At 45.3% G+C, this 60,948-nt stretch overlaps 1 protein-coding gene across 1 annotated transcript; it reads right to left on the bottom strand.

Moving 5' to 3' along the window:
- Positions 1-3,152: 3,152 nt before the first annotated feature.
- SKOR2 (SKI family transcriptional corepressor 2) lies at positions 3,153-29,335 on the bottom strand. The gene is made up of 7 exons (XM_068423749.1): positions 27,131-29,335; positions 26,352-26,412; positions 25,952-26,026; positions 18,548-18,613; positions 18,058-18,156; positions 12,511-12,578; positions 3,153-3,215 (listed from the first exon to the last, which is right to left on the bottom strand). Exons 1-7 carry the CDS (start codon positions 29,333-29,335, stop codon positions 3,153-3,155), a joined length of 2,637 nt encoding a protein of 878 aa, XP_068279850.1.
- Between the last annotated feature and the right edge of the window lie 31,613 nt (positions 29,336-60,948).

The following is a 60,948-nucleotide window of genomic DNA, read 5'->3' as shown; positions in this document are numbered from 1 at the left end:
TGGTGTGGACGATCTTCTACACAGCCATATGCTCAGGGATGACACCGTGCTTGGGACCGAGACCGTCTGCACGAAGATGAATTCCACTCAGGAAAGCGATGGCAATCAAGGTGTTGCACATCATCAAGAAAAGAGCTAGGAGACTACAGCTGTGGTCTTCAAGAGTCGACTGGCTTTGGCCTAAGTCTCCTTTTATTTCTGTGGAAGCAGAGTTAAATCAAAGCCACAAGACACTTCCTGAAATTCCACCCAATCTACTTCCAAACATTTTCTAAATAACCAGAGGCAGAGAATTTCTGCCACGAAATATTTTAATGCATTATTTATGAATTAAAATAATTCTAAAAAGACCTTCTTTGGAATAAATTTTCTGTTTTTTTCTGTAGCAGAGTAAGCATAGCATTAAATTACAGGGAAGCTCAACTATTATCTTGTATTAGTTTTCTTTTTTTTATTATAGACTTTTTATCCACATGAATGATAAAGAAACTACAACAGAGTTAAATACCTTTTTTGATAACAGTGATTATATTCTTAATTACACTCAATATTAAATTGTAAAATATTTCCAGAGGAGTACAATCTTAATTCATACAGCAGGCAAAATACCAGAGGAGAAAGGGACCGAGGGAGAGGGGTGTGAGAATTTCCAGTCTGCTTTTAAAAAGCACTGTGTATGGCTAACGCTGCTCTATCCATCCATCCATCCAAACGTGGTTCTGGCCCATCCAGTAAGACGTGTATTTCTTTCCAGAAAACAATCACTATTCAAAAGCAAAAGATGAACTGGCAGAGGTCGTCAGTGTTTGTGGCGTTGAAAGGCTCGGCAGTTCTTTTCACAGCTTATCTGTACGATTCATCAAAAGCATTTTCTCTATCAAGTTCAGTAGTCCTTCTAAAAACACAAAGACTTAAACTTTGGTACCACCAAAAAAAGATCCAGGACAGGCATTTTTTGATTTTTTTTGTTGTTGTTTTGTTTTTACTAATAAATGGCTGCTACATTCTATTTTACATGGTTGTCCATGATGCTTTGAGGTCACTTGTCCTTAGGTTCAGAGGAACCTGATTTGTTTGTTCATTAAATCCCCAAGCCCTTCCATTTTCTCAGTCTTTATACAAGTCAGGTTTCTGAGTGGAGGGGTTATAACTTACAAGATAACAGCTGCAAAAGATCCTGTGCTTCTAGGAATAAAAAAAAAAAAAAGAGAGAGAAAATTTTACCAACACTAAGCCCAAGTTTAAGATTTCTTTACTCACAGAATTACAACATTTATTTACAATCCTTGAAAAAAGGGATACATGTAATTCACCTGCTCCAGAAGCATCCTCTGAGACTTTGCTAGTTAGTATCTGTAGAGTCACGTGGAAATACTCACATTAAAGACGAAGTGTAAATTGTAACTGCCTGAAGTATGATTAAACAAAACAAGACCTGCTCTGGAAAGGAAGACAAAGCCCAACAAAGGTAGCAGAGAAACACAGGGTATTAATTGAGTGGTTGTTCTGCAGAGCACAGGGTCTTCACCCCCTTGGTGTATTGCGTGGGTATGTATGTGCGTACACGTCTCTTCTGGAGGCAACTCTTTTCTGCTTGGCACATTGAGGATCCGAAATTGCTTCTGAACAATATAGTTGTGATTCTCTGCTTGACTGATTTAGCTTAGCAGTTAAGTAACAACTAATCTTTCAAAAGCACTAGGGCCTACTTAGAGAAATCCCTGTTGTCTGCAGGGATGGTGTGCCACTGGAAACAAAAACAGCATGAGAAAAGCATCCATCCTCCACAATCTCAGCAAATACTAGTAGGAAATGCTCATAGCCATGAAGCCAGCACCTTCCTTGCAGGGCTCGTCAGCTGATGAAAACCTGAGGCTAGGAACAAAAGGGTGCTGTTCATCTGCTGCTGCCATCCTCAGGCAGACTTTTATTGCCTATCAGTGCTTTGGACAAGGCACTCAGGGCAGGACCTGCTGCTTCTCATCTGGGGAGGCGTGCTGTTTTATTCAGGATATTAATATCACTGAATTTATTTTAAATCAGTGCTCAGATTAATGTAGACACAACTGGAAAATGCTGGCAGTCAGTAAGAAAGTACGCACAAGAGGGCAAAACAGACCAACTTGATGCTTAGATGAATCTCCTTATCTCAGTACGCACAGCTCAAGGCCATCGATACTCGTTATCTAGTTACTCTATACTTACTCCCCATGTTTTCATTTTTAAGTATCGGCTTCTTCCATAGCTCAGGCAAACCTCCATCATCTATACTATCAAACACTTCTCAGATGCCCCAGACTTTCTCTTGAGTACCTCTACTTTGTGCATTGCTGAGGTCTCTACGTATGAATAGCTGTTTTTTCCTAATCCGCCTACGCCACCTCAGGGCTTTTTTCAGTGAATCCACAAGCCAGATTTTGTGGCATAACACAGTAGCAGGGCTACCAGCTTTTTGCTTCTCTGTCTCCAAGCCCTAATCTTCTTGTTTTAGCTGAGAAAAAGAGAATGTCGTTTAAATGTTAAGGCTTTAGCACCCAAAACTGGAATATCCCAGGCCACTGATGATGGAGACGGTGTTTATTCTAACTGAACGCTTCTAAAAACCACTCCTGAAAAATGCAGTGTTGGGTTTAGGAAGATCCTACACGTGGGCAACAGGGTAATCGGCGTCTGCAGGAGACTGAACTACAGAAGACAGTATCGGTGTAGTTCTGTAAAACTCCGAAAATGCTCTTTCCTGGAGCTGAAGAAGCTCCATTATGGGTAGAAAACTCCATCCCTGCCTACCTGCGTGTGAACTTTTTTCACATAGTGAATGCAAAGGTATTTCCCTCCTTCTGCTGAAGTTACACGACCTTGATGCCACTTTGCATTGCCAGAGAGCAGAAGCACCTGCTCAGGCGCGTAGGCCTGGATTCACCCAATGGTCAGCACTCAACAGCACGTCCTACCCCAGTGAAGCCTCGTAATTCGTGTGACGTGTCAATTATCAGCTTTAGACCATAGCATGACACCTCCATAGACAGAGCTTTTAGACCAGAATCAGTAACATCATTCAACAGAATGATTCTCTTAATTCCTGCAATGCCTGCACAGAAAAACATGATGGCCAGGCCAGGCAGGATAAGATCTCTTCTTTCAGAAGCTCACCTTTAGCTTTTGCTGAGGTGCGCACCGAGCTTTTCTTTCCTGATCAAGCTTGCTGCATAGGGAATCTGCAATGACACAGAAACAAAGCCACTGCTTTAAGCCAAGGTTTGGCTAATGAAACATCCAAGCTGGAATCCCTGCAAATGAAAGGTTTTGTTTGCCGCCCTAGATCATTTTAGGAAACGGTGCCTTAAATTAAAGGATTGAACTCTTTGCAAAACTGCAAGAATGTTGAAGCAGAAATAAAATAAAAATGGACCAAATTAAAACGACAGATATGTCTTAAAATTCAATGCAAAGGATATCTTATGACGTTTTGTTTGCATCAGTTGCTGGCAAAAATAAAGCCACCACCCATGCTGCTACCTGCGAGAGGACAAAAATCAGCTGTCTGTAACAGAGCAGTCAACACTCACTCATCACTGCCAGCCAAAATACAGCAGTTTGGGAGTACGAGACTTCTTGTATTTATATCACCTTAATTAGGAAGTTCATAATAGTTATCTCTGACTTGCACCAATCTGAGGGAAGCCACTGAAGTGGAACAAATAATTAAAGAAAAACAGAACAGGCATATTAGGGAACATAGTTATATTTAGAAACAAAGTGGGATGATGTGCTCACTGGCAACTGGGAATACAGCAGAGGGCTGCTCTTTTTCAGTGCTTGGCCTTTAGAATGCAACAAAACTAAATTGCTCTGAGATTTCTCCATAGCTGGAAATCCAAGTGACTACAAATTCACTATTCTTCGATGCTGCCTTTTGGAAGGACCATTGCAAGGAATTCAGGTTGGGATCAGAAAAATCTATGTCCCTACACGCCTAGGTGCTGCTGCACACTGAGGTGACCTGCTTCTGCTGTCAGGCACTCCAGAATATATTCACAAATAATGTCAAATAGGTTACTGCAAGCTGACAAATAGGCTGGGCTGAAGTCAGGAGCGAGGCCTTAAGCTGCACGAACAGCAAATGCACAGAGTTTGAGTGATCCGGCGCACACACACGATAACATACTACAAGCATGTGAATTTACATCCATACCCACTGACTATATACCTAGCACACATTCTTGTGCATCATCCCTGGTTTGGTTTTAATTACATTATGCCTCACAGTATGTCAGGATGTTTGTGTGAGTTGTGCTCAGCGTGTCTCTGGTGTAAAGTGCAGTGTCATCTCCCTCCATCCCTGCCTTCCTCAATAAGGAAAAGAACAGCGAAGGCTCTGGATGAGAGGAAAGAAGGGGGCATGTGCAGCTCAGGAGCTAACCCTTTCATCTCGTAGGAAAGGAGGTCAATGTGATTGAAAGGAGCAGCACCAGGAAGCAGCAGTGTCTGCAAAGATGAGCCGTCTGGCTGAATGAAAGAAGCCTTTCACAGGGGCATGCTGCTTCCCCCACTACACAGCCCTGGGAAACGGGAAATAGGTGTGCACAAACTGAGAGGATCAAACCACTGAGGACCTGAAAGACTCAGGATACAGGTGTTTTGTCTGACTACTCTTATAATCCGTACCCTTCATGGAAGCTGAAAGCCATCAGGAAGCTTGCTGCCAGATCCCCCCCAAAAAACAGAGCTCTCCCCTCAACCGAGTCCTCAGAGCTGCCTTCCAGGACACGGTGTTTGCAAAGGGCTGGAAAACTCCTCTACGAACTCCAGCAGAGAGGAGTATGCAAAGAAACTGTTTACCTGATCGCCCATTTGCATGGTTTAGATTCGAAAGGGAGCCACAAACAAAGTGCCTGAATAAGCAGATTTCAGTTGAGACCCGTGTGATGCTCCACCAACTGCTTTCTTCCTCTCTCCCACTCACAACGGCCAACAGGCAACATCAGTTTGCAGGGCCGCCAATTATATAGGACATCTCCCAAGCCGTACCGACCTAGATAATACAATGGGGTACATTCTGTCAGAAATTAACTGTTCTTAATCCATTTCTCTGCTATATTTGGCACATCAGCGTCTTTTCAATGTATGTTGGTTTATCCATCCTCCTGGTTATAAATGAAACTGGGAGAGGTGGGTGTCCAATAGGGAAATGTCTACTTTCTTCACAAGTTAAATCACCTACAATGTCATCTTCTAGTTTTGTCATTGGAAGAGTATTTGGTAACTCCGGTGCCACGGTGGAATAGTATTTAGGGCTCTTCATGACAATACAGTCCCCTTTTGCACTTCTGCGGTGACTGTTGCAATGCAGGATAGGATCAGCACTCAAATGGGCATGAAGATGCAATGCGTGACCCTTATCAAAGTTCTGCCAGCAATAACAGAAGTGCAGATAGTTTGTTTTTAAGCAAGCGATCTGATTCTTATGATTAAGCCCCCATTAATAGGAAATATATCACAATGGGAGCAGATCTGTAGGGTGCAGGAGAAAGACCCAGTGTCCATACTGCGTTTCTCTTGGTTTTTTTTCTTCAGGCTAGCTCTAGTCTGGTCCTGGGTAATGATCACCCTTTAAGAGCTAGAGCACACTCCTACGTGTATTTATGGACCACATCCTGGTTTGCTTCATCCGGAAGGAATCCAGTTTGCAAGCTCTGAGTCTGCTCCACGACATGAAGCAAAGTGCAGATAAGCGGACAGGATTGGAGATTCATTTCTAAAGCGCATGTCTGATCCCTGATGCACTTGGACATCCAAGAAGCTTCTGTACACCATCCTCTTTTGGAGACTTCACCTTTGCATCCCATCTCTAGCTGGGGCACACAATGATCCATCACCCTAACTTCTGTTTCTTGAAGAGGGAATCTTCAGTACCCCAAAGCACTATTACCTGATGTCTATGTACAGGTATTTAGTTAAACAATTCTCATTTCATAGAATCATAGAATTGTTTTTGTTGGAAAGGACCTTTAAGATCATCAAGTCCAACTGTTAACCCAGCACTGCCAAGCCTACCACTAACCCATGTCCCTCAGCACCACATCTACATGGCTTTTAAATCCCTCCAGGGATGGGGACTCCACCACTGCCCTGGGCAGCCTGTTCCAATGCTTGACAACCCTTTCGGTGAAGAAATTGTTCCTGATCTCCAATCTAAACCTCCCCTGGCAGAACTTGAGGCCATATCCTCTCGTCTCATCACTTGTTACCTGGGAGAAGAGACCGACCCCCACCTCACTACACCCTCCTTTCAGGCAGTTGCAGACAGCGAGAAGGTCTCCCCTCAGCCTCCTTTTCTCCACACTAAACACCCCCAGGTCCCTCAGACGTTCCTCATCACACTTGTGCTCCAGACCCTTCACCAGCTTCGTTGCCCTTCTCTGGACTCGCTCCAGCACCTCAAGGTCTTTCTTGCAGTGAGGGGCCCAAAACTGAACACAAGATTCGAGGTGCGGCCTCACCAGTGCCGAGTACAGGGGGACGATCCCTGTGCTAGTCCTGCTGGCCACACTAGTGCTGATCCAAGCCAGGATGCTGGTGGCCTTCTTGGCCACCTGGGCACACTGCTGGCTCATATTCAGCCGGCCATAGATCAACAACCCCAGGTCCTTTTCCACTGGGCAGCTTTCCAGCCACTCTTCCCCAAGCGAGTGCACTTGAGACCTCAGTCAGAACACTGTCTAGCCAAGACAGCCCTTCCAAAAGCAAAGCATATTTATTCAGGACAGGAAATAGATCTGCAGCTGAACTGCCACTGGAAAACTACAATCTCTGCACACACGGTGCTTCTGGATAAACGATTAACCAGAAGAAAAAGCATGCACTGATCCTTTGACAGCTGGAGGAGGAATGGAAGTGCCAACGGCATGCCTTAGAGTGTGAGTCTCTGCTATTGTCCTGTGAAAGTATTTATAGCTGTGGGCCGAGTTCAGAGACTCCTTCCTTCCTGGTGAGTAGTGCCATGTGCTCAGGGCAGCGCACGGGTCTGCACAGGACGCAAGGCAATAGAGAGTCACGGCTGGAGGATGCAGTCTCTCCCTTATGTATTTTTAAGTACTGGAGCACACTAATACCATAGAAAAAGGATTTTGCGCACAGGCAATAGCAGAGGCTGGCTTGTGGCTCTCTGGTACGTATGCATCCATTTTTGAACAGAATTTCTACCCACTGTAAAGGAAAGGAAGCTTTTACTTCCTTTTTTAACAACCATTAATTCTACCAGGCATTCCTTTTCTTTAACATTTGAATTTAGTGGTGAAAGAGGCACAGGTCCATCCTATTAACTCAAGGCATACCCAGATGCATTGTCAAGATACAGTTTTGCTCACATGTCTTAAAAAAGCAGACAGTGGCAAACAAAATTCTGCAGTACTTCTCAGCTCACTTTTCTGCACGCTGTCAGGGATGTGTATGCTACCTTTGGCATCAAAAGGACATATTCCCAATTTGTACCACTAAATCTGGCGAGGAACTCCACCACAAATCCAATGAATATAACAGAACATACGGAAACAGACCTGCAGTATCATCCCAACTGCTAAAGCACAGAAGAAACAATTAATGAAAAAAAATATAAACATCTCTTTGGGGTTTTTTGGGGGGGGGCAAGGTAGTGAAATCTGCCTTGGAGTATGCAAGACACAGCAAACACAGAGTTCCAGAAATGCTCTTTTACCTGTTATTATCTGGGTGTCAGTGGACAGGTACTTCAGCACAAGATGCAGCTCAAGAAATCCAAGAGCCATTCTGCTGAACCAATGTTTGCCTCTAACATTCTTGGCAAATGAATGTTTGGACCACTTCAAGCAGAGGACCAAAACACAAATCTCCATAAAGCACTGCTATTTCCTATTTCTACTTTTCGAATACAGAGTGACAGACACACGGTGACCAAGGTCTTCACACACAAAAATGTGGATATTCCTTGTTTGAATAATGAATACATTAGTTGTACAAAGCACCTACTTTCCATATACAACCGAAAATAGGAATTAAACCTACTGGTGCTTTTCTTAATTACAGTAGGACCCAGAGGAACATGATCTTATACCTCTGAAGATCTATCAACATTATCACATGGTAGATTTTTTCTTCTTTTAAACACTCCTTGTGAATCTTTAAAGAATAGGATGAAAGACAATGCAGAGATAGAAAGCAATTTTGCAGGTAGATGGTTCCCGATTTATTTTATTGTCTGCCTCTGAAGAACAGAGTGGATTCAAAGCAGCACTGAGAGCAGAAAGCCATCAAACATCAGAGGAGTTCCAGCTGGATCCACTTCTGAGCTCTGAACATTATTATCAGCCCAAAGTTAGGCTAGTGATGAGGAATTCAGTTCGTGGGAGTATAAATAATTAAACAAACAAACAAACAAAACCAAACCAACACTTTCCACTTGAGCTGGAAAGACAAGGGACTGCCTGAGTAATTCACATTTCTAACATGTCTCCAAGACCTCCTGCCTTTTACCCTTACGTAAAATTAGTGGGATTGATCACTACCTCATCTTAGTTACCTAAACCACAATGGCAGGGTGACGACCACCACCTTAGCTTTTCCTGATGGATAGGTTACAACTGTGGTCAGCGCTTCCTGGGAACCTACAAACTACTTGTAAGGTACCCCTGAAAAGAAGTTAAAAAACCCTAGCCTGTTTGCAGGAGCTTGAATTTGCTGCTTGGTGTTCTATTTCTCTGTAGAGGGGTTCACAAAAACATAAAAGGATAAAAATCATCATGCTGGGAACGCTGCTTCTGATCTTTTTCTGCCACCAGGCAGCTAGAAAGAAAGTTCATGCTTTTTAAATTTGATCCACCAACACAGCTGCTCAGAAAACACTATCAGACAGATACAGAGCCTCAAGCAGGAGCTGACTCGGTACTTTGTTAGGCTGTCTGGGCAGAAACCAAGATGATCCATATGAATCCATACGTAAAATCCATATTTTATATATGACCTCCAAGTACACGCACTGTACTTAGCCAATCTGGGAAACAGCACTTTGAAGGAAGAAGAAAAAATGCATTCAGTGATTTAAGATCCATTTTCTTGTTAAATATGACAATCATTTGCTTCTTGGCACGTGGCCTAGAGCTTGGCACAAACAGGTTGCAATACCTCCTGGTAGCTGCTCTGAACACTCTGACCAACTCCCTTCTCAACAGAAATTGCTGATGGCCACACAACGTCCCACTGCTTCAGCTACCTACCAAGCCAGGTTGTGTCCAAAGAAGTCAACACCCATCACAGAGGATGTAACAGAACAGGACCCACCTCCCATTTTCCCAATGATCTGAGCCCTGCTCCTGACTTTCAGGAAACCATAAAATATCTTTTTTAAAAACTCAGGAGCGGACAGAGCATTAAAATAAAACCCCATTGATTAAACACTGCTTTAACTGAGGCTTTTAATGAAGAATATTAAACCCACGTCACTGCCAGGCGCTGCGGGTGCAGTGAGGGCCGGGGAGCAGCAGATGGCACCTGGAGCCCATGCCAGCGTCCCCCGGAGCTGCCACCCCACTCAGCGCGGCTGCTCCCCACGCGTGAAGATTTAGCATCGCCTTCTGCACCGCAGTTTCACAGTGTCACCCAAGAACTGTGAGAAAAAAGGGTTACGTGGGGTGTTCAGTACTGGCTGGGCATGAAGCACTACCTTCGAGCGGTCCTTTCCGTGTAACAGTCAGGTTACCGTGGGTGTTGACACTAAAAGTTTTCAAATACAATTATATTTGGTTAATTATTTCACGCTTAGCTTCAGCTTGTTATATTCCAGACATATCTGACACATCAAACACTCCAAGGTAGTTTATTTTAAAGTCTGACTACCCAGTTACACAGCTTGAAGCATTCCAGTTCGGGGTGAGTGAGACCATCGTTAGGGCAAAACCTGCCTCTGGTACTCACTGTTATAGGAGATGCCTTCATGATCATGCACAAGTCTTCAGGAAGGACTAATTTAAGTTGTATAATCCTTCAGCGGTGAGAAAACCCACAAGAAACTGACTCTGTGCATTTATATTGTTTGTAAAATAAAAAAAAAAAAAGCAATTAAGCCAAGTTATGTGGCTATTATACCAGCAAATTTTGAGTTTAATACTATAAAGGTATATACCTATGAAGCTGTAAGTAAAATTAAGATGTGAGTATGCATTAAACGCTTCTGCTTTTCTCTTTGCACTTCCATGTTAACAAGAAAATTAGGTGTGGGCAGCTCTGTTAAAGCAATAGTATAGTGTCCCAGGAATATACAAAACAAAACAACCTGCCACTGTTAAAAACAAAACAACGACAAAAAAAACAAACAAAAAAATCAAACATAACCATGCTTTTTGAGTGTTCTGCACCAAAAACTTTAATTCATCTGTGCCATAACGCAAGAAGGAGTAAGGAGTTCTATCATTAGCACATTCAGCTCATTAATCTTAATTCTAGATACAACCATACAAAAATATATTCACATGAATGAATTAAAGTAACTGCAGGGATTATCACATCAAAAGTGCTGACTCCATATCAGTTATCAACCAAAACATCACTGAAGATTTCTGCACCCAGCTTAAACAAACACACTGGTTATTTGCAGCAGTCTCTCAGTTCTTCATATGCAAACATGCTTTTATCGGTCTCATTGATACCCAACCTGCCTTGATGATACAAGGAGGGACACCCAAATCTGAGCATAAAAACTTACTGATGATTAGACAACATTTCTATTAATGATAATTAAACTCAGGCAGCCACAGTGAGTGAAGAGGTCCTAAACTGTTGGTGCAAGACATTAAACGTTGAAACTATTCTCTGTAAGTACATTCAGGCAGCTCTGTTTAATGATTAAATGACTATTAGTCTCTCTGTAGCACGCATCAGTAAGTGAAGAGGGTGTGAATTACACGATCATATTTCTTTTCCTGCCCAAGAAAAAAGCACTACACTGAACCTTATGATTTCTCCACTTCTTCTAAATCAGAAAAACCACCACAGCTGATTCACTGGAGGTCTGGCATATCTAGTTTCAGAAACAACTTCACAACTGGGCCACAAACTGAATGGCAGAGATGATCCATCGTCTCCCTGGGAGGAAGAGTAAGTTAGCCCCAAGTTCAGCTGACACAGGAGATAAAGGCTGAAGTGGGCCCCAAACTTTGTGCTTAAATGTGCTTCACAGCAGGAATCAGACAGGTCACCTGTCTCAAGTCCAAAGCAGCAAGGGAAGTGCTTTTCAGGATGGCATCCTAATTACCAACTTCTGTGACAATGCAATTCACAGATCAAGCCAAACTCCTTGCCTGGCATTGGGAGACAAAGGGGAACGCAGTAACAACTGGAGGTATTAAAGGAAAAGAGTGGAGACCAGCAGCAAAAAAAATCTCCAAAGATGTTCTGGTCTTGAATTTCCTCCATAAACAACCTCCTTCAAGCACCCTCCATCTCTCATTGAAAACTCTGAAGTCAGCAGGAACAGGAATGTTCGGCAGCTCTAAAAATAAGGCCACTCTTAAATGTCTCTAAACATAGGTGCACAAGTTTGACAATCCTGGCCTTCAGCTTTATTTTTATGTCCTAACCCATCAATTAGAAAATGACAGTACCAGAAGGCTGGACAACGCCTTCTTCACACCAGAGTCTGCGACAAGCACAAGGAAAATTTAGATGCTCAAGCACAGGGTTGATTCAGGTAAGTGGGGGTATTTGGCAAGCCTGCCTCAAAAAAACCCTGTTGAACAACGTCAGACTGATCACAGAAAAAGCACTAGCAAATAAAGCATTAGCTGACAGCCTCACATTCATCACAATGCCCAGCTCTTAAAACCACGCTAAGCAATATCTGAGTAAGAAACACCTTCACATACTCCACACCCCTTGCTTGTACTGGATTAAGTATGTTATGTTTTCAAAACAACACAGTTGTACGCAATGATCTAGAGTTGCACCAACACACACACAAAATCCCTCTTGATTTTAAAATAACAAGACACCAAACAGCAATGTGTGCCCTCACTAAACTGTGTTTTGGCAACTTGATCCTTTACTGCTGAGTTAAGCACTTCTTCTAGTGGCTGAAATTTGAAAAAGACACAGCCTAAGGTTTATTTGCCAGTGAGAAGCTGGCCTCACAACGATTCCCTACTGAGGGCTGAAATGCACCCTTTGGCAACTCAAAGTTAGAAACATTTAACTGCTTAAGGTTTACTGATTCAGTCCTCACGTTTCTCTCTCAAGAAGCACCTCTCAGTGTCAACACATTTCGTTCAGTTGAATGACCCATCTGGTTACTGTATGAAAGTAAATCTCCAGGTAATTAGACTCTAAACCAGCTGAGAACTGCATGCTTACGTCTTGCTAAGTATAAGGTAATATGAGCTCAGTAATAGGACATCTGCAGGGCTCACGAAGGAAAAGTTTGAGGAGTGCATTTAAAAAACATAAAGTGACAGTTCGTAACACTTTTAGCAGAGAAGGCAAACTTACAATTTGTAGCTGCTGTACCATTTCTTCTCTGTATGCCAGTTCCCGCTTCATCTGATCTTGAAAATTATCTATGAGGGGGGGGAAAAAAAGAACAGGCGCAGTAATTAAAACAGAGCCCCCACAGCAGAATTCATATATATCAAATGAAATCAAACCCAATCACTACTGAGGAATTGTGAAGCACTACAAAGCTCTTCACCCAATTAAAACTCATGCCTAACAAAAACTTCTTCTGGAGGAGGAGACACTATAGACAACAGAAAAACTGTGGAAAAATCAGATTCAGCTACTTGCCCAATTACCAAATGTAGGCTGTGAAATTTCTGTCGCTATCATTCATTCTCACAGGGATTTTCTCAATGGGCCAGACTCTGCAGTCATTAGTCAAACTTCTACCAACACTGAAGAGCAAAACCTGCTCTTCTTTGCTTTGGCATAAATCTGTTGACATCAATAGGGATTGTCCAATATGTGAGAAGAGAAAACATTCAAGGATACAGGGTTTGATTTGTAGTTTGTAAAACAGTGCTGACGGATCTGAACAAAACTCAGACTAAAGCTCCATAAAGAGTGACGTGAAAGTCAGAAGGGAAAAAAAGTCTTTGAAAGGGAGATCCTGGACAGCTGGGTTACAGCACAGGCCAGCCTTCCTTCTCCAGCAGCTCCTCCTCCCCTTATTTTCCTCCTCAGCAACCATTTCAGACAAAACTTCATTTGGTAGAAGATTAACTGCTCATCTGCATTCCATAACATTGCTCTTGGAGGTTGGGAAAAAAAGACAGAAAAATATAAACAAAACTATTGACAAGAGGCAAATAACTTGGAGGGTTTCATGATGGAGACCTGGGTGCACTGATGGGATATTAAATGGAAGAGGAAGGAAAACCCACTGCAACCAACATAATTTTGATCTGGGAGACTGAAGCCTGTCCTGGCCCATGGGAGCAGCAAGATGAATGCCAACAGAAATTAGCATGGAGCACCTCAACACCCAGAGCCTGGAGAAGGGCACTAAAGGCCAAGGCAGCTAAAATGGTTTATTTACAACCAACCAATTAAAGGAGTTAAATAGTCATGCTGGATGCTGGGACACTAGCCCAGGACTCAGGAAGCCTGGGTTCAATACCTGTTCTATGGACTCTGTGTGTGTGTCTCTTCATGCCTCCTTTCATCACCACTAAAGCAGGAATAACAGCACTGCTTCATCTGCCAGGTGCATTGGGAGAATTAATGGATTAAGTGACTGGGGGATAATTCAATAGCACAGTACTGGGAGTCACAGAAACACCTACATTGCAATGGAAAGATTTGAGCCCAGGTGAGAATGAGCAGCTCCTATTAATGCTCTGTGTGTTGCCGCAGTGCTGGGAGCTCACCCACTCCCAAACCAGCCGCACAGCCTCACCACGACTTCTCAACCCCAAAAGCAGGAGTAGGAAGGCAGTGAGAAGCCGTGGCACGACACAGTGGAGAGGAAGGACATATCTCACCTGCAGGGAAAGGGGACATGTCCCCACCAAGTATGGGTGTAGGAAGGAGCTAGAAAAAAGTACAAGGGGGCAGAGCTCTGTCCTCCTCTTTCACACAAGAATTTTGCCCTCTCTGAATGATGAGCAAGATCTCATTTAAAAGGCAAGAAGGCACTTTAGTACAACAAGAAAATAGCAAGGAAACAAAGAAAGAGTCAGAAAATTTGTCAGGCTGAAACCATCAGGATCCAGCACAACCACACAGAAAATGACACGACAACATTATCTTAATAAATTTCTTCAGATTTCAACTAAATGCCAACAGAATTTTTTAGCCTATTCCCCCTACTCCAACAAGACCAGAAAAAGAAACCAACAGAAATAAAGCAGGTTTGCAGCTCCTCTCTTCCTAGCCCCAAAAAAGCCGTGCAGTATAAAAAGGTGACCACCTCCTGTCCTGGTCACTAAAGGCTGACAGATCTGTGCTAGCTACTACTGAGATCCTCCAGTTTCACTCTGGATAGGCTACATGGAGAAATTTTCCTTCTTTCCTCAATACTTTCCTCTCCACTGCCTCTTCACAGGCTCATCACCTCTCAGAACAAATAGCTCAGAAATCTTGCTCAGTCCTGCACTCCAAATGTCCAAGCTCACAGTGGAAATGGAGTGTTAATGGTAAGGATAATGTTTTTTTCCAGCAGTATTTATCTGAGTCTGAATGCTTACAGACAAAGCCATGAGCAATGCCCAAAAGATATGAATATTTAAATAGTTTTCTTAACACAAAATTAAATACTTTAACTATCCAGACAAATTCTCTGCCATTTTATTACCACGTTGTTAAATGCAGTCGGACAAAATGCATGCCAGCCGACACCAAAGGTACAAACCAGTGGAGGGTTCTGTGAGAACATGCCATCAACTGTGCACAGGTGCTCATATTTCTATCAGGACAGTAAATTCTTTGATTTTCTTCAAGTGATCTGATCTTTTTTTAGTTTCTTCAAGTGATCTCTGCGTTGAGAGATCTTACAGGCAAAGGAAAACCTCATCTGCAGCTTTCAAGTACAATACAATATAAAAAACAAGGGTGCAAACAGCAGAAGACAAGGTCTGCTGTTTTATAAATTATGACAGACCACATTTCAAGCAGGTACAAGATGCCACAGAGAAGTGTGCAGCATTGTACTGCTAAATGAGCTTGCAAATCAGATCAGTTCTCATTTAACAGTGGTTTCCAGGAGGAGAACATAGAAACCAAACACCATTTACACACAACACTGCATAGCACTGCTGTGAGAGGTGATTTGATGCTATTAATGTGTAATGCCCCAAACGTGCTTAGTTCTAAATGCAAGGCCCAAAAAAAGGTGACTTTCAAGTTAACTCCAGGTAACCTGACAGGAGCATTTTCTAGAGACACAGCACTACCTTCCACATCTCACACATTGGCTCCCTGCTGAAACAGGGATGAATTTTCTCCTATTTAAAAAAGGCTGAGAAGACTTAAAAGCCAAAGGCTCCTCACTTACCCACGGGCAGTGCAAAGCACAGGGAGAATCACCCTCACCCGTGGGAGTGAGAATTACCCCAGCAATGTGTTCCTGTCCTCAGCAGCTTCAAGGATGGGGACAGAGATTCAGTCCCCATGGCCACTCAGCCCAATGCTACAGTGAGCCAGACTGGGATATAGAGACTGTTACCTGCCTGCTCTTCTCTCCCTTGTACAGCCTCAGATGTCTCCAAGCCATGATAAATCCATCAATACAATTTTAATTTTACCTCCACTTTCCTTCAGTTTGATCTCTCCCTAGCTCCTCCCTATCCAACACACCACAGGCAGTTATGAATTTGGGAAATCTGGCAAAACAAATCATTTCTAATACCTGACCTAAAGCAGCAACCCTGGCCAGCAGCGAGAGTCTGGACCAGACCCCACCTGTTTTGCTGGAACACATACTGCTCTAGAGGACAAACCACACTTATCTTGGATTTTACACTTACTTGCTTTACAAAGACCCTTCTTGTTTTATTATATGTGGAGGAGGGGTGTTTTTTTGGTAAATCTAAATCTGTAAATAGGTTTTACGGTCACTTGTATATATTGTTTATAGCCACACTATCTGTTTTCTATTTTAATCCTGAAGAAAATTGACCACTACTTTGCGGTACATTGAAACCACATATTTTTCAAGCCGGCATACAGTCACCACTTCCTTGGTCGGCCGTACATGTTCTTTTCTTTTATTTGAATTGTATTTCATGTGGTTTAATTGCAGCGTTTATTTACACGGCAATGACAGAGCATTAATTTTATTGTAGAAGAACAAAAGGATAAATGAGTGACCTGAATGGCAGAACTCCAAGATGTCATTTTGCCAATACCACATATCAGTGTTTTGATCTACACAAATTATTTCAAAATTACCTCACTCCCAAACCCTAGTAATGACTAAATTTATACTGAAGGATGAGGTTATCCTCCTTTCGTTAATATCTGCACCACCTCAGGCGGCTCTTGTCCTTTATTTATGAAGTTAAAGTCTACATCTTTCAATATTTGGACTAAAGATGGAGTCATTCCCAGAGTCCTCACTCTTCCTTTCTTCCCCGAACTTAGCCTATCTGATGCTACAGAAAGGAGTAAAAACATATTTTCTTTAATAATAGGAAAATGTCATCTGTGTTCCCATATTTTCCTGCAATCCATGGAGGTGCAACATTCCTCAGCTTGCAGCAGTGGGTTTGGGTTGACTGACTTACCTCAGGGGTACTGGCAATACTGGTTTTTGTCCCTGGAGTTTTTATGAAGGAACTCGGAGGACTAACAAAAAAAGAGTTTCTGAACTCTTCAAGAAATTATGATAAACCAGCACGAAGGCATTTTGCACCGAGTGCTGGTCAAACATTTCAGTCATGCAGGATTTAAGAGAAGTTAGGAAATGGCAGAAGAGCCTGACAGTTAGTCTGGGAAGGTTTTAATGTACCTGTCTTGGCTTACTGTGGGTCAAGTAACTCCACGGTGCTCCATCCACAAAACAAGGACAAAAATGGAGAGTGCTAAAAAGCAGAGTTTGAAAAACCTCACATCATCAACATTAGGAAAATATTGAATGGAGATACTGTCAGACCTCCTTTGGACTCCATGAAGGAGCAAAAGGTGGGTTCAAACACGCTTTTTCCTTTAGGCTGCATTTAATACTGAACTGGGGGGACTGTCTGGGCAGGCAGCTGCAGAGCCATGACAGCCAGGCATGGGGAAGCCTGCACAACAGTACTGATCTCTATGTGGTGCTGAGTTACAGATGAGCAAAGAGCAATGGAGATGCCTTGGTCACTCCATCTCTGTAACACTACATTCATTGCATGTTGGAGAGCCCTCACTGTGTCTTCTAGCTTGTCCTGGTGTACATGGGATTTATCCTGGAAGCATGCTTTCCCCTGTTGCTGCCAGTGTAATTCAAAAGGCCTCAATCAATAGGTCTTTTTCCATATCCCTGTGCCTGCAGTTCAACTTTCTGGCAGCTTCATGAAAACCCTACTAATTGTCCATTTTGTTTTCTTTTATTTAACACATGCCCAGAACATTCCATCACCCCTAGGCAGCACCCTGCTCATCAGCTGTTGTGAAAGGGCCATCTCAAACAGCCTATCTCAAGAGGAAAAATCCAAACAGGTCTTTCTACTCCTAAACACAGGCCAAACCAATTCTCCAGCACCAGCTGGAACCACCTAAAGATGACTATGAAGTACCCTGTCTTCAAAAGCCTCCGAGCAGCTGGTTCCACCAACATCGCTGTACCCCAAGCCCCAGACTTCTTTCTGTCTACTCACTGTATTCAGTGTTATCAAAAGCAGTAGAATATACATACACCAAAACAGACATCCAGCTTCAGATTTTCCCTACAAAAGACCTGCTTGGGCAGCCTGAAAAGCCGCGGCAGAAGTGCCATCAACCTCAGCAGAACTAAGCCAAAGACCCTGGCAACACAACTGAGAACATACCTCTCCCATTTTAACAATGTGACAACAACCACCCACCCACAAATAATACCAAAACCACAGATATGTCTCTTACTGAAGACTGGGAAAGACGCATTTCCTTTCAACACCTGGAACTCCTGTTCTAGTCTCCTCCGTAAGTCGATCTGTTCAAACAAAACCTTCTGGAGTTCCTCTAACAAAGAGAAAAGAAAAGTGGTTTTGCTAATCTGTATAAATAATTCTTGAAAGAACAGTTGCAGAGCCATTCATTACTACAGGACAAAATATTTTAGCAGTTATAAAAAAAAAGAAAGTGTTGCACAGACCTACAATAGATTTTGTGCAGAAAGCCATGAATATAAATCAATGTAATATATTATTTTAAAGTATTATATTACAGTGTCATGTATTGATTGATATATATGCATTAATCTCAATTATATCCACCCAAAGGTCCATATATTATTCATATGTTACTTGACAAGCTTAAAATATGGTGCAGAACAAAAGTGCCCCCTATTATCCTCATATTCTATTAAAACAAAGAGCAGTTTTATAACGTAAGAGGCCCTTATTTATTTTACCTTTCCCCATGTTTTCTACATCCTTCTTCAGTGAATGAGGTGAATTGGTTTCTTGCGTGTGTTCGCCTTAAAAAAGAGAAAGAAAAAAGTTATTGATTTACCGATACTGCTTTTCATCAGTATCGTCCTTACTATGCAACTGCTTCAGAGAATCTGGAGTAAAAAGGGGAAAAAAAACAAACAGAGAGAGTAAGATTGAGGTTTATCTACATATCTCTGCGTGCGTAGCACAAATGTTTGCAGCACTTGTATTTGCTTCTAGTTTAATAAAGTATCTACCTACACCACGGCTTCCTACAGACAAGACCTGACATCTCCTCGATACCTAGGAGCACCCCTCTTGCATGTCGTCTGCTGAACTGATCCCTGTTTTCACTCTAACCCCTCTTGAAGATGCTCTTATCAGCAACTAGGAGCGAGCTGAGAAAGAGGCAGAGCCTCCTCTACAGTCTCACCTCCTCTCTTCATGATGGGAAGTCCATGCGATCTAGCTGGGCAGGACCCTGTTCCCAAACCCACAAGCAAAATCCTTTTTGCACCAGCCTCTTTGATTTCATCAGCTCTTTGTCACCTTCTAGTGCTCTACAGGACAGGCTTGTTGTAACTGGATATAATTTATATCCAGCTGAGATAAAATTGACATTAGTGGTATTTGCATCTGAAGGATACACCTCTGAGGTCAACCAATTCAGAGAGTTCTGTCTTAAGGTTGCTCATGTAACTTTTAATCAAATAGTAGTAAAGAATTTTCTAGATAACAGAATTTGGCTGTTTCCAGATATATGCATGCTACTTCTTTCAGCCTTTTTCCTTTACAAATAAAATAAAACAAAATAAATAAATAAAAAAAACTTCACAAGTTGTTAAGTTCACCTGGATGACAGTTTGACTTAAATATGAACCTCCTGACAGAAGGTGTTATTTTCATTATCCTCTGGAATGGTGAAATTTTCCTCTAATTTCTATGAACAGGGTTTTGAAACAAAAAGCCATGAAAAAAGGTTTCTAAAAGAAAAAAATATCACTTTAGCTGAAATTAATGGGAGATTTTCTATTATTTACAGCTGAAATAGAAATGGACTCTCAATAATTAAGAAAATATTTGGTAAACAACGAATTATCGAACTAATTGGACTAATTTTTGGTTTTGTCCAGCCAGTAAATACACATCCTTGACTCTACCAATGAGCAATCACAAGAAAGACATACATATAAAGCTACTCATGTGTTTATGTATTGGAAAAAAGAATCATGGAGGAAATATCTTGGGTTTTTTTGAAAATAAAAAGCCATAGCACTGACTAGGTCACTACACAACAGATAAAATAGCAGCTACTTTAAAAACTCGTACTGTCACCATGCATTTGACAGTAGGTCATCACAATAAGCTGATTTTAAAGTTGAATTGGAAAGTCTTGTTTTATATGCAGTCAGAAATCTTTTTGCAAAACATTCGTTTCTGTTTTTAAAAATCAATGCTTTCTTATATCCAGTAAACGTTGAAGTCATAGTATATGAAACATATCCAATAGCTATGCATTTTAGCATCTGCTATCTCTTCGTTCCTTAAAAAAAAAAAAAAGCAACCACTCGTTCAGGCATACACATTTACACAACTGATATCTGGTGCCAGCAATTCCATTTTAAAAATCTGCTTACATAACACAATGATTAAAAAAAAAATCATTTCTGTGTGATATTTGATATAAACAAAGTATCTTCCTCAGGTAAGTTGTCTCACCACCCTAAAAGAAATAGCAAGCTCAAAAATACATCACCTTTTGGGTTTGAGGTGTTTCCATAATGTAAGATGGCCTTTCTTTTTTTTTTTAGTTAACATAATTCTGTTTTAAACAGGATTGCTAACAAAAGAAGTATTTTGTTATATAAATTAGGGTACACACAAACAAAAAGAAGGAATTTAAGTTTAGGAAGAGTATTTATTGCATTGTAAATATTAGTATATTTTTCCAATCAGTTTCTTTCATTGAGGCATTCTTTTCTGAATGTTTTATGTTCAATTTTGAGAGATAACAGACACGCAGACAGAAGGTAACTGGATTTTTCAAGGGGGAAGATGAAAAAGGCGAAGAGACTAGATGCTAGCACAGAGCATGGCGGCAACGTAGTTCTTTCCCACTTGCTTGGTTGAGCTTTCAGGGCTGTATGTTTTGAGGCTGCCGACTCGCTGGGTCTGAAAGAACTGCAGCAAAATGAAAATAAGAGCATGTAGCATGAAGACTAACTTCCTCAGCATCTGCAGCCTCTTTACTAAACTACTGAAAAGGCTTATTAGAAAAACCCCCATCCTTGCCCCCGAAATAAGTAAAGAACAGGATGGGAAAAGTGAAGGTATTTAAAGGCAAACCTCAGTATATAGGGTTTTAAAGAATAACTGCATTTTTAAACTGCTTTCTGATGTTCAAAAAAAGCCTTGACATTATTATTGTTAAGGGTAATAATAAGTAGATGGGTTTCACCTTTCCAGTCCCCCTGAAAATGATAATCAGGAGCCTACTCTTCTCTGTTTTTCCATACTTCCCAGAGGCCTCATCACGCGTTGTGTACTGTTCTACCTTAATTGAAAGGGAGGAGGTATTGAATATTTAACCAGCTTCCTTTCTCTTAAATGTTAATTAAAAGCTGAATAGGTGTTTAAAAACAAACAAACAGAAAGCCCAAAGAATTTTAATCAGTCTAAGAAAAAAATCACTTCCCCTTCTAATAGCTCCACCATAACTCTCTTGGGCCTTGTCTACACGCAAACTTGTAGCAGTGTTTAAAACAGGAGCACTGAAAGCTGTGCAGCCCCTGGTAGGGACACCTAGTTTTTCTTTAAGGCACACCTACTTCTGTTTATTCAGAAAAATCAAACTATATCTCAACCATCTGCTGGCTAGGGGGAAAAGGGGAAGAAGTGTTCATAGCCAGTTCGCACTGCCTCAGCTAAAGCTTTTGGTACCTCTGTTCTTCCCCAGTAGCTCAGGTGCACAGACATTGTTATTCTGGAATAAAGGTACATGGGTTGTATTTTTGGGTTATACAAACAGCTTTCTTATCCTGGAACATGAACATCCACCCACAGAGGAAAGGAGAAATGATGTCTGTAGGTAGACACACCTTGAATTACTTCATCAATACGCTGAAAACTAAAGGTCACGGTTTGTACATCGACACAACCTCAGCTCTTGTGATGCCACCATTTTATTAGCTCTACACCCACTGGAGTAGTTAAGTTCTGAATTTTCAATAAAAGAAACAAACAGAAACATTTCTAAATTTACTCTTCCCCAAAATAAATGCACATCGCCCTCGTTGCACAAAACCAAACCAGACATAGCCAGGTTACCTCTTCACGCTGTGCCACCTAGAGCAATCTCCAGCGCTCCTTCCTCAGGAAGCTCTCAATGCGCTCTTCAAACAGCAGCTAAAGATTTCCACGCTGGCCCAAGACAACTCAGCTACGTCAACGTGCAACTGCTTTGCCCAGCGCAGAGCTCCGACGGACCGGGAATATAACTCGGCTCTCCTGACTCTCAGCCCTGTGCGTTGTCCTCAACTCACATTCTCTACATCAACCAAAATCATCCACCTGCCTGCGTCTCAGCATCGACCCTGTTATTCCTAGACATACTTAAGTGTCACAGAGCACACGATTCCTGCCAACCAGCTCTGCAGTTCCCTCCCACCAGGTGAGCTTCACCGTCGTGAAGCCCGCAGCATCGATGGTCTACCGTAACTTAAACATCCACCAGTATTTTTAGCTGGAGAGAGCGCTGTCTGCAGACACGAAGACCGCAGCAGTGAAGATGTTGGTATCTTCTGGGTATAAATATATATATCTCCATTTTAAAAACATAGGCAGGTGTGAACCTGTAGATTTTCAGAGCTCCAAAGGCTCCATCTGTATTTGCAATTAATTACTTGCTTTAAGACATGCACAGTTCCTGTGTATGTCCTGAAGAAATCCTACCCTGACTGAAAACATTCACATGTCATGCACATTCATACTGCTTTTTGGGGAAATAATCAATAGGATAATCAGGACTTGGGAAAATACGCCTATTTTAGGAAATTCAATAAGTGTCTTTTAAGCACTTTTCTGTACTGGGGCTGATATACGTATCTTACAAAATATGAAGCATCAAATGTTAATTTGCCCTGAAATTAGTTTAACTTTAAAACAAACCTAGTTCTAATTTTTGCACAGATAAAGTCTAATTTATATTTTAAAACATGGACATCCAATTAAAAAAAATCCACACTGAAGTACTAACGGATAGAGGAGAAAACAGTTTCAGGGTTTCAAACCAAACGTTCCAAAACTGTGACCAACTTAAAAATGTGAAATGTTTTAGAGAGTCAACAAATCAGTCAGCTTTTGGTCTGAACCTTAAGCATATATCTGGGAAGTATTTCTTAACTTCATTCTAGAAGCATGAGGGTTAGAAAATTTCTAATTCTTGGTTTGTTTTAAACGGAAGGCGAGATTCTCACCAGATTCCAGAAGATGAGGCTTCAAAAAAAAAACCAAACACCACATCTAATATTGTGAGACTTGCAAAAAATAAAGAAATTCAACAACGTTTCTCTCTCTTTTAATAATTCAAAGAGAGCTCCTGAGCTCCTTAGGAATAACAGAAAAGAAAAGAGACAGGAATAGTAAATAAGGACCCAGTCCTACAGCCCATCTGCAGTTTTCTCTTTCGTGCAGATCCATGGATTTATGCACAATCTTATTTACTAAGATGCAGTGCTGGGTCCCACCTCTGAAACTTCGCTTTGTCTTCCCTCATTTCAACTTTCAACTTCTTTGCTTTTTTGCAAACGCTTTCTGTAATGAAATTTTCTGTCTTTTAACTTCTGGATCCAATGCTTTACCGCTTATCCCAGTAAAGACAAAGCAACTGTCCAGTCTGCCATACATAATAAACCGGGCTGTTTTCACCCTTCCGTGAGCTACTGTAAATCCACAGTAATTGCAGCAATATTTGCAGAGTTATTCTGGATATATATTTAAGAGTAAATGAAAGAAGAATCTGGCTCACCGTTTCTAGTCTGAACTCTCCTGAAATGCCTGCCAAACCACCTTTTACAAATTAAAAAGAAAAAAAATGGGGAAATTGTAACAAGATTTGCGAAGCTGACTTCTAGCTGTTATTAACACCCAGTTTTAGAGCTCCCCTTTCTCATTAAAACAGATAAAAAACTAGATTGGTTGGGGCACAGCTTACAGAACTCAACTTCTCTTTGAGATAAACACAGTGTTTGCACGGCAGCCTCGCAACGCTGTTGTGTGCCAGACACACGCAGCTCTTCTACCCTTCAACTCCAGCTGCTGAAGGAGGGTCGGGATGGCAAACCGCAGCTTTTCCCTAAAAACCGGACCAGTTACGTAAGTCAGTCACAGTTACCCTTCGAAAATGCCATGGGAATTTGAACAATTTCGAGCTCTTTCCAAGCACTGCCTGACAGAAAAGGAAGGCGGATTTTCACCGACAGTTTACTGGCTACGCAGGATGAATGGCTACAGGATCTTCAAGCCTGTATCTGTTTCAGCCTCGGGAAGAGCTCTGCTTATTATGAATTTTTAAGTTCATTGACACCTTGAGAATAAGAAGCAAACATATACACTGACAAATTATCGTCTCTGGCACAGAAAATTGCTTTTTGTTTTAAGACTCTCTTTAGTAGGTTTAGTTAATAAATACAAGTCCATCTCACACGGAGAGGAATTTCCAGGATCATTTCATCTTTCTTCGTCTCATTAGGAAGGCACAGCTTTAAGTAAAGTCATAAATGTATTAAGTATATTAAAGAAATTGGAGAGCCAAAATATTCTGCAAAATGGTTTGACAACCAAGCAGAAAAGCACTGCGGATACTGTGAAGGCCCAATCCTACACAGATGTACGGATGTGATTCTCTCTGAAGAGAACGGGACTGCTCTTGCTTAGAGAGCAGAGAGAAACCATCGTCAGGAACGAGCTCATGAACATTTTGGATTCCTTTACATCTCAGATCCAACCCCGAGACCTTCAAACACCCAGGTGCTGCTCTCAGTTTACTTAATGCATTTAAGACTCTCCACAGAGTTGAAATATGCACGGTAGTACACCCCTCTGAAAACTAAAATTTACATTTAAATTTACTGTGGTGATAAACATATTGCTACCACGGACTCTCAGTGTCACTGAATACAAAATATGTGCAGTTTTAGAGAGAGAGGAGCTACAACTTCTAGGTAAAAAGCAAAATATCACCATAATTTACTTTTTAAAATGAGCATGGATAGAATCATTTTCTAGAAGACAAAAAATACGTATTTTTTCCAAAATAAATTGGCCACAGTGCAGAACGCTGACTATGCGCAGTGTACTGTATTCCTAAAAATTCTCAGGTTCTTAAGGTTTACTTCTGCTAGCATCACTGCTGTGCTCTCAGTGGTAATTATTTGAAAGTATAGAAGATAATTAGGTGCTATCCATTGGTCCACAACCTCGATCCCTCAACCACAAAATTTACAAAAATGTGAAACGCTGGTACGTTTCTTCCTCATATACCACGTTATTAGTAAGTGTTTCAACAAAATACCCTTTGAAATGGGCTACATTTGTGAATGCGATCTTTCAATTGTTCTCTGCTATTATATAAGATTTCTATAAGATCCCATTTCTTCATTTCCACTCCGTGTACAACTCTCTCTCTCCCCGCTTGCTCTCTCTGTCTCATTTGACAGGCAAATTTGCAGACATTGCCTGAGGATAACAACCTCGTTTGACAGTCAATTAACCGTGAATAGTCAAAGCCAAGGCAGTTTGCATTACATAAATGGAAAATTAGATTCCTTTTTCCCAAGAAACAAAACCCTCTCCTTAAGACACTGCAATAGACAACTTAGTATCAAAACTTCTAATCACGTCTTTCCCAAACCCCTTGGAGACATTTAGCAATCAGTAAAAGGTGGTTTCATTTAATTTGTATAATGTAATTTTTGTAAATGTATTATACATTTTGTGTAGAGATCATTATCATGGAGATAATATAAATGTTGGCATAGATGTCATAAAACACCTTTAATGTCTTTCTGACAGATATTAAAAGCAATAAGCTGTGATCCTTTTTAATGGAAGGTTTCAAAGAGAACATTTCAATTATTGTCATTTTATGCTTTTCCAGCCTGTTTCATTGTGTAACCTGATACATTTCTGAAATTTCTGCTGAAATATGCCCAGCAATTAATAATCTTATTCCTATTAATGTCACTGCTTTCCACCTATTTGCATTTCTCTCAGTTATATTTGCTTGGAATTGTTTTTATCTTTACCCTTGTACTAAATATTCAGACATTTGATTATGAATTTAAGTCTCTGTCTCTTTATCCTCTACCTTCTTCTGAGCCTACCTGCTATATCTCTCCAGAAATCTCCTCCTGAAGGCTCTGAATCTGTGATGAAAAAATTATGCTCCTTGTTCTTATCTGAAATCCAAACAAAACGCAGCGCTTAAAACACTTTTACCAGCAAGAAACCGCAAACCAAAATGAGTATCAGCATCCAGAAAAAAAGTAAATATATATTTGTATATTCAGCACGCACAGAGACGCGTTTTGGATGTGAATGAATATAATGCGAAATTACCACCATAGAGAGACTATTAGAATGTTTAATGGATTTTTTTAATTGAAATCACGGAAGTGATTTATTTTTGTTTAAATCGAGCGATAGAGAACAAACCCACACAGCTCGCGGAGCTGTGAATTCCCACACCTCGTGGTGAGCGGGCAGATCCACGCCTGTACTCACCCGAGAAGGAGTCCTCTTTGGGAGGCAAGATGACTTGATTGCTCTCCTTGCTCTTCTGATTCTAGAAAAACAGAAAGGAGCGAAACGCACGAGATCAGTATCGAAAAGGACTAGGAGCACATAGGCAGTCTCGGGCGGTTTGTCAACAGCGCCCACGGAAACAACATGGTGGGGAATCCCACCGTGGCATCTTCCACAGCCGCCTTTATGGAAGGAGCACATCCCGTTGGAAACTTGCCGGCAACGTGCAGGGTGGGTGAGGGCACCTGGCCTGAGATGGGGCCTGGGTTATTTTCTCCCACTAGTTAATCAGGGATGAGGAGGTCAGGCCACCAAGCAATGGCCACCAACACCACCGACAGCCCACTGGGCAAGGCACCCACTGAATAAATCTGCCGTGTTTATTTCTGTTAGCCTCCAGGGCTGGCCTTTGGCCGCCATGCCCGGGCCGGGTGTGCTTGGCGCGTTGTAAAGCACTGCCGGCTCACCAGCGGGATGGGCACGCCTGGGGAGCAGGCCCTCACCGCTGGGCGGTGGGCTTTGGGTCAGCGTGATTTTGGGGGTGGGAAGGTGGGGTGGGCCAGACACCCCACAAGACCCCGGTGGGCTGTGTCCGACCGTGGCCCACCAGGCCCAGCCTCGGCCTGCCATGGTGGCTGGGGACCCAGTGCCTGACGTGGCGGCATGGGTACCTGACTGTCGGTCTCCCCCACCCAGGGAACCCCGTTCCAGCCCCGGGGAGGCATCGGGAGCGGGAAGGGGCCTAAGGGGACATTTACATCTTTGTAGGAGGGCTGCTCCTCCAGGGACGGATGGTGCGCCGGGCTGGTGCCGCCGCTGCCCGCCCGGGCAGGGCCGGGAGACGGCTGGAGCGGGGCCTGGGCATCCCCGGGCTTCTCCTCAGCGGGCGGCCGGGGGAAGGGCCCGGCGACGGGCCGCTCCCGGCCTCCCTTCTCCGGCAGGCCCCGGGCGGGCGGGAAGCGGCCGCCGGCTGCCAAGGGGTCTCCACCGCGGGGCTCGTCCTCGCCCTCCTCCTCGTCCTCCTCCTCCGGGGGCTTGTGCCCCTCGACGTCCACCTCGGGCTCGTCCTCTTCCTCCTCCTCCTCGTCGTCCTCCTCCTCCTCGCTGCTGTCCTCGCTGGCGAAGCTGCAGCTGGTGCCGCCGGGCGAGAGGAGGCGGTGTTGGGGGTGCGGCGGCGGGGGGAGCGGGTGCCGTTCGCAGCCCGGCTCCTCGGGCGGCGGCGGCGGCGGCGGCAGCGGCAGCAGCAGCTGCAGCGGCGAAGCGGGGCGGGGCGGGCCGCCGCCGTGCAGCTTAGCCAGGCTCTCCGAGTCCTCCTTGCCGCCCACCGGACGGAAGGCGCTAGAGTGGTGGTACCCGCCGCCCGCCTTGCGCCCGGCCACCGCCTCCAGCAGGTGCGGGTGGTGCGCGGGGACCCGCCCGCCGCCGCCGCCGCTGCCCCCCTCCGAGGCGGCGGGCGAAGCGGGCTCCGCGCCGCCGCCGCCAGGGGGCGACTCGAAGAGCGGGTCCCGCGCGGCGGCGGCGGCGGCAGCGGCGGGAGCGGGCGGGGGGGGTGCGGCGGCGGCGGCGGGCGGCGTGCCCAGCCCCGCGGCCCCCGCCTCGCCGCCGGGCTCCGAGAGGTCCAGGAAGGCCTGGCGGAGCAGGCCCGCCCCGTCGCCCAGCGAGCAGCCCAGGGCGCCGGGGGGCTGAGGTGGCGGCTGCAGGTAGGTGGGTACCGGCAGCCCGCCCGGTGTGCGGGGCGGCCAGAACATGCAGAAGGGCGGGTAGAAGGCGGCGTCCTTCCTGCCCGGCCAGAAGAGCCCCGAGAGGCCGCCGCCCGCCGCCGCCGCCGCCCCCCCGCCGGCCTTGTGTGCCACCGCCCCGCCGAGGGCATCGGCTCCGCCGCCGCCCTCCTCCTTCTTGTGGCAGAGGCCGAAGGCGGCGGCGGGGAAGCTGTAGGGGTGCGGGAAGAGCCCCCCGCAGCCGGGGAACTTCTGGAGCACGCCGCCGAAGGAACCCTTGCTGGGCACCGGGATGACCGGGTAGCTCCGCGGGCTCTTGCCGCCGTGCGCCGCCGCCACGGCCTCCTGCAGCTCCTCGTCCTCGTCGAAGCGCGGCCGCTTCTGGTGCAGCTCGGGCGGGGCGGCCAGGAGGTGCGGGCTCAGCAGCCCGCCGCCCACCACGGCGGCCGCCGCCTTCACCGAGCCCAGCGGGTGGCAGGCGGCGGGGGCGGCGGGGGCTACGGGGGCGGGCGGCAGGGCCCGCTTGCGGCTGCCGCCGTTGAACATGGCCTTGACGTCCTCCCAGGCGAAGACCAGCTCGTCCTGGGGGCTTTTGTCGGTGAGCTTGAGGTGACGGCGCCAGGAGTTGAAGTTGGCGGCGTCGGGCTGGGTGTACTTGGCGTCGGGGGTGCGGTGGGAGTGGAAGATGAACTTGTTGGGGGAGAAGTACATGCTGCAGTAGCTGCACTTGATGCACTTGGCCCGGGAGCTGTTGTAGCGGGCGGGGATGAAGCTACCGCGGCAGCCCCAGGCGCATTCGTGGGACACGTCGAAAGCGAAGTTATCCGGCAGTTTAGGGGGCCGGTTCTCCCCCAAGAAGGACTTGCAGAGCCGTTCCGCTTCCCGCTTGGTGATCATACCGCAGCGGCGGGAGGAGATGGGCATGGCCCCGGCCCGACGGAGGATCTCCAGCTGCACCGGCGTGCACTGCACGCAGGTGATGCCCAGAGCCACCCTCCGGTTATGGATCTCGTTATAGCTGAAGTTTTTGAGGAGGGTGTTGGAGATCTGCGCTAAGCACAACCGCTCCTGCCCGTCGATGACCAAGGAGACGATGGGGATGCCGTAGAGGATCACCTGCCCCACTTGGTTCGGTTTCATGGCGGCGTGGCCGGCCCTCGGCTGGTTCATGGGGTCCGGCGGGTAGGCGCTGGACGGCGAGGGCAGCAAGATGTCGGTGGGGCCGGGCAGCGGGCTGGTCGCCATCGCCTCAGCGCCGGGGGGGCTGCTCCGCTCCAGCTGCGGGCGGGGAAGGGGGAGAGAGAGACAGCGCTGTCAGCCGGGGTTGGCGAGGGGGTCCCCGCCGCAACCACACACACCCCCCCGCAAGTCTCCTGGCGTGGTGAGGCGCTGCCCTTAGCCCCCCAAACCCACCCTGGCCTCGCCGGGGATGTGCCCGGGGCCGTGGGGCACACCCGCCTCCGCGCACTCCGGCTCTCCGCGGGCGCGGAGATGACGGGAAATGAGCGAACCGCTCCCGTTACAGGAAGATGCTCCAACCCACGGGCAGTTCTATCCCGAAACAGGCAGAGGAGATGTATGGCCGCATCCCCGTCCTGGAAACCCACGCTGTCCCCCGCGGAGCATCCGCGGGTAGCCGGCGGCCACCGCCACCGCTCCTGCCAGCTCGGCCCGACGGCTTCCTCCCTCCGCACTCCCAGCGACGGGGCAGCCGCCGCCCGCATGCAACGGGAAAGCGCGGAAGAGGAGTGGAAGAAATAAAAAGTTTAACGATGCTCTCCGCGGCCACCCACGCATCCTCCCCTCCCGACTCCCTTTACCTCCGCGGCCGCGCTCTAGCCGTGCCACCGCCGGGCCCTCCTCCAGCGGTGTGCGGGAGGGAGGCGCATCCTCACCTCCGCCGCCGCGGAGCAGCGCGGCCAGCCGGAGCTCTGCCCTCGGTGCGGAGCGCACGGCGGCGGCTGCAAGCGCGGAAGCTCCGCGCTTTGCCGGGCGCGCAGCGGCCCCCCCGTGGGCACGGTGACGTCAGCGGGGGGGGAGGGGGCGGTGAAGCCGAGGGTGGGGGGTCCTGTTCCCCCCCCCATCCCGCCGTCCCTCCCCGCACCGGGAGGGGATGCGGGCGTCCCGTCGGGGCCCGGCCTCCCGCCACCCCCCGGAGCGCTCCCGGTGTCGCGGCGAGAGGACGCCGAGCTCCGGGATGGAGCGGTTGAAGGTGGGATTCGCCTTGGCTTTTTTTTTTTTTTTCTTTTTTTGGCATTTTTTCGCCTTTTTCTTTTTTCCCCCCACAATCTGAGCCCGATCGCTTCCAAGGAACAGAATATGCTCGATAGAAAATCCACATCTTTTCGGAAACGGTGTTTTTTAACGGATCTGTCCGAAATACGGGGCGACGGGAGAAGGGAGAGGGAAAAAATAAAGTTGATTTATCGCCACAACTGTGTCCTCACGGGCACGAATAGCTGCTGCGACCCGCACTCCCCACACACCCACACTGGGACGATTCACCAAAACCACTTTCAGAAGGACCCGGACCCAGGTTCTCGTTTAAGCTCCTCCAAAGAGCAACACGGCGCAAATATGATTTTTTTTTCTAATTACGCCCGCAATTAGGGAAAAAAACCCCTAGCAAATAATCTGCAGCACGGTAGCCATGTCTCTCTCCCTTTTTTTTTTTGAAAGCGGATGAATACAGAACAGTAAAAATGGAAATTTTTTACGATCTACCCCCAAAAGGCACCGGTAACCTCGTGGGTCCCCACCGCCGCTCCGCGCACCGCTGGGTGAGGAAGGGGCGGCTCCGCCGCGACCCCCCCTCCCCATAGCCAAACCCGGTCACTCGGGTCCTTTCCAGCGAGGAAAACTGCGGCATCGGCTAAAAAACGGGGACAGGGAAAAGAAAAACTCCTTTCTAGCAAAACTGGGGAGGACATCTGGACCGTCGGGTGGTCCCTAATACACCTCTGATTCTTTTTTTTTTAACAAAAATGCTTCCATCTCTCTTTTTCTCTCCATGCTCATGACCAACATCAAACCTTTCTGCACATTTGGTTACGAAATCTTGGTATTTGTGGGGGGGTTAATTTTCTTTTTTTTTTTTCCTCCTCCCGGGCATCACAGATCTTGGCGAAAAATCTCTGCACCGACCTTTCCCAGGACATCCACGCTAAAACTCACCGACTCTCTCCGCTTTTTGCCACCCCCCCCGCCCCCCGATCCTCACTAACTTCGGGAAAAAAAAAAAAAAAAGGAAGAAAAAAAAATCACACCTCTCATTACTTCTGTCACTTCTTATTAAACCTTGCTCGGCCCCGTGCCGCCACTGTCACACGGAGGCTCCCCCCTTTCCCCCTCCCTCCCTCCTACTTTTTCCCGAGCTTCTTTTGCACGGAGCCTGCTGCTTTCGTGTGAGCAATAGCTATAAGCTTCACATTGGTGACATTTTAATCAATGCTTCCTAGCCAGACTGACATGAATTTTACACTTCAAAACTCTCCTCCGCCAGCTAATTGATTCAAATTGTTTTATTGGTTAAACCCGTGTCACACATTGTATGATCTATTACCACGCCAAGGAGAAAATCTCCCCTCCTTGTCTTCGCTCCCTGATCGGCACCAGGAGGGACTTGGGGGGGGTTTATGGACAAGCCACCGGTTCTTCACTCCCCTGTCTCTCGGCCACCCGGTAGCTTTTCCCCGACGGTTCCCAGGAGAACCGGGGATGGACAACCTCGCCTCAGGCTCTGAGCCTGGCTTAGGAAGAGGAGGAAAAGCGGTTGCAGGAGGCGAAAGGGATGATAGGGTTTTGCAAAGCGCCTTCAACGAAGCTGCCCCCCGAGCTCCATCCTCGCAGCCCGGGAGAGGCTGAAAACGCAGGCTCGGTCCGGGGGAGTCGTCAGCCGGCGTTTTATTTCTTGATGATTAAACGAAAAGCAAAACCGAACTTTTTTGTTCACCTGCTATTGACCCCCTTGAATTCCTTTGGAAAAATTAAGGGGTTTCCTCAGTTTCCTCTAAAGAAAAAGCTGAAACCCATGGGGACTGGGTGTACTAGTCCCCATGGAAGGGAGGGGAGCCCAAGAGCCTGCGCCCTTTATACCCCGCGTGTCGCACGGGCACTGCCCGCAGCCGCACGGTGGATCTCTCCGAATTGGGAACAGACACTGACCCGCACCAGCACCTTAGAGAAGCAGGGCAAGAATATACCGTTCTCAATTTTTCTTCATACTTAAGCCTGTTGGGAAACCTCGTGGGATAGCAAGACCCCAGTACGGAAATGGGGGGCGAGCTCAGCTTGCTGGAGAAAGGTTGATGCCCCCAGGGGCCAGGCGGCTCCTGCAGGTGGCCTTGAAGCGGGCGAGGCCCATGGGGCTGCTCTGCCCGCGGCCGGCCCCATCGCCGGCTCCGCGGCCGGCTGGAGCCCAACTTGGACCCCGGGCAAGGGGCTAGAGGTGGGGGGGGCAATCCCGACTTGAGGTGGGGTATCTACACTCCCCCCTCGGGTAGCTGCAGACCCAAGCTCCTGTCCTGATACCGCCTCCAGTTACCCCCGTTCATTTCGTTATTTGCTGTTACAACGGCTGGGTTGGAGTCACCTCGTAAGAGAGGAGAGGGGAAGGTGGACAAACTTCTCGCAGAAGCCTGGAAGGGATAAACATGAATTCTGGCTCCTTTTCCCTCTTCCCTATCGCGATTCTGCCTTGGAGAGGCTGAGCGGGAGGCGACAGCAGCAGATCCTCTCGCTGCGGATTGTTTCGAGCAGCTGAGAAAAGCGGTCAAGTTTAAACCACCTCAACCCACCCTCACGGCCCTTATTTACTTCCACAGCGTTTAAATATTGTAGTAGAGAGGCCACGAGGAGTAAGATAACCTTGGTGCCTTTAAAAAACCACAAAGAAAACCACCCCCAACGCGGATCCATTCCCTCCTCCCACCCCTCCACATCCCTTTGAAACTTGCAGCCGTGTAAGTAGCAGACACATCGTTATAAAACCTCTTCTCCTAACAAATTTTAGGAAGCAAAGGAAGGTTTTTAAATACTTTTGGGTAGATTTCGCTTGCGCTGTTCGGTCTAGAGCGAAGCTCTTTTCTAAGTATTATTATTATTTTTTTTAATCACGTTTTATTTTACTAAGCAGAAAGCAAAGAGGGCATTTGGAATAGAGGTGGTCCCATCTGGAAAACCCCGGAGCTCATTTAGATCACATCACTTCGGGCTTTTGTCTCTGCTCTTGAATAACCCAGCTAGACACAACAAAAGGGCTGAGATCTACGTGGAGTTTTTCAGTGGCAAGAGGACTCCTCGGAAAGATGCATCTGTAATCATAATACGGGAGGAGAAAAAACGCGATCTTCTCCTGGCTCTCTAAGGGCACCGGGAGAGTTTAGGGATGGCTTATTTCTGGGTAGTTTGATATCCCTCTGGTAGCTAAAAGCCAACACGGAGGCTGAAAGGCATCTTTTGTCTGGAGGAGCATCATCGCCCCAATAGGAAAAAAAAAAAAAGGCGATATGCGATTTTATTTCATCGTACGAGAAGCCACTGGCAGTCTGGGAGGAGATGGGTGCTCCATATCCCGCAAAAACGCGAGTGGGTTTATTTCTGCGTCCTGCCTGGGGATGGGGTGGCAGGGAAGAAAAGAGCTGCAAGTTTAGGTGTGGGTGAATTAACCCCCCCCGCCCCGGGGTGGGATAGGAGGGGAAAAAAAATCCCAAACGAAAAACACCTGAGCTATTGATTATTTTGTTTTCGAACGCATAAATTAAAGCGCCCTGAACAGGAACGTGCCTGCTTCCAAGTACTTAAACAAGCAACAAACTTCCACGGCAAAGCAGCGAGCTGTGATGGGGATCAGCGAGCCCCAAACTTCCGAGGGAAACGTGACGCCATCGGGCGAAGACTTATCACGTCAGTAAACAATTCAGTTTTGCGTCTTTCAGAACTCAGTAACCTTGGGTGTCTTAGAAAGCAGATTGTACAAACAAGCAATTAAGATGAGCACTGAGACTTTCAGAGGAGACATAATGAACCAGCTTTAATTACTATCTTGAAATTAAAAATGTAATATACAGATTTAAATTTATTTTCACCTAAATTGTGTATAAAACTATACAGCGCTTTTATTTTTTTTTTCCCAGGCTAAGAAACGAATTGCCACCACGCTTGCCACTAAAAAGTCTGAAGTACTTTCCAAACCCTGTTCCCCAACACACAGTAATAATGATACATTTATCATTACTGATGACCACCCACTGGCTTATTATTGCTTTGTTGCAACTATTACAATCAAGAGATTTCTTTATTTACTGTTAACATTCACTTAAAGCTGAATGTTAATGACTCTTCTGAATTCACCAAAGAGTTTTCCGTTATATTTCAGGAGTAGTTACGGTTTGGGTTTCAGAAACGGCATAAAAGAAAGAAAAATGCTGGGTGGTGGTTTGCTCCTGGGATTTTTTTTCCCCCCCTTCTTCTTAAAAGGCTGTTTGAGAGGATTTATTTAAGTCGGATTTTCAACAAAGAGTTACAAAAGCCTTGGCATAATGCACGTACTTGACTGTAGCTAATTATGTGAGTATTTTATTACAGGAGATTCATCCATTATTGATAAATGTTTGCAGTAACTTCCTGCTATGTAGAGTTGTATTTTATGGGGAATAAACAACCTATGGGGATTGGGATTGTTTGGCTTTTACTCTCCTGCACTCTTTGACAGTTCAACATTACCCACTTCGGGGTCTGGCTCGTCACCTTCTCCCTCTCTAGAACCAAATGTAACTTCTTTCCTCTTCCGCCACCGCATCCTCCTCCTCCCTCGCCATGATTTCAAGCACTATGGTAAAGAGTGACTTGCCGGGGAGGATATTCTACTACAGGCACGGTTTTTGTAAAGCCAGATCTATATAGGCGCTTCCAAAGGGCTATATAGACCGCTATAAGCTCCTGCTTCGGGGCAGCCGGTGGGCAGGAGCTGTGCAACAAGCAGGCAGCCCGTCGAGGAAGGGCTTGGGGGGCAGAGGGATTTCCCAAGGGCTTCCCGCATCGGCTCTGGCGCTTGGACCCTCAAAGCCCTGCAGTGCCAGCGGGCAAAAAATAAGAATTAAAAAAAAAAAAAAGGAAATCTATCGTTTCCCCTCGGCTTTTAAACCTCGGAACCCCTGACAAAGCGGAGGAGTCGCCTCTCTCCAGGCTGGTGGTCGCCTCTTATCCCGCCTCTTCTCCTCTCCCCCAAAATCAGCCCTTTCCCGAACGAGGAGGGTCGCTCCGGGTAGAAGAGGCCGAGCTACCCGGAGGAGCGGGGACGCGGACCGCTGCGCGGGCGCGGAAATCTCCGCGCATTCCCCTCCCCGCGGGGCCGGGACGTCCCCGCTTTGGCCTTGGGGACAAGCCAGCCCTGCTCCTCCCATCCGATCTCCAAACCCGACCTGAAGTTCATTATTTCGAGGGGAAATTAATAATAATAAAAAAACACATATAAAAGCAACGGGAAAGAGGAGACGCGCAGCTCCTCCAAGAGCGGCTACAAACCATCGCCCCTTCCCTCCGCTGCAGCTCAAACTTGCGCGGGGCTCCTCTCACTCACCGGGGCTCTCCCAGCCAGACCTTCCCCCTACCTCCCCGCCCCGAGGGGCAGCACGACCCTGCGACCTATCGCGACATAGCTATTTCCTCCGTGAGATGGGGAGAAATACATCCAAATCAGGAGGTTTTCCCCCCCTCCCCGCACCGTTCCAGCCCCACGGCTTACCTGACCTGCCGAGCTCCATGGGTCCCCCCCGGGGCGGCGAGCGGCGGGCGCCGGGGGCCGCGCTCCGCGGTAGCTCCGCGGCGCGTTAAGTTTGACTCCCGCCTCTGTCGCGGCTGCTGTGCCGCGGGTGGGTCGGGTCTCGGACGCCTTCTAGCAGCCAGGCAGAGCCCTGCAAGCTGTACGGGGAAGCCACCCCCTTCCTCAGCCCCCTCCCCTCGCCCGGGGGGGAAACAGCAGCCGCCCCCTCCGCGGGGCAGGTCCGCCCCGACGGCTGCGGCGGATGGGAGGGGGATACCCCACACACCCACCCTACCTAGAAGGGGGCAAGAGGGACCCTGTTGCAGGGGCGGGGTCTGCTTCGCCAAACTCCCCCCACCCCGAATTTCTCCTCTCCCCTCAAATTTTCCTTTGCCTCTTCCCCGCAAAAAGGGATCCAAGTGAGCACCCCCCAACCGTAAGCCCTTTGTGGGACAACGCGGGGGTCCCCCCCACCCAGCACAAGTCCCTACGGGAGAAAAGGGGATAGGGGGCACAGCCACCCGCCCCCCAAAGACCCCACACTCCCCCAGAGCCGCCCCCCCTCCGCAGTCCCCAGCAAAGCTCTTCCCGCAGATCACTCGACGTGCGGAACAAGGCGGCTGCTTAAAAAACACAAAGCCGGAGCCCTAATGAGTTCAATTACAATGTGGTAAACACATTGCCTCTACGCTTTAATTAAGCCGGCTGTCCAATTTTAACTCATTAGTAATTCATTAAGAGAACAGCCTTTAGCTGGCTGCAAGGAGAGGAGTACCGCAGCCTGTGCAGTTACGTTGCGCGCATACCCCAAGGAATTGGGGAACGGGAGACTGTGTGTGTGTCCTCCACCCCTGCAAAAGGGGCTCCTGGCCCCCAAACGGGGGTCACCTGTTGTCCGAGCCGCTGTGGGACCTCCCCGTCGGGTAAGGGGATCCGAAAGAGCTGGGATGAGGAGGAGGATAAGAGTCCTGGGGGTGCCGAGCACCCCCTGACCCTCTTTCCTGGAGAGAAACCGGCTAAATTTACGGACAGGGGGAGGGATGCTTTAGGGACCGCGGAGCCCCCGCGTCCCGTCTTTAAAAAAAGACCTCCAAAACAAAAAAAAAGAAAGGAAAAAAAAATAACGGAGAAGGCGTTTGAAACGTATCTGGGCCAAGAAAGAGGTCAAATTTGCCCGAGCAGCAAATTTGGTTTCATGCATGAAATCAGGGGGCTGCAGGGTCGGATCCTGCCCCGGGGAGCTGGAGGGGTGCCTGGGGACCGGAGAGATGTGAAGTGCTGGGGGCATCCAAAATCCCCCTCGCCAAATCTCTCGCTGCCGAGCTGGGGCCGGTGCGCTGCTCCCTGCGCATCTCTCCGCGCCTTTGCGCTGCGATTTAGCAGCCGCTCCGGGGGTCACCGCAGCAAAACGGTTTGGGGGAGGGGGATGAATTTCCCTTCGCTTTGTCCCCGAGCTCCCCAGGAGCCACCATCCGCGGTGTCCCGAGTTGTGGCCGCGGACCTGTCCCCGAGCCCCGGGGTGACAGCGGCGGAGCAGGGATTTCAGGTTTCCCGCAGCAGCGACGGCTCCATTAAGGATTAAAGCATTTTTTACTCCAAATTGCAATGCCTGGGGAATGGTTTTGAGGGGGTCCGGGCTGGACACCCCCCCCCCCCTTCCCTAAATTTCATCCAACTAGCATTGCTACTTTTTTATTATTTACATTACGTAGTTACCGTTTTATCACAGCTCCAACACGCTGGAGGTTGCATTTATTTTTCTAGACCGACTGAAAGTTTCTTTTAATTTTTTTTAGTAGCTATGTTTGACATTTAAAATCTGAATATGCAAAAGAGATTTAGGAGACAGGACCCCCTTTGCTAGTGCCAGGCGCTTCAGAGAAAGACACACAAAACTGCCAAAAGCCTTTCAGAAATAAGTTTGGGTGTTTTTTTTTTTCTTTTCTTTTTTTTTCACCACAGCAGCGTTTGGCTCATCCCAGGCAGATTCAGAAACCCTGATTTTTTGGGGCTCGTTGCAGGGTCCCCAGTCTGGCATGGCTGCCAGGGGGCACATGTCACCTCTGCGGTCCCCCCACCCAGGCTTAACCCTCGCTGAAAGGAGGCAAAGGCAGGACCTCCAAGCTACCATACGGTAAAAAGAGGGGCTTCAAACTCCAGATCTGACTTACGAACGACTAAATCCCTTCTGAAGAAGCCTTTAGGCAGACATGTCAAGGAGAAACCCTTAATAAAAGTCTTCTCCTTTGGGGAGTAGATTTTGAGCAGTTATCTCTTTAAAGCAGTTTTTCCTTTTGCAAATAGCAGGCCCTCTATACTGTACTCTTGATTTTCATTTGGCCCCAGGCTTGTAAAATCGGATTGCCTGGAATTAGGAGATTTGGATATTGTTCCTCTTGAGGTCAAAAGATTTTTCCTTTTTTTTTCCCCCCCCCCCAAAAAAGAATATCATAAATGCAGGATCAGGCCCCAGGGGAAAGCAAGTCTGTGGGCTCCCTACTCAGGGCTCAAAAGCAGTGGTATTTAACCTGTTGTTGTGTTGTCATTGTCACCTTCTTTTTATTACCAGATCTTTCAAAAATTGCCCTAAAAGCTAAAACAATATTGCTTATTTATTTTCAGAAACACCCCCTACTCCTTTGTCTGGACTAGCAAAGCACTGGCTTCTGGACGCACAGGGGACAACCTCTCTCCAGAGCCTCCTGGTATAAATCTAAAAATCATCTTAAAGCCGGTGGGCTACAATTCATTTTATTACCCCAGTGTTAATCTAGAATAGGTACATAAAAACTGTTAGGGCAATTAATCTGAATTAATTTCCAAAGTGAATTAAATTAAATTGAACGAAGACCACCTGAATTCTGAATAAGAGCAACCTTCACAGGGGTTTCACACAGTTTAATTAATCCACTTTTAAATTCTCACCTTCAGCTAATTTGGGTTATTTTCCTGAGTGTCCCCACATAGGCAAAATCTTAGAGGTAAACGTGGCTCGGGGGAATTCCTCTGGATTTACCCAGATGTAATTTAGAACAGAAATGTATCCTCTTTGACCACGGCACAGAAACGATGCAGAAATAAAGGATATATACATCGTGCTGCTGCATGAAGCTCAACTTCAGAAAGGAAACCTTTGCCAAAAATTTATCTGGATATTTAACTGTTTCATGTTACCTCGGTGTGTATAAATGCATGTACTTGCGTATGTTGAATCACAGACGTGCACACTATGGATGTGGACTCTATATGTCTTTGTTAAAGACATTAAAAGCTCTGGTTTTATAAAGGTTGTAGGTGTGACTTTCAAGCAATGTTGCAATATTATTGTAATATTGGTCCTCTCCTTTTAATGGTACCTGGTGTGTTAAGGAGAGGGACTGGAGCAGACATGGGAAGGTTTCAATTATCTCCTCCTAAAAAGGCATTTCAAGCAGTTTAATTGCTATTTCAATGCATTAGGTAACTACACCAGGCACTTGCTATTTTTAAACAGTTATTGTAAAGACTGAGGGAATTATTTTTCTTTCTGAAATCAGTAGCTGTAGGACTCATGGGTTAAAGATCTCTACATAGCTTTTCTTAACCAATATCATGAGTGGCTTTTGGTACTTCTGAGGTTGGATTCCCTAGGTCAGACCAGTCTGCTCCAAGCATGTATTTGTGCTAAAAGTCCCTGGCTGTCATGCCAGGAGCCAACAGACCAAGCAAATGGAATCACTTTTGGGCACTGGATGAAATTATGGTGAAGGCATCTGCTGATTTTTCAAGCATGAAATTCTCTGTTTTGGTCTGAAATAACAGAATCACTGAAATAACTCCTCAACTAACCATATTTGTGGGGTAAGGTATAGTGCTATGATTGTCAGAGGACACCCAGAATCCCAGAATTTTACTCTTTAGATCAATGACTTACTGTGTGACCTTGCAGAGAGCCATTTATAGACCAACATTTTAAAGATAAGCTCTCAAATAAGGGTGCCCTATGAATAATCTGGTTTACTGCCCATCTATCCAGACTGGGCATTTCTGAAAATCAATCTACTTTGCATTGGGATTTCTCAGTTGAGATAACCTAAGTTGGAAAAATATGTCTTCTTTAATAAAGCCTCAATTTATGCTCCTGGAAAGGGTGTGTGTGAATGTGTTTAGGGAGTACCATTCATCTATCAGCATCTCAGAGAGATTTTGTAACACCTAATTGAGTTTAAAAACACTCATATCTTAGCTTTCACTCTCACTTCTTCATAGTGCAGTTGAAAACAAAAGATCAATTGTAGCTAAAAGCATCGTTGAAAAGCTACATAAAATGAAAGAATCTCAGGAACTTAGAAACCATGTAGTAACTCCATGATTTGATTCAGACATTTCCAGACTCATTGGGACAGTGGACTGCTGATGGTCTTTCCTTCTTGTCATCCTAATTGCATGCACCGTAAAGATGCCGTGAAGGAGGTGCTAATTATTAGCCCATGGACAGCTTTGGACTGGCTTTCATGGTGCTGTGGTCCCAGTGGTTTCCAGGAGTCAACTGGGAGCTACTGGCTTAATTAATAGAGTCTGGTCTGACACTCATTGAAATGAATGGGACTTCTTATTTCTAAAAGTCATTCTGGAGAATAATCATAGATTGGTTTAAAAATACATATATCATAGTAAGAAGGTCTACATTAAAGAGAAAATAATGAAACCCAGTGGGTGTCACTCATTCCATCTGTCCATCCATCCATCCATAAGGTCAATCCACCTTCTAATCTGTTCCTTTCATGAATTTGGAAGCATTTAAAGGAAAAAGCTCCTACCAATTTGGTTGTCAAATTTAGGCACCTAGCACTTACCCATCAGAGTCCATCTTAATAACGGACACAGGAGACTTTTCTCTCCTGCCCTTTGGATGACACACAGAGTTAATTTAGCTCATCCAGCCACTGATTTGCATTCCATAAAAATTCACAAAAAATCATTCTCTCAAAGCACTTGGAATTACCAAATTCGTATGAATGAGGATTTCTTTAAAGTCATGATATTTCCGTGTCCAGTTATTACCATACAGCCTTTTGGTATCACTGCTATTACTCTTACTATCCAACTTCCTCCTGTTGTTTCATTTACTATTAGTATCAACACTCTCCAGCCTGTACAGGTAACATCCTGCCACATCCACCCAATGTCACTCTCAGACAGATCCTGTTTCTGGTCCCTCGGGAACCAGCATGGGCCTTTGAGCTCTTTCACTGTGAGATCTCTAACCATCAGTTAGAGAGAAGTCTTTCAAGGAGCAGAACAGGGGATGTGGTGGAGTAGGAGCTGCAATGATTGTCAACTGGAGTACTCCCAGATTATGGTCCTGGTTAAAAATGCCTGGGTGAATGTCCAGTGGGATGCCTGTCACCTGCAACCTCTGTCCCCTTGCACCCATCTTTCTTCTCCAAAAACTCATATTCCATATCCTGGAGCCCAGGGACTTCAACCCTTTCTCAGAGCCACCTCTGTCCCTTGGTCCTTCATTACTATCCGTGAAACAGCCCCTGTGCCCTCAGGTCCAAGCCTTTCTCAGCCGCACAGCTTTCTTCTGCCTGATGTTCCCACCACCTCCCACCTGGGGTTAGGACCACTCACCTAGGCGAGCTGATGGCTTCTGCCTTGCCATCAGCTTGCCTAATCACCTCTACTTCTACCTTGCTGTTTCTTTTGTTGCTGCCATCCCAATAATTTTCGTTTAGGTATTTCCAGAACCCTTCAGTGGTGTGACAGCAACTTCAAGGGATAGTGAATTTTCACCACTGACAGAATCTGTTTAATTCCCATCTTCCCTTTCCTCACCTCCTGCCTCCTATTCCAGTTCCTCCACCACGGTTTAGCCTCCCTTTATCTGTGATAATGCAGCTGTCTGCAGGGTCGTCCTCCGACCTCAAATAGTGAAATGCTCCAGGGCGAACAAAATTTTCTGCTTCCACAAGATGAGTGTTCCTCATCACAATGGAGAAATGCAGAGAAGGGGCTTAAAAATATCTTCAGCTACTTTTGACATCAAAAAAAACTTGACAAGGGTTTGTCCCTAACTTATGCGTGTGAGCAATTAGGTCTCTATATTACGTACCTTAAATAAGGCCTTTTATTTCACAGCAATGCTAGCATACGTTGGTGAGCTGATGTTTAGAAATTGAGAAAGCACATAACTACTTTCAAAGGAGTACCATTACAGATTAGTTTGGCCCAGAAATTAAAGTGTTTCCCATCTGCTTTCATTCATGATTGTTAATTAATTGCTAAGTAATAAACACGGACACTAACTTTGGCAGCTCTGCAGCAGTAGAAACATGAAGATAGTTGAGTCACAGTCCAATTCCCAGGGAAAAGCTGCAGCAGAGAAGATGTGACAGGGCTTTCTGAGGAGGCACCTTCAAGCCATCTGCAGTCCCTCTGGTTTCTGTACAGCAGGACACCATCCTTTGAGCTTGGTCTTGCTGGGTTGCTGTGGAGTTATCTCTTTTCACAGTTCCAGCCCAAAACTGGGGTGGATTGTGAAGTCCTAGGCCACCATTGGGGTATACACCAAACCTGCAAGGCAGCTTGATTCAACTCCTTGCTTTGCTACCTGCTGTTATGCACGATCTTGTATAAACCATGCAAATGGATTTATCTCTGTTTGTATTAATTGTCTAAGTTCTTCCCAGAGCAAACCTAAGTGCCATCCATTTGTCATTGTAGGGCAGGAGGCAGCACCTTTGGTGTCTGGATAGCTGCCGGATTAGGCAGCCTGACCTTCACATGGCTAAATTTAGGGGATATGGATTAATCCAAAGGACAAATCCTCAAGAGAACCATTTGGAAATAGGGTAACAATTTGGGGGGATTAGTGCCTTAATTGCGCTGCACTTCAGTTGCACTAAGTGCAGTAAGAAGCGCACAAGTAAATAATAATGACCATAAATAAGCAGAAAAGTGCAATAAAAGTTGCTGGTGCACTGGGATGTGGTGAGGATGCAGATGGCTGGACAATGCACTGTGCTTTTACCCCGTGAATTCATGTTCCAGGAATTAAACCCAAAATACTACATGGTGAGATCCTTCCCAAGCTCTCTGCTCCCCACTCTGCCCAGTGCCACTTCTCCTGCAGGTAAGGCAGATACGTGTCCCCCTTGGGGAGTCAGGACAGGTGAGTGCCGTCCCACAGGGGCAAACTCAGAGAAGATCTCCTGGAGATGCAGCCAGCCACCACTCGCTTGAAGGGGTGACACTTTCCCAAACCTCATTATCTGAAGAAACATTACGAAGACATTCTTTTGGCCAAGTTTTGGGAAGGTACAAGTTATAGCCTCTACTTTGCCTATTTATATTTGCTGCAGACAAAGGGATAGAAAGACTATTAGCAGTTCTACTGGTCTTTTAACACTGGATCTAAACACCCCTAACCCCAGAGGGCTTCACAGCAGTAGGAAAAGCCCCATGCTTGTAAGGTCTCCAGCCATTTATTACTTTTTTCTACCATGATCACCTCGGCTCCAGAAAGTTTTAATACCGTTCAAAATTCAATCCAGTTTTATTGACATCTCTAGTTTTGCCAAACAGTTAAACTGAAGCAGACGGCATGAATTTCAGTCAATCAATATTCATTTCAAACTGGACACCCATATGTAAGCATACTCTCTCCTTGGCAATGAGTAAGGAGGCTGAACAATCAATCCACACTTGTATTTAAACTCGGCGACTGTATTTTCAAAAACCCCCACATAAGGCACAATTGAATGGTTGAATAAGGCAACATGTGATTTCTGTTATGTTATTGTTAATAATTAATAATTCACTTAATAACACAGTAGGAGCCTAATCCAAAGCCCACTGATGTCAATAGATTTCTTTCCAGTGTGCTCGGTAGCACCAGAACAGACACAAAGGTCCAGGTTTTTCATGGTATTTAAGCACCTACCTCCCACACTCAACTCAAACACCTTTACAAAGCTGCCCTGCTGCTTCATGACCCCTTAACTCAGAACAAGGCAATGAAGTGATTGCGATATAATGTATGGTGAGTAACAGAGGGGACCAAGAATAATGCCCACGTAAGAGGGTTCAGCACCATAGATTTAAATTTTTGCCTTACGGCACTGATTGAGTATGCCCACCTCTTATATTATGGATATACACCCTACATACGTAAGACTTGTGTTTGTTATACAATACTTCTACATAACATGCAGATTGCTTGAATTATTAATAGCCATCATATGGTATCTGCATCCCCATTGCAGGCACTGGCTGCATGCAATCAGGGGCTGATGTGTAAAAGACAAGAAGATCCAGAGAACACCAAGCTGTTAAGTTTATTTAAAACTTTCCTTGGCCTTTTCCTGGCTGCTGTTAACATCTTTAAGGCAACTTCTGAGAAGTCCTGTGGCAGCCAGACACCCAGGACCAGGACAGCTGGACCTTCAAGCAAATATTATTGTTGTTATTATTACCTTTTTGCCTCCCTAATTAACCAGTTGGGCACTTGCCAGCTCTTTATATCTATGTTGTGAGGGCTGTTTCCATTGGGTTTAGGCAGACAGTCTTACTTTAAGATCCCTATTGATCAGCTGCCATTCTCACGTGGTTAAAGCACTTCTCTAGGGGAACTCTCTTGTGTTTTAAGTGCACACAGTTACTCTCATGACTGGCTTGTAAACAGGTTTTAATGGGGCTATTAGCGTAAAAGGACAGGAAACTTTCAAAAACAGCCTTTTAAATATTCATGAAGATGTTTAATCTGGTGCTTAATCACCTCTGTTTGCATATCGCAAAAGGTGGGGGCAGCAGTGCTTCACCGTTGGCTATCAACAGGGCATTAATAAACACTTTTAGAGCCACGATTAATGGCCAAATGACAGCCAAACTTTTAACAGAGCACCCCTCGCTTTTTGCAGAAGAGCTCCCCAAAATGCCTGTCCAAGGAGAGCGTTAGCTCCCAGGAAGGGAGGTTCAGGGCTGTGCTCTTCTCTTGCTCACACTGAGCATGGCTAGATCTGTACCTTAGAATCATAGAATTATTTTGGTTGGAAAGGACCTTTAAGATCACCAAGTCCAACCACTAACCCAGCACTGCCAAGACCACCACTAACCCATGTCCCTCAGCACCACATCTACTCATCTTTTAAATCCCTCCAGGGATGGGGACTCCACCACTGCCCTGGGCAGCCTGTTCCAATACTTGCCAACCTTTTCAGGAAGAAATTGTTCCTGATATCCAATCTAAACCTCCCCTGGCACAACTTGAGGCTGTTTCCTCTCATCCTATTGCTTGTTATATGGGAGAAGAGACTGACCCCCACCTTGCTACAACCTCCTTTCAGGCAGTTGTAGAGAGCGAGAAGGTCTCCCCTCAGCCTCCTTTTCTCCAGACTAAACACCCCCAGTTCTCTCAGCTGCTCCTCATCACACTTGTTCTCCAGACCCTTCACCAGCTTTGTTGACCTTCTTTGGACTCTGCTCCACTGAACCTTTTGCTCCACTGCACTGGCCATGTGCCCCCAGGCCTGCTGGCCACACATGGGCATCAGGGTGGACATATCTGCCTCAGTAGGGGGTCCAGAGCCCAGGGGAGATCACGTGAAGACAGCCATGCCCAGGTGGGATGTGCCATGTCCTGTGGCTGTTCCCCACTGGGGTGGATGGACCCTCCAGGAGATGACAGTTTCCCCTCACTCCTAGTAATGGATTCATTCTTCATGTTTTCTTCCCAGCAAATCTCTGGTTTAGACTTTCAGCTAGTATATGCTGTCTGAATTGGTGCAAGAGCATGAAAGACCCTTTAACTGGTTTAACCAGTGCTTTTGTCCCAATGTCCCACTCTCTGTAACCCCTCCTGACCTTTTCTGGTCATGCATGAGGTCGTACCTGTTCACCCTCTGCTCTGATCTGCCCCAGGAGCCCCAGGACTTGGGTAACGGAGGAGTGAGCTAAACATAGAATTTCAGCCCAGCTTCTGTGTGGCTTTGAGGGTGGATTTTAGCCATTTCTTTGGTAATTTTTGTAATACATTCTTTATTTTCATTTAAAAAGTAAAGGCTGTAAGGATAGCACTTCCCCAGTGGGAGAGACTTCATGCAATTTTAAAAATGTGCATTATTTAATCCAATAGGCATTAAGATGCCTTGAGCTGTTAACACCTGTTGTGGAAATCCATAATACACAGGCTTAAAAAACCAACAACCCTGAGAGACCCATAAAGGTTCCTGCAGAGCTGTTGTCGCCTCTTGTGTCAATGAGTACTTAAGGACCCTGAAATCTGCGGCTGAACTCACTTAACTGAGCACGTGCTTTCTCTTCAGCTCCAAAAAAACATTCCTTAGGATAATTTCATTGAAAAAAAGAATAATGAATATGAAACAGCAGTGAACTGCATTTCTTACACAAACCTCTCATGCATTTTTCATACATTTCCCCACCCAGACGCCTAAATGCACCAGCTTATAGTCTGTGTTACTACCCTGTAAAACTCCACGTAAAACTTCAGCCAACATCTTTTTTTATGCTTTGACGCACTGCCATTTAACAACGTATGTCAAACCCAGGCAGCCTGCCCTCAGCTGCGGAGGTCACCTTTGTCTTCTCCAAAAGCAGATCCAAAAATGACATTCTCAATAAGAAAAGCAAGAGGAAAGTAAAATTCCCTGGAGAAAGCGTGGAAGAAAATCTCCATATAATCTTACTTTAGCAAGACCTGTGCCCACTTTATCTTCACAATCAATAGGAACTTGTTATGGTGTGAAGTCCTGGATGGGCTTAAGCCAGTGGAAGTTTTGCTGCTGATTTTATGACAGGACATCTCTAATGAGACCATCTAAAATTTACATAGTTACCTTCAACAAGGGGCTCAGTGTCTGGTACATCCCTCAGGGTGTGCTCCTTGGCCTCTCAGCTACTCTATTGACCATTGTCAGATTGCCAGCCCCACATGAATGCCTCTCCCATTCTGGGGTGTCTACCTAGCACCATGCATGCCTTTTGGACAGCTGGATCAAGTCCAAGGAGTCTGGGCTACATCTGTGTTGAGGGACTTTTTTGGGGTGATGCATTGGCCTGCTCCAAGGCAGGTAATGTGAGCCATGATTGAGGGACATGTATGTTCATTGCCTATACATAGCATTTAGATGATGCACATAGATGGAGAGATGTCTTGCTCTTGTGGCTGGAGACACGTAGGTGTCTGCGTGTGCACTGGGGTCCCAACTCCTAGCAGAGCCGATGGAGATGATTGAGGTGGTACAAGCAACTGGTCTGAATGCTAAAATATAAGTGTCTACTGCCACGTGAGATGTCCAGGGTTATCTGGAGTATCACATATGAGAGGATTGTGAGGGGGTAGTGTCCTTCTGGAGCAAGAGCTAAGGCTAGGTGAGATGACCTGGGTCCCCTCTGGTGTGGCTGGACACTTGCGTGAAGGCAGCTGGGTTGAGTCCTGTGTGTCTGTATGTGGAGCCAAATCCCACCCACTGGGTTGATTCTGCACAGCCTGAGCTACATGAGATGGGTCCCACCTTGCTGCAGGGTAAGACAAATCCTACAGCTGCAGGAGAGTTTTATCGTAGGGATAATTAGAAACTTTCCTACCTGCCTTTATTAACTAAATAATTTTATAATTAGTTTGCAGCACTCAAGCCATTTCAGCAGTAGACATAGAAATCTCTGAGGAAGGCAGAGAATAACAAGGTTGTTTATTCATGAAGCCTAGGAACTTTTTCACTGTGACTGTCTCCTGTGGTGGACTCCTGGGGGACAAGTGAGAATTTCAGCAATTTTATGAAATCTTACTTAACAATGCGCTGACGTTCAGAGGAGGAGCACAATAGGCAAGAGGACAGGAGACACTATCCAGAAGAAAGTCAAAGGCAAAGCCGTCCCTGATATGAGGAGAGCCATGGTCTGGCTTGGAGTGGGAGCTCATGCTGGTTGTGGTTATATGCCTGGCACATGATCCAGGGAGACTACTCCAGTTAAAGTGTCCCTCTCTGTTTCTCTGTTGAAATCAGATTTTTTATGTCAGAACATGTTAGACATTTTTCAACATTATTCTTGATTTCTAGACTACTCGTCTCAGCAAGGCCCAGATTAACTACCATTTAGGTTACGCTTGAGTTTTACAGCTTGGCACTGAGGTGATAATGCCCTTCTTGAAAAGATCTCATAGCATTTACAGAATAAGGCTTTTGATTTGGCAACACAATCAGACAGGACCTTTTCTCCCAGGCCTATCTTCTGAAGCTGCTCAAAATTATTCAGACAGAAAGTCTGAGGTTGAAAACAGAGCTGTTACTTCTGGTTTGTAAACCATATGTAACTATTATTTTTTAATCAACATTAAGCGAAAAAGGCATTACCATTTTTCTTATAATACCTCTTTTTCCCTGATTTTGTTAAATTTCAATGAATTGCTTTGGGAAATATTTCGGTAACAAATATTGAAAAAATGCAAGGAGAACTGAATCTATTTTTAAAACTTGTGGAATTAAAGAAAGGTGAAATTTTGATATTTTTAACAAAAATTATGCTTTTTTTCCCAAGAATGTAGATAAAAATATTTTCCTGGGTACATCAGGAACACATGGAGTAATCCTACTGAGCCAGAGTGGTGACTCCTTACACTCATTTCTGAGATCCATCATGAAACTATACATTGCATTGGAACACCAAAAAGAGGAGAGTTTTCAAAGCTGTTTTTCTGGCATGATATCACTCCCTAGAGGTTTTCTTCCCAGTTAGATGCTTTAGACCAGCAGCATTTCATCAGCTTCTGTGGTCTTTCCTGACTGATAATCATGGGGTTGAGATTAAATCTTGGTTGGCCAACCTTGTTTTCTCCATCCCATGTGCTTTGGGGTAAATCCATGGCTTGCTGCCCTAACTCTTGCTCATTAAATGAGGTCGGCAGTTCATCATGTAGGCTGCAGAAGGAAGTGACAATCTTAGGTATTTTTTTGGGGGGGAACAAAGTAACCTGAATGAGAGGATATCCTCATGGCCATCCTTGCACCCGCAGTGGCAAAGGGTACAACTGGATGGAGAGAACCCAAAGAACAGAGCAGTTCTGGAGAGATCTCTAAATAGATATTTATTTTTAACCCTCACATCCAAGCGTGGAAGATCCTGTTCTTTCTGCAGGAGTCACGTATTAGTGCTGCAGCTGAGGAACACACATTAACAACTCTTAGTCTCTTGTACTGAGCATTATGTCTCATCTTTGAAGTCAGATTAATGGAGATTAGTGGTACCACTTAAGAGTTTAAACATCGTACTGACCCAAATTGGTTGTGCAGACCCAATGTATAATGTTGCACATGCAGGGCTCTTAATGTCCAGAAAGTGATTTCACTAATTGTTTCAGAGAAGAAAGCTTGTGTTACTTTCTGCTCTAATCCTGAGGTAACCCCCCTCATGCTTTTCACATCCACTGTCAAACACATCTGGTTATCCATTGACATAAGTATCCATTTAATAATCAAAGATCATTTTGTTTTAGCTCCAGTTGGCCTGTCTCCTTGCCTTCCATGAGTGATTTCATTCATGCCTCTGATCTGTCAGATGTCTGCTCCAGTTCCCACAAGGAGTGACACCGGACTTGAGGAAAAATACACAAAAACCTAACAGGCAAAGCACTGCAGAAACTGCCGCACTGTATTAAAACAAATGGTTTTAATTATTTTAAATGGGATGTCTTGGCATAAGCCATGCAGAAACTAGAAACAGAAGAGGCAAAAATATTCTTGTTTAAGACTACAGAAATGGAATTGATCCTAATAATTCAAGTTTATTTTTGTGCAATAATTAAAGAAAACCTTTTGCTTTTCTCTGGCTGTGTGACCAAAACCAATTTGGAAACACACTGAACTTTTCAAGAAATCATTCACTTAGTTGGATTTGGTCCTGATGCTATAAAAAAATACAAAAGAATAAAAGAAAAGCACTTTCCAGTGTTGCTTTTAGCAGTTACCACGGGACTGTCTGCTGCTGTCAGCTGTTTTTGGATGGAGTGCTTAGAACAAACTCTCATTTCCTTGTTCTTGGGCCTGGCAGCCCTTGGCTGGCTTGTAGTCTTTGTTCCACCTCAAGGGTCTGCAGAAACATCTGGGACCAAGATCCAATTTATGCTTGTGTTGCAATGAAGCAGTTGTCCTGATGTATGTGATCAGCTTCTCCATCCAGTCAATGGAGGGACATAGATGTCTTTGCAGGAGATTGAGCACAAGAGTTAGGCAGACATTTTCTGCCTTGGTTGGTTTTCAAGAGCACCTGCCCCTCTCCACTAGGCAGAAGAGGAATTTATGTGCTTATTTTAAGAGGACACTTCTTTCCCTAAATAATGAAGATGGAGGTATCTGAGTTAGGCAGACTAAATCACTGAAGTGACATGTCTTCGGGCTCTGCTGGAGAGCAGCAAGTGTCAGGGTGCCATGGTTTACTGTCTCCTCCCGGTGACTGGCCAGATGTGTGCTCTACTTGAAATTAAATTAACCCAAGTCCAGGAGACAAATTCCCACCTCTGTCAAGGACTGCTCAGGCAGCACTTTTAATAGCTTACGTCCATCTCTCCAATAACATGTTAGAGACACTACGCTTCCAACATGATCTCAGCAAGGAGAGCGCTACCTATTAACTGTCACCCCTTCCTGCAGCACCTGGGTTTCTCCCTTGGGGTTTCTCATCAAAACACTGACCCATCCTGACCCTGTTAACTATTGAGATCTGACAAGATCACAGCCTGAGGTGGTATGGCTGAATTTACATGTGCTTAACAAATTGCTTGTTCACTCAATTACATTTTATTTAATCATCTGTAATCATATAAATTATGCCTGATGGTAGTAAATGTTCGTGTCAGTTCCTAATTACAGATTGATTAATTGACTGTGGTGATTTGTGTTACTTATATAAGAATATATGAAGATGATGATAAATTATGATTAGTATGCAACATTTCATACGAAACATAGCCAGAACTAGGGGAAACTTTCCTCTCTTTGACACTTACTTTCAGTGTATCAAAGATGTTTTGCATTATCCCATGCCCCAAAAAGGGACACTTTCACTACATTAAAAAAAAAGACAAAGAAAGGAGAAACATGGTGTGTGTTGCTTTATGCCCCAGGTGAAGCTTCAAGCAAATAAAAAACCCTTGAAAGACTTCCAGCCATCAAGAATTTGCCTGTTGCTTTGTACTCACTTCAGTATTGATCTGGACTGCTCACCAACTCAGGATTTGGTATGAAATTCAAGAAAGTGAGAAAAAGATTGTGCTGATTTGATTTGGATGGGATAAGCCCTCCTGCTGTGTAGTTCAGGTTGGTCACACTGCTGTCCTGGCAATGGCTTCGAGCTTGGAGAGCTGCTGGTATAAGCCCAAATTTGCCATTAAAGAGGAATATCATTTGCTGAAGAACATCTACTTTCCCAGATAAATGCTGGGCAGATGAATGATTTGTTAAGAGCTCTGACCTTTGGGGAGATCCTGCATGGTCCTAACTCTTTCAAGTTAATTTCTTAAACAGAAAAAAACTCCAACCACATATAGGATCTCACTAATGCCTTACTTACTTTTCCCTGAACGACAACACATCTGAAATATAGGCCAGATAAAGACTTAAGTTTTGCAAATATTCCTCATCTCCATGATGCTTCTGAGCACATCCTATCCTCTGGCTGTTTGCAGTCCTGGTTCAGAGAGTATAGACTTGCTGTCTCTCTGTTGAAACTATACTTGTGGGTTTTTTTGTTTTTTTTTTTTGTTTTTTTTTTTAAAATTTATTTTAGTTTTATTTATTTTTTATTAGAATGGGAGCAACTCAAAATTCTCTGAGTTTACAAAGAGCTAGGAGAAGGGAACCTGGCGTGGTTTCCCACATATTCATGCATGCAATTTATTGGCTTAGTGTGTCACTGTCAAGACAATACCATGAAAGCCTCCCAGACACAGAAGCTGGCCCTTCTCCCCATCACGGTCTTATGATTTGGGTTCTCTCCTAAGAGAGTTGTTACCCTACTGACTATCTCACAACACTCTTTGTTTGGCGTGTTGCTCACAGCAAATCCCCTCTGTGACCAGGAGAGTCCGGGCACCCAGCTTTGGGACTGGTTTTGGCTGGGGTGGAAGGTGGTGAAGGCTGGACATTGCAATGCTCACCACAGCAGGACTACCCTGCTGTGAGCGACTCTTGCTGGACTTTTTGGAAATCTCTTTACATCGTAGATCTCATTTGCGTTTTTCATGACCATATCAGTCATGAATGCACTCAGGTTTTTCTTCTCAGTCCTTCCCAGAAGATACTAGAAGTTTTTTAACTTGTCTGTCAGCACTGCCACCCTGTTTCTGTTAATCCATTTCTCAAGGTCACCTGGCTCCTCCTGCAGAGCATGTCAGTCCTCCCCAAAACGATGTCTTTTGCTTTTTCAGAAAACATCATTAGAAAATGTCTACTTTTTGTACCAAGGTCACTCATAGACATTTTAAATATGACTCCTGAAAAAACAATCCCTGAGGAGCCCCACTAACAAACTATCTCCAGTCCAACACTTCTATTACTAGAGACTTATTTCCCCTACAGGTAAACACCTTACAAATTTCTTTCTAAGTCCCAGTTTCTCCAGCTACACTAATCCAACTAATCCCTCTCTGAAGCAAGGATAAGTGACACCTATTTCATTTCCTTTTCTAAAAGTTAGGTCTCTTATCAAAGGAATATGCTAAACATGAGTGACACTGTCTATCTTTGGAAAACTCAAGTTACATTTAAGATCACAGCACTACATCTGTAGCCATTCTTCCCTCCAAATTTTGTTCCAGTTTTGTCACCTTACTGAGATTAAAACACTTTTAAAACTGTAAAATCAAAGGTCTAATTTACTTTTCTACCACTTTATATCTGGGATTGAGATTCTTCAGTGCCTTCACTTAGACTGCATTAAGTTCTCCATCATTTTCTTACATCTCAGAGGTGGTAATTTACATTTTTTCTGCCTTCTTCCTCAGTGTCCAGCCTGTCTGCGCTGCCACACTCAGCTGCAACCCACTCCCTGCATCCTGAACCAAGGTATATTGTTGGACGTTGAGAAGCAAAACAAGCATTTGTATGACAGTCACATGATAAGAAGCTTTTCTTTAAAAACGTCTCCACTCCTCTGTATCCTCCAGGAACCCATGTACACTGACTTGCAATGGTTTTTCCCGATGCTTTGCCACAGTGGGTGTCTATCCTTAGATCCACGGGCTGGGTGACCACATTTTGGCCATTGCCCTTTCAAGGAGCCCTTCTCTGAGCTGTGACTGTGATAATTTCTGAGATCTCAACTCTTAGGAGAAACATCCAGATAATTCCTCTTCTACGGTCCTCTCCAAGAGGAGACTCTGACTGATCCACAAAGGGTAAGAGTTGGAAGCCATCCAACAAACCCCTAATTCCAGAGAGCCAAATAGCTTCAACAGCTTCTTATTCTCCTTATATTTGACAAATCTAGCAACTTGAGTTGATATTAGTAGACACAACGAAGGCAGCCTGTTTCTTACACCAGAATTTTGTCCTCTAAAATGAACAAGTTATTGGTTCAAACAGGGTAGGTAACATAAATCAGTTATCCAGAAGATAAGCCTTTTAGGTGGATCTACCTGTTTGTCTTCCACTCTGTCCTTCTCCTGCCATTGTTAAACCACCCTGCACAGGTGTGTGAGATCATGGCTTTTACCTGGGATGTGTCTCAGCATCCCCTTGTTTTGACAGGAGAAAACCTCTCTGCAAGGATGGGTGCTCCTGCAGCATGGGGTTTCTCTCCCCTGAGTCCCTGAGAGAGGCTGGGCAGCACAGGGAGGTATTTTAGCAGATGACACTATCAGATTTCCCTCCCAAAAGCAGAAATTCTCTTCGTTTTTTTGCTATTTGCTTCCCTTTCTCTGTTATAACACTGTGGCTTTTTCTTAGATGCCTTTGCAACCCCCCTGCAGAAACTGTCCTGTTGGATGTCTACATCTCCCTGGACCTTTCACCGCAAACAGAAACCCTCATTCTGCTGCCCACATGTGTGTGATCTTGGATAAATTACTTACCCATCAATGCCTTGGCTTCCCTGCCAGAAAAATCGGTACAAAACCGATTACGCAGTGATGTCTATTTAGCTAATGCTTATAAAGAGCCGAGGGAGCTGGGCATGGAGCACGCACGAGAAATATCTACCATGTTGCTGTTGCTAACGTGGTCACTTACATTCCTGTGTGTAAATAAATCTTGAAGGGGAAAAGCCTTTGGGATGACCAGGGAACACGCAAGTACTGGAAATGTCTCATCCATTTACGGTGATCTGAATTTCTAAGCTGGAGTGTGAGTGGAGTTGTTTTGTTTTATTTTCACTTAGGCCTTTAGGCTTATGGTTTTATTTTCAGGCTTGACTGTGTGCCCTTTGGGACAGAGAACATATTTTTGCTCCATGCTTCTGACCTGCAGCTCATCTCAGATGTTGCTGCTGGAGAAAGGGGTGCCCAGGAGGGACTGGCAGACTCCTTCACTCACCCATCCATTCACCTCTCAGTTCATCTATCTACTCACATGCAACAAACTGAACCAGACTAAAAAAAAAAAACCTAAATTTCCCACTGTCTTTGAGTCTCCTCAGCTCAGGACCTGCCAATAGTCTTGCCATAATTAGCTCCATTTACAAGTTTAACAGGATCCTACACTTCTTTTTTTTTGACAACCCTCTAATGCTTTCCATGAACAGGGCGGAAAACACTACCCGGCAGCTCAATAGATATTTCCATAACCAGCCGCTTAAATCATGATAATTGTTTTTACAAAACTAATCCGTGCGGGCAAACAAGTAGATGAACTTTTTAAAAATGCAGTAGATCTGTAGCTGATGCGTTAGTATTAGTTAATTCTCATAAAAGGTCATTAATGGTGCGTACAGCGAAGTGGAGGACTGGGCGGGCTGGGTTGGAGAGAGACAGTATCCGCATGACTGATGTGCAATGCCCAGGGGTCAGAGCATTACAAAATGATTCTCTTCAATTATTTACATACCTCCATCTATTGTATAGCAGGCTTGGGCCTTCTGCAAGGAGTTTCTGCTGCCCTTATGCAACTCTGCAGGGTTTTTCCTTTTCCCCAGGAATGGCAATCTTTTGAATAAAAACTCTTTGGTGCAGCCCTGTCCTATTTCCTGTGACTGATGAAAATTCGGAGAGGAGGGTGGTTGGTAGCGCTGCAGTAGTTCAGTGTTGGGGAACCCTGTGCTCCCTGGCATCACAACCGGTGCACGTAAATCCTGCGAGTCCATCCTGTATGAGCCCCTTGAGAGGAGATCCCATGGTGCGGTATAAAAATGAGGCTGGGAAGAAAGATTAAGGCTGCCAATTTCATAACCGATGATCTATCCTTGTTATCATCATCAGCAACAAAGAAGAAGTTTAAATGCTTCTCTCTCCCTCTCCCCCTACCTCCAAACCTTCAGCAAAAAAATTCCAACTTAATTTTATTTTCTTTTTGCTGATGGCAACAGCATCAGGCATGCTATATATCAGCCATGATATATAGCTTTACGAGCTGACTGTTGACAACTTATGGCTCTTTTGTCTGGGTTTGCCTACTTGGCTGTTTAATTACGTGAAGTGCCTGTTGTCTGTGTGACATTCATACCAGCGGCTGCTGGAATTCATGGATGATGCTATGTTTACATCAGCCATCAAGCTGATATTCAAACACATTAGCATGACCATAGTGCAAAATATATGGTAGGTGGAGTTGCTATTGCAGTACTTTGGGTCATCTATATGAGCTAAATTAGCCAGAATAATATTTCTTAGAATGAAATGTTTCTCTTCATGCTTTCAATACTTTCTTGTATCCCCCCCTTTTTTTGTGTGTGTGTTGATGGAATTTAAATTATTGACCATAGCTATTTTATTTTTGATGCAAATAGCAATTAATAGAGAAGACATTAGAGAGAAGAGTCCTGAGATTTTATGAGTATAGTTTACTGTAAGGCTACATAATAAAAAGAATACAACATGCATAAAAGGTCATTATAGCTGTAATAATGCTGTCCCAAAGTACCCCTTTCATTCTGGAGGGCTGAAACTTGTTACTAAACCTAAATGAAAAGCAAAGGGGTATGTCTCAGACCTCTGTTATTGTGGCATTTTAAAAATGAACCCAAAAGTCTGAGAACCATTTTTGTTAGTATTGTCCAGGAAACTATTTTCCTATGACTTTATTTCCTGAAAGTTGAAAATTTAAACATGGAAAGTGGCAGAAATTTTGAAGGAGAAAATCTGGAATTTGTGATACAAGGGTCACTGATGTTTTAAACAAACTATGCAATCATAGCTAGAGGTCCTTACTGCGATCAGTGTCTTGTACTATCTAAAGTAATAAAAAGCCTGTTCCAGGAGATATATTCCATGTTTCTACTCTCTTTAATCTACACATGGCGCGTGTGAAATAATACTGGCTGAGTGGACATCTTATCTGATGAAAAGCTGAATGAAGTGTTGTCTTAGGTTTACTCAAATGAGCATGCTTCCCTTTTTTTCCATATTTGAAACAAAAGAATATTTCTTTTTTTTGGCTTTGCATCTTTGCATACTCTTCCAAAATGAAAGGGAGACAGTTGAAAAGAAAATTGAAAAAAAAATAATTTCAAGCTTGCTGACTCCACTTAAAAAAAGAAAGATGTTGTTTTTTTCCTGAAGTTTTGGGCTAGGTCTTTCTTTTGTCTGAAACAGTCACTCAAATTCACCATGAGTGGGCCAATAGTATTGGTTGCCTTCCACTGGTGCTCTTTTGGTACTATATCTTAAAAAAATCTCTTTCTGCTACACCTGGACACAAATCTGTCCCATCTCACTTCCATTTAATATCTCCTGTCCACCCTTATCTCTCGTGTCCTCCCTTGTTTACGTGCAGCCCAAAGCTCTCAGTGGCAGAAGATGATGGCTTTTCATTGACCATCCTCATGATGGCACTTCTGGCAAGGCCAGAAGTTGACCCACCACTTTGGGTCATCTCTGTATCGCCACACTGTAGTGGATTTAGAAACACAGTTCCTATTAGCCTGTAATAGGATTTAGGCCCTTAAATAGCTTTATCCTAAAAGGACTTAAGAGTCTGTCACCTCTACTGAACATTGCAAAACTGGAGCGATTTTCACTTTCAGAATTCACGTAGATGCTATGGGCTTGCCTTATGGAAAATGGATGCGATACAAATCCCAACAGCCTCACTCATCTTCAAGGATAGGGCTTGGTTCAGACCTTGGAATGCTAAACAAAACTGTACCCAAATACCTTAGACTGTCAGAAAAATCCCACCTTGTGTTCTCATCTACGTAGCTAGAAATGCTCGTTTCCCATTTTAATCTCTGTCCTGAGGATGAACAGGCATGAGGCATATAATTGCAATTAATCTGAGATCTGCCAGTATAAGAAGCTATAAAAGAGCTTATTATTATTTATTTCTCCAGGCATTTTATTCATATACCATTAGAGGTGTATAGCTAAATGTACCTCCTATGCCAATGGTAGCACTGTGTGAAACAGCAAACACTAAAAACCCATAGGAGAGGTTATTGTGTTAATGTTGGATGGAGGTCTCAGGAAAATGCTCAAGTCGTGTTTTACCTGGATGCCTGAGAGCAGTGTACGGGCACATGGCTATACAAACTGTCATCTGTAATATGGGGCATGGTTGGGTTTTTAAGATGACCCACAACTCTGTCCATTGATGTATTCAGCACCTATTGAGCCTGTCATCTCACCAGATCCAGCGTGACACGGAGATGCTCTACCTGTCTGCTGGAAGGGGTGGAAAAAATATCAGAAGTGCTGCCTTTTTTTTTAAACTTCTGAACACTGCAGTAAGTTAATTTGGAGTCTTTTAGGTCATGTTGACAAAGGTCCTAAAGGTTTTGTAGGAAATTAGGGAAGTGAAAGGGGAGGAAAAGTGCATGCAGGGGGGACACAGATGGCTGCAGATTTCCTCCTGCAACTGTAGACCAAAGATCTGGTGGAGTCTAACAGGATAATTCTCCTTGCTCTTCTCTAGGCTTGCTCTCTGTCATCATGTGCCATAGGTACACAACACAGCACCTTTGGTACCTAACAAAGCTTCCCTATATTATTATATATTTTTTCTTCTCAGCAAGGGTCATTAGCCATTGGAAGGGGCTGCCCAGGGAGGTGGTGGAGTCACCATCTCTGGAGGTGTTTAAGAAAAGAGTGGACATGGCACTTAGTGCCATGGTCTAGTTGCCATGGTGGTGTCAGGGCAATGGTTGGACTCGATGATCCCAGAGGTCTCTTCCAACCTGATTGATTCTGTGATTCTGTGATTCTGTGATTATCTATACAAGTACACAACACACATACTGTATTATGTGTACATATTATTAGTGTATTATTCAGGTCCTGCCTGACTAACCTGATCTCCTTCTATGACAAGATGACCTGCTTACTGAATGAGGGAAATGCTGTGGATGTTGTCTACCTGGACTTTAGTAAAGCCTTTGACACCATCTCCCACAGTATTCTCCTGGAGAAACTGGCTGCTCATGGCTTGGATGGGCGTACACTTTGCTGGGTAAAAATCTGGCTGGATGGCCGGGCCCAAAGAGTTGTCCTGAATGGAGTTAAATCCAGTTGGTGGCCAGTCACAAGTGGTGTTCCGCAGGGCTCAGTATTGGGGCCAGCTCTTTTCAATATCTTTATCAATGATCTGGATGAGGGGATCGAGTGCACCCTCAGTAAGTTTGCAGACAACAGCAAGTTGGGTAGGAGTGTTTATCTCCTGGAGGGTAGGAAGGCTCTGCAGGCTGGATCGATGGGCCAAGGCTACTGTATGAGGTTCAACAAGGCCAAGTGTTGGGTCCTGCACTTGGGGCACAACAACCCCACGCACCGCTACAGGCTGGGGGAAGAGTGGCTGGAAAGTGCCTGATGCAAAGGGACCTGGGGGTGTTGGTTGATGGCTGAATGAATATGAGCCATCAGTGTGCCCAGGTGGCCAAGAAGGCCACCAGCATCCTGGCTTGGATCAGCACTAGTGTGGTCAGCAGGACTAGGGCAGGGATCGTCCCCCTGTACTCAGCACTGAGGAGGCCGCACCTCGAATCCTGTGTTCAGTTTTGGGCCCCTCACTACAAGAAAGACACTGAGGTGCTGGAGCGAGTCCAGAGAAGGGCAACGAAGGTGGTGAAGAGTCTGGAGCACAAGTGTGATGAGGAGTGGCTGAGGGACCTGGGGGTGTTTAGTGTGGAGAAAAGGAGGCTGAGGGGAGACCTTCTCGCTCTCTACAACTGCCTGAAAGGAGGGTGTAGCGAGGTGGGTGTTGGTCTCTTCTCCCAGGTAACAAGTGATAGGATGAGAGCAAATGGCCTCAAGTTGCACCAGGGGAGGTTTAGATTTGATATCAGGAACAATTTCTTCACTGAAAGGGTTGTCAAGCACTGGCACAGGCTGCCCAGGGCAGTGGTGGAGTCCCCATCCCTGGAGGGATTTAAAAGCCATGTAGATGTGGTGCTTGGGGACATGGTTTAGTGTTGGGCTTGGCAGTGCTGGGTTAATGGTTGGACTTGATGATCTTAAAGGTCCTTTCCAACCAAAACAATTATATGAGTATCCCCATACTTGGGCTTAACCTGCACTTTGAACAAAGGCTTGCTCAGGTGGGCTGGGTTAAAGATTTAAGGCAAGAAGAGTGTCATTGCTGTTTGAATTGAAAGTGCATGTTACAGATGATACAAGGCTAAAAATGACATATACTGCTGACTGTGTGATGCTGTCCCATGGTTCCCTGGACTTGTATGCTTTGTATGTTCAGGCCTTTCTGTTCGCTTGGTAGTTTTCTATGTACAAGAAGCCATATGCTGCATTATAAGCTGGTGCTAAACCTTTATGAGTGCTCAACAGAGGACTAAAAAATGCTGGGGAGATTTCTGTGGCGTGCTACGGAGGGTAGAGGAGTTACATCTGGCACAGGAGGTGCCCAGGAAATGACTGTGGAGCAGGAGAGCTGTTGGTGGAAGTATACAGGTGTGCATGCTTCTCTCTTGGCGTGTCTTTATGGCCACAGTTTGCCAGGACAGGATTCTGGGCATGACCTTTAGTCCAACCAAGTAACGCCTGTTCTTGCGCTGTTACCTGTGCACCAGGTGAGCACTTAACTCTTCATGCCAGTAAGCTCAGAGCACGGGGTCCGATACAGCAATTTGGGAGCATCGCCCAAAACCTGACTCTTGAGAGAGCCTGGCCAAGCCTGGGCTTTGCAAGCGTGTGGTGGGAGTGCACTGTGGGAGACCTGGTGCATGTTAACGGGTGGTACCTCTTCCTTAGCCCGTTGATGTCAGGAGAACCATCATCAGGTCCCCACCGTACCCTGCTATGCCCACTGCTGGGTTTGCTGTGACTGTGGAGTCACTGTCACACTGCGATTGCATGGTTCATCCGTGCTAGAGCTGCGATAATTAAAAACACTGGGGTCCTCATGTCGCCTAACCGAAATCAGCTGGCTAGGGCATGGCGATGTTGCTCCTGCAGAGCCAAGTTGCGGAGGACATCCACCTGAAAGAGCTGCTGAGCCCTAAGCAGGGTGCCCAGAGAGATGGTAGGGCCCCCAAATATGGGGTACTAGAGGAGGGAGGGAGCACCTGGGTGCAGGGAGGTTGAGGAGCTCCTTGGCGAGTGGGAGGGAGGCACAAACTGCTGTGGTGAACGTGGCCGCCAGCAGCACCCAACATTGTACAAGAGTGACATCCTATTTCTATGCTTCACTCCTGGAGTCTCATTGTGGATATTACAGTAGCTGCTGCCACCCCTCATCATGCTTCCCCCCTCACCCCCCTCCCCTTTTTAATGATTCGATGACTGCATTTGGTAAAGGCACAACAGGAAAAAAAAATTAATAGAGTCTCCTTCCTCCCCTCCTGAGCGGGGCAACGGCACAGAGGCATCTGTGTGTGTGTTTAATGGGTTCAATTTCCTTTCCCTGCCATGGTTTGGTGGCTGACAAGGGAATGCAGCAAGATGGTGGTTACTGCTGCTTTATTGAACGGGACCCCACGAACGCTCACCTGGGGATAACACGAG

This window comes from Nyctibius grandis, chromosome Z (assembly GCF_013368605.1).
Source record: "Nyctibius grandis isolate bNycGra1 chromosome Z, bNycGra1.pri, whole genome shotgun sequence".
Lineage (NCBI taxonomy): Eukaryota > Metazoa > Chordata > Aves > Nyctibiiformes > Nyctibiidae > Nyctibius > Nyctibius grandis.
This window is presented reverse-complemented; position numbering and strand designations above follow the sequence as displayed.

Bases quoted from the DNA above. Each gene is read 5' to 3' on its own strand.
- SKOR2 (XM_068423749.1), bottom strand. From the start codon at position 29,335: ATGGCGACCAGCCCGCTGCCCGGCCCCACCGACATCTTGCTGCCCTCG. The intron at 18,614-25,951 runs GTAGGCTCAGAA...CTCTTTTTTAAG, and splicing joins TTTCTGGAGAGATATAGCAG to GCGAACACACGCAAGAAACC. The intron at 12,579-18,057 runs GTAAGAGACATA...CCCCCCTCATAG, and splicing joins TGCGTCTTTCCCAGTCTTCA to ATAATTTTCAAGATCAGATG.